The sequence below is a fragment of the Anolis carolinensis genome, chromosome 4 (genome assembly GCF_035594765.1).
Source record: "Anolis carolinensis isolate JA03-04 chromosome 4, rAnoCar3.1.pri, whole genome shotgun sequence".
NCBI lineage: Eukaryota > Metazoa > Chordata > Lepidosauria > Squamata > Dactyloidae > Anolis > Anolis carolinensis.
The window spans coordinates 432054-502517 of NC_085844.1; the positions used below are offsets into that span (position 1 = coordinate 432054).

Genomic DNA, 70464 nt, shown 5'->3' on the forward strand with positions numbered 1-70464 from the left:
CGCCTGCAGGTTCACTGGGGCATGCAAGCCTCCTCACCACAAGGTGACAATCCATCCTCAGCAACTGACCACAAAGGCTCTGGTCCAGCAGCCTGGCCAGAGAGAGACCCCAGACCCAGCGTGCCCATCCCACCCAGAAAGCAAAGCCAGGCCACCGGAAGGAGACCCCCAACTGCCTGCTCATAACCCACTGGGCATAAACGTGCTCTTGAGTGCAGATTTGTGGGTGAAATTTGGCCAAAACGGGTGTTGAAAACTAGGTGTGTGTCCCAAATGCGGCCACTCCACTCCAGGGCTGCCTGGCAAAGTGCGAGTTTCCTTATACAGAAACTGACACGTTCTGTCTGATCTGCACAGGACGGGGTGTAAGACAAAGGCTCAGGCCCAGACACGGTGCCGGTCAAGAGCAGTGTGCATTTGCATCTCAGTGAAAGGGCCAGTGTCCAGTGGTTCTCAACCTGTGGGTCCCCAGATGTTTTGGCCTTCAACTCCCAGAAATCCTAACAGCTGGGTTTTTTTTTCTTCGTGTCAGGAGCAACCTGAGTTGCTTCTGGAGTGAGAGAATTGGCCGTCTGCAAGGATATTGCCCAGGGGACATTGCCTGGATGTTTTGACCATCCTAGTGGGAGGGAGGCTTCTCTCACGTCCCCGCATGGAGCTGGAGCTGAGAGAGGGAGCTCATCCGCGCTCTCCCCGGGTGGGATTCGAACCTGGCAGCCTTCAGGTCAGCAACCCAACCTTGAAGTCACGAGGCTTTTATCCCCTAGGCCACCGGAGGCTCCTTTTCTGGACAAATGCCGAGGTCTCTTCCAGCGGTTGGGACCCTGTTCCTCAGAGCCCCCCACCCCCAGCCCCAGCCGGCTCCTCTGGGATCCTCTGTGACACGGCGGGGAAGGATCGGGGCCGCCCAGGTGTGTGGCCTTGCCAGGAGCAGCGGGATCCTGGCCTCGGGAACAGGAAACCATTAGAAGGGTGGCGAACCCGCCCAAATTGCTCCTCCATCTGCCAAGAATGCAGTTATCCCTTGGGAAGGAGGCAATTGCCACCGACTGAGTCACGGCAACGAAATCAGCGGCAAACCAGTGGTTCAGAGGTGCTTGAGGTCCCAAGAGAGAGAAGGGGAGACCGGAGGAGTCGAAAGAGGGGAGCCCAGCACCCCAAAAGCCTGGCAGTGGAGGGGGGGGGGCTGCCTTGCACATGGATGGTGCCAGCGGATGGGAGGGGTCCCTCAGGGCTCACTGAAGGTCACTGACCCCTGCCCTTGGGGTCTCCTTCAGCCGCTCTTGGGGCACCAGGGGCCCTTCTGTATTATATTCCTCGACCTTTTATATGGAGCCCTCGATGGCATAGTGGACTAAAGCCTCGTGGCTTGAAGGTTGGGCTGCTGACCTGAAGGCTGCCAGGTTCGAATCCCACCCGGGGAGAGCACGGATGAGCTCCCTCTGTCAGCTCCAGCTCCATGCAGGGACATGAGAGAAGCCTCCCACAAGGATGGTAAAAAAAAAATCAAAACATCCGGGCAACGTCCCCTGGGCAACGTCCCCTGGGCAACGTCCTTGCAGACGGCCAATTCTCTCACTCCAGAAGCAACTCCGGTTGCTCCTGACACAAAAAAAAAACCTTTTATACTGGTCGCACTTCTCCTGGTTACTTGACATTGGCTCAGGGCTCCTCTCATCCCCGACTGACCTCAAACGAACTTGTTGCAGGATTCATCATCATCATCATCATTTAATTACTTATTAATCGCCCTCCATCCAAGATGCTCTAGGCGATTTACAAGCTAAATTGTAAAGGATAAAAATACATACATACAAATATCAGAGGTTGTGAGGCATGGATGAACCTCTGAGGATGCCTGCCATAGATGTGGGCGAAACGTCAGGAGAGAATGCTTCTGGAACATGGCCCTGATTCTTTCTCCCACCTGGATATCATTACACAGATATATAAACCCCACTTGCCTAGCTTCCAACAGACCTCACAACCTCTGAGGATGCCTGCCATAGATGTGGGCGAAACGTCAGGAGAGACTGCTTCTGGAACATGGCCACACAGCCCGAAAGACATACAACAACCCTGTGATCCCGGCCATGAAAGCCTTCGACAACACATTGAACTTGTAGCACTTTATCTATGTTTTGAATTCGCAACTTATAGTGTGCACTTTGCTGATCTACTATTACAGCCTCACTGTTTTTAATTCTATGTTTTTAATTTTCTGGTTAATGTGTAAATGCTACTCCTGGTGCATGTTATTGTTTGTTGATGTATAATACATTGTTATTGTTTTGTATCTGATATTTCTGTGAGCCGCCCCGAGTCCCCTTCAGGGGGGATAGAGGCAGGATACAAATAAACCTATTATTATTATTATTATTATTATTATTATTATTATTATTATTATTATTATATTCTACTATTTATCTGCTTCAGAATCAGAGTTGGAAGAGCCCGCCCAAAGGCCACCCAGTCTAACCCCCACCTGCCACAATCCAAGCCCTCCTCACAGATGACCATCCAAGCTCTCCTGCTGATCATCATCGAATCCTAGATTTCGTAGAGACCCCCTTCTGCCATAAGGTAAAGATAAAGGTGAAGGTAAAGGTAAAAGTTTTCTCCTTGATATTAAGTCGTATCATATCTGACTCTGGCGATTGGTGCTCATCTCCTTTTCTAAGCCAAAGAGCCGGCATTGTCCTTAGACACCTCCAAGGTCATGTGGCTGGGTTGGCTGCATACTTTCCACCAGAAGCGGTACCTATTGATCTACTCACATTTGCATGTGTTCAAACTCCTAGGTTTGCAGAAGCTGGGGCTAACAGTGGGAGCTCACTCCGCTCCCCGAACTTGAACCGCCAACCTTTCAGTCAGCAAGTTCAGCAGCTCAGCCATTTAACCCACTGCGCCACCAGGGGATCCTGTTTTAGAAGGTTTTTTTTTTTTTTTTTAAATACAAGTAGCCAGATTTGGTTCATTTTCATGGTTTCCTCCTTTCTGTGGAAATTGTCAGCTAATAACTCCCAACAAAGGATTCCCCCAGGTAGGAGGCAGTCAGGCTTTGAAGCTGCAAGGCCATTCAATGCTAATCAGGTTGGCCAACTGCAACATTCACACTTGCCTCAAGGAGACAAGAGTTCTTTCTTTCTCCCACCCTTTCCAACAGACCTCTGAGGATGCCTGCCATAGATGTGGGCAAAACATCAGGAGAGAATGCTTCTGGAACGTATTAGCCAGACAGCCCGGAAAGCTCACAGCAACCCAGTGATTCCGGACATGAAAGCCTTCCTTCGACAACAGAATAATACTTCTCTCCGCCTGGACACTCCTTTTGACTCTCCTTCAGTTGTTGTTGTTGTTGTTGTTGTTGTTGTTGTTGTTGTTGTTGTGTCATCGCAAGCCCAGGGCTGCTTCCCTGGAGCCCCGCCCGCCTTGTCTTCGGCTGCCCCCTGGTGGCTTTGAGTGCCATACACATCTAGAGCAGGCCTGGGCCAACCTGGGCCCTCCATCCCTCTCTCCAGGTGTTTGGGACTCCAACTCCCAGAATTCCTCGCAGCCTCAGGGCCCTTCCTTTTCCTTAAGCGGCTGAGGGGGAAAAGCAAAGGGCCTGTTAGGAACTGAAGTCCAAAGCAACTGGGCCTCAGAAGGGTCCCAGGATTTTCTGCAGAACCACCTGCAGACAACGCTATCCACATTCTTCAATACTAATTTGAAAGTGCGTTAAATGGCCAGTGTAGATGGGCCTGAATCTGAGCTTGGCTTGTTCCAAAGAGTGAAAACTCATGGATTCCTTTGGGTGAGCTGTGAGTCAGGTGTGAATGCAGTGGGTCTACTCAACTCTGAGAAACTAATCATAAGGCTCTAGCCAGCATATGCCCAGGGAATCTGCACTATTTCCTTTTTCTGTCCTCACTTTTCTTCAACAGGGGTTAAATGCAAGGCGCTCACCACACCTAGTAGGGAGGAAGCATGAGATGCCCAGCCATGGCTCTGTGAATTGGCCACTCTTCTTTTGGGCCAGCGCTCTCGTGCGGGTGTCCAGAAGCAGGAGAGTCCGGCCAGTGGCCACCCATTGGCCTGAGGCTCTGCAGCGCCACCTCCTGGTGAACCAGGGGAACCCAACGTGTGCTTCTGTCCAGTCCAAAGGCTCCTGCTTTGCCTGCCCTGGGCCTTGCAGGGCTGTTGTTGGAGGAAGGTCTAGAGCAGGGGTCACCAAACTAAGGCCTGTGGGCCAGATGTGGCCCTCAAGGTCATTTATTTCAAATATTTATTTCAATTATTTTTACCCCGCCCTTCTCACCCGAGGGGATTCATTGACCTGGCCCCTGTCCTCAACTTCAGACTTAGGGTTGACCTAAGTCTACCTGGTCTTTGGAGGTCTCTTAGCTTACTTATGGCCTTATGAGATCGTCTAGATGGTCTTTGAAGGTCTCTTTGCTTAGCAACAGCCTTATGAGACCATCTAGATGGCTTTTGGAGGTCCCATTCCTTACCTGTGGTCCTATGAGACCGTCTAGATGGCCTTTGAGGGTCCCTTTCCTTACCTATGGTTTTATGAGATTGTCTAGATGGCCTTTGGGGGTCTCTTTCATTACTTATGGTCTTATGAAACCATCGAAATGGTCTTTGAGGGTCCCTTTCCTTATCTATGGTCTTCTGGTGGCATGAGATCATTTAGATGGCCTTTGAGGGTCCCTTTCCTTACCTATGGATTTATGAGACCATCTAGATGGTCTTTGGAGGTCTCTTTTCTTACCTATGGTCTTATGAGATCGTCTAGATGGCCTTTGAGGGTCCCTTTCCTTACCTATGGTTTTATGAGATTGTCTAGATGGCCTTTGGGGGCCTCTTTCCTTACCTATGCTCTTCTGATGGCCTTATGAGATCATCTAGATGGCCTTTGAGGGTCCCTTTCCTTACCTATGGATTTATGAGATTGTCTAGATGGCCTTTGGGGGTCTCTTTCATTACTTATGGTCTTATGAAACCATCGAAATGGTCTTTGAGGGTCCCTTTCCTTATCTATGGTCTTCTGGTGGCATGAGATCATTTAGATGGCCTTTGAGGGTCCCTTTCCTTACCTATGGATTTATGAGACCATCTAGATGGTCTTTGGAGGTCTCTTTTCTTACCTATGGTCTTATGAGATCGTCTAGATGGCCTTTGAGGGTCCCTTTCCTTACCTATGGTTTTATGAGATTGTCTAGATGGCCTTTGGGGGCCTCTTTCCTTACCTATGCTCTTCTGGTGGCCTTATGAGATCATCTAGATGGCCTTTGAGGGTCCCTTTCCTTACCTATGGATTTATGAGATTGTCTAGATGGCCTTTGGGGGTCTCTTTCCTTATCTATGGTCTTCTGGTGGCCTTATGAGATCATCCAGATGGCCTTTGAGGGTCACTTTCCTTACCTATGGTCCTATGAGACCATCTAGATGATCTTTGAGGATCCCTTTCCTTATCTATGTTCTTATGAGACCATCTAGATGGTCTTTGGAGGTATCTTTGCTTACCTATGGTCTTATGAGATCGTCTAGATCAGGGGTCCCCAAACTAAGCCCCGCCCAAGGCCATTGACCTGGCCTCTGTCCTAAATTTTAGACTTAGGGTTGACCTAAATGATTTGAGAAACTGCAATTCACTTTGGGTGTGAGAGAATGGGCCATCTGCAAGGATGTTGCCCAAGGAAGGTTGCCGGGATGTTTTGATGTTTTTACCATCCTTGTGGGAGGCTTCCCTCATGTCACTGCATGCATGGGGAGCTGGAGCTGACAGAGGGAGCTCATCCGTGCTCTCCCTGGATTTGAACCGTTGACCTGTCGGTCAGCAGTCCTGCCAGCACAATGGTTTAACACAGGCATGGGCGAACGTCAGCCTTTCTCCAGGTGTTTTGGACTTTGACTCCCACCATTCCTGGCCTCAGGCCCTTTCCTTTCCCCCCTCAGCCACTTAAGCGGAAAGGAAGGGGCCTGAGGCCAGGAATGGTGGGAATCGAAGTCCAAAACACCTGGAAGGAGGGCTTATGAGGAGCAGCTATGTCTACTTTGTTGTTTACTTTGGAGAAGACTGAGGCTGGATCTACACTGCCCTATATCCCAGGATCTGATTCCAGATTATCTGCTTTGAACTGGATTATATGAGTCTACACTGCCAGATAATATGGGATAAGCAGATAATCTAGGAGTAGATCCTGGGACAGAGGGCAGTGTAGAAGTTGGGACAGAGCTTGTTCTCTGCTGCACAAGAAACTAGAACATGAACCTGGAGTTTCAGGAAAGGGAGGCTCTTCCTAAACCAGGCATGAGCAAACTTTGGCCCTCCAGGTGTTTTGGACTCCAACTCCCAAATTTCCCAACAGCCAAATCAGCAATTGAACGGCTCAGGCCCAGGCTATTTATCAAATCGCATCTCCCTGTATAGACCATTTCGGGCACTTCAGTAAGTGGAGGAAACCCTGCTCTCAGTCCGACCCCCGTTACAAGCTCCCTGCTCTAAGTCCCACCCCCCTCACAAGCACAGCTGGTGGGAATGAGAGAGGGGGCCCTGCTCTCATTCCCACCTCGTCACAAGTGTGGCCGGATGGGAACGTGGAGGGGGCCCTGCTCACGGTCCCACCCCGTCACAAGCTCCCTCATCTCAGTCCCACCCCCCTCACAAGCGCGGCTGGTGGGAATGAGAGAAGGGGCCCTGCTCTCGCTCCCACCTCGTCACAAGTGTGGCTGGTGGGAAAGTGGAGGAGGCCCTGCTCTCAGTCCCACCCCGTCGCAAGCGCAGCTGGTGGTAATGAGTAAGAGGGCCCTGCTCTCGCTCCCACCTCATCACAAGTGTGGTTGGTGGGAACGTGGAGGGGGCCCTGCTCTCAGTCCCACCCACCCCCCACAATGGTGGGAATGAGAGAGGGGGCCCTGCTCTCACTCCCACCTCGTCACAAGTGTGGCTGGTGGGAATGTGGAGGGGGCCCTTCTCTCAGTCCCACCCCGTCACAAGCTCCCTGCTCTCAGTCCCACCCTCTCACAAGCACGGCTGGTGGGAATGAGAGAGAGGGCCCTGCTCTTGCTCCCACCTCATCACAAGTGTGGCTGGTGGGAAAGTGGAGGGGGGCCTGCTCTCAGTCCCACCCTGTCACAAGCTCCCAGCTCTCAGTCCCACCCCATCATAAGCGCAGCTGGTGGGAATGGGAGGGAGGGCTGCTCTCCCACCTCATCACAAATGTGGCTGGTGGGAACGTGGAGGGGGCCCTGCTCTCAGTCCCACCCCTCTCACAAGCACGGCTGGTGGGAATAAGAGAGAGGGCCCTGCTCTTGCTCCCACCTCATCACAAGTGTGGCTGGTGGGAAAGTGAAGTGGGGCCTGCTCTCAGTCCCATCCTGTCACAAGCTCCCAGCTCTCAGTCCCACCCCATCACAAGCGCAGCTGGTGGGAATAGGAGGGGGGCCTGCTCTCACTCCCACCTCATCACAAATGTGGCTGGTGGGAACGTGGAGGGGGCCCTGCTCTCAGTCCCACCCCGTCACAAGCTCCCTGCTCTCAGTCCCACCCCGTCACAAGCGAGGCTGGTGGGAACGAGAGAGGGGTCCTTCTCCTTGATCCTCTGCAATTTGGTCATTTAATTCTGTCCAGGTATACGCTTGCTCTGTGCAATAATGTTTTTACTGAGTGTCATGTTTAAATTTATTGTTTTTTCTAATTTGGAGTTTTTATTATAATGAGTATGTCGTTTTCATTTTATACTTTTGATATTAGTGAAGTAGTTGTGGAATTGAATGTTTGCCGTTTATATGTATGTTAACCACCCTGAGTCCCTCTGGGGAGAGAGGGCGGTCTAGAAATAAAGTTTTATATTATTATTATTATTATTATTATTATTATTATTATTATTATTATTATTATTATTATTACACCTGGAGGGCCAAAGTTAGCCCATGCCTGTCCTATACCTTAGGAAGCACTTTCTTACCCTAAGAGCAGTTTGACACCCTGGGAGTGGTGGGCTTCAGACAGGAGCTGAGTGGCCATCTTGCAGGAGCGCTTTAGCTTGATGGCAGAATTGGGTTGGACTAGATGCCCTTTGGGGTCCCTCCCATCTCTGTGATTCTTTGAGGTGACTTTCACGCCCGATCCCCTCCATCCCCTTCTACCTCCCTTGTGAAGCAACTGCTGCTGTTTTGAGTTGTGAAGTGTAATTTTGCTTTTGCACATATTTTAAGACTTGCTTTATTTTTCAAACCCTTTTATTTAAGCTCTCTTCAGAAGGGCTTAAGCCTAGAAGGAGCCCCAGAGGAACTCTGCCTCTCGAAGGCCGAGGGAGTGAGGACTCTGCTTTGGCTCGGGACAATCTTCAGTGCAACTTGGAAAAGGTGGAGAATGGTGGTCAGTTGACAGCCGAAGCGGTCGCGCTGCATTACTTCACCCCCAAGCCGGCTCTTCCAGGGCAGGGGGACAGTGGTCATTTCCAGACACCTGAGAAATTCGGGTGGGATTTGGGACCCCTGCCAGGTGAGTGACCCATTCTGGAGTGGAAGGTCCTGGTGCTGAGCAGGAGATGGGCCTCTCAGATGCCACCCACTGGTCCTGGGCACTGCTCGCTCCGTCCAGTCAGACAAAGGCGGTGTTGACCAGAAGGGATGGATGGGTGGACAGATGGATGGATGGGAGAAGGACTCTCAAGGCGTGGGGCTTCCTTCCTCTCCTTGCTTCTAGGTGGGACGCCCAGGTGGAATTTCCTAGGAAGCCACTGAGAAGTTTACCAATGAGTGTGTGAATTGGGGCTGAACCTCCTCCAGGCCTCTGGGCTGAGATACGGATGCCCGAAGCAAGTGGGCCGGAGCCCAGGGCCAATGGCACACCAGAACCCGGGAGAAAGCGAGGGCTTCATGAGAGGAGCACAGAGGGAAGCAGGTCTCCAGCAGAAGCAGCATCATGGCTTGTGTCCTGGGTTCACATTCACAAAGGGAGACAGGCAGCATCTCAGCCAGTATCACTGGGGCCCGGCCAACGGAAGGAAGCCCCACCGACAATGTCCAGAGGCTCACGGGTGGGTGCCGCGGTCCGTCCAGCAGAGCTTCCCTTTCATGCAGGACATCTTCCTCCTCCCGCCCCGCTTTCCCCGCTTGCTCTCGGCCTCTTCGATCATGGCGGTGAGCGTGGAGACCATCTCCTGCATGGGCAGCGTCCCCGCTCTGTACTCCTCCAGCAGCTCTTGTCGCTTGTCCTGAGGGACGTATTTGGAGAACAGGAGGTCCAGCACACACACCCTCTGGCCCTTGAACTCGCCCACCGACACGGGGACCAGGGTGGTCCGCAGGGACCTCTTCAGCTGCTGCTGCCGGGCCTTGAGGTCCTCCTGGGCCTCCGCTTCTCCTCTTTCCTCCACCGAACCACCCTCTGCAGCACCGCCAGGCTCCTCTGCCTTTGGCCTTTCGGTTTCTGTGATGATCTCGGTGAGGAGGGTGACCAGATCCGGAACATGGAGGTCTTCTTCTCTGAGTCTGCAGAGAAGTTCCTGCTTCTTGTCTTCTGAGATGTATTTGGAAGAGAGGACGTCCCAGCAAGATATCCTTTGCCCTTCAAACTCACCAATGGGCACCACGAAGCTCTCTGACCGCAGGACATCTTCCAAAGAGGAAGATTCAGGTGAGCAAATATTCTGAATAGTGTCCAATGATCTTGCCTCCTCTCTGGGGCTGTGAGAAGAAAGTGGTTTGCTGGAACTCTCCTCCTCTGTTCTGTTGACGATGGAGGTGACTACAGTTTCCATTTGGTCAGTGCTGAGGATGTCAGATTGGTAGAGTTTCAAGAGCTCCTTCCGCTTCTCCTCAGGGATGTATTTGGAGTGGAGAATCTCCCAGATGGAAACCTTCTGTCCGTGGAACTCCCCAGCTGCCACTTTAACCAGGCGGGATTTCAGGGCCTTCTCTTTCTCTCCCAGCTCCACAGGATCCTCCTCCTCCTCCTCAACCTCCTCTTTGCCAAGTGCATCATTGTCATTATCCACATCATCAGTGTCTCTGGTTGTGTCAGGTGTCTTGTGGTGCTTCTTCTCTCTGACTGTAGACTCTGCAAGGAGGCCACTGAGGATATTGGCGAGTTCCTCAGAATTCAGGTTGCCATTTCGGTGTTGCCTCAGAAGCTCTTCTCTCTTCTCCTCTGGGATGTACTGGGAGGAGAGGAGATCCCAGAGGGAGACCTCTTGGCCCTGGAATTCACCGACATTCAGGATAACTATGTGGTTCCTCAAAGCGTCTTCCCAATGACCCTCATGACTGTGGGTAGCACCTGACTCTTCTTTTCTCTTCTCCTCCTCTGTTCTGTTGACGATGGAGGTGACTATGGTTTCCATTTGGTCAGTGCTGAGGATGCCAGATTTGTAGAGTTTCAAGAGCTCCTTCAGCTTCTCCTCAGGGATGTATTTGGAGTGGAGAATCTCCCAGATGGAAACCTTCTTTCCATGGAACTCCCCAGCTGCTACTGAAACCAGACGGGACTTCAGAGCCTTCTCTTTCTCTCCCAGCTCCACAGGATCCTCCTCATCCTCTCCCTCTTCTTTGCCAAGTGCATCATCATCATCATCATCATCATCATCATCCCCTTCATCAGCATCCCTGGTTGTCTCTGGTGTTGTGTGGTGCTTCCCCTCTTCAGTGTTTGCCGCAGCAAGGAGACCTCTGACGATATTGGCGAGTTCCTCAGAATTCAGGTTGCCATTTCGGTGTTGCCTCAGAAGCTCTTCTCTCTTCTCCTCTGGGATGTACTGGGAGGAGAGGAGATCCCAGAGGGAGACCTCTTGACCCTGGAATTCACCGACATTCAGGATAACAATGTGGTTCCTCAAAGCGTCTTCCCAATGACCCTCATGACTGTGGGCAGCACCTGACTCTTCTTTTCTCTTCTCCTCCTCTGTTCTGTTGACGATGGAGGTGACTATCGTTTCCATTTGGTCAGTGCTGAGGATGCCAGATTTGTAGAGTTTCAAGAGATCCTTCAGCTTCTCCTCAGGGATGTATTTGGAGTGGAGAATCTCCCAGATGGAAACCTTCTTTCCATGGAACTCCCCAGCTGTTACCGAAACCAGGCGGGATTTCAGGGCCTTCTCTTTCTCTCCCAGCTCCACAGGATCCTCCTCATCCTCTCCCTCTTCTTTGCCAAGTGCATCATCATCATCATCATCATCCCCTTCATCAGCATCCCTGGTTGTCTCTGGTGTTGTGTGGTGCTTCCCCTCTTCAGTGTTTGCCGCAGCAAGGAGACCTCTGACGATATTGGCGAGTTCCTCAGAATTCAGGTTGCCATTTCGGTGTTGCCTCAGAAGCTCTTCTCTCTTCTCCTCTGGGATGTAGTGGGAGAAGAGGAGATCCCAGAGGGAGACCTCTTGGCCCTGGAATTCACCGACATTCAGGATAACAATGTGGTTCCTCAAAGCGTCTTCCCAATGACCCTCATGACTGTGGGTAGCACCTGACTCTTCTTTTCTCTTCTCCTCCTCTGTTCTGTTGACGATGGAGGTGACTATGGTTTCCATTTGGTCAGTGCTGAGGATGCCAGATTTGTAGAGTTTCAAGAGCTCCTTCAGCTTCTCCTCAGGGATGTACTTGGAGTGGAGAATCTCCCAGATGGAAACCTTGTGTCCATGGAACTCCCCAACTGCTACCGTAACCAGGCGGGACTTCAGGGCCTTCTCTTTCTCTCCCATCTCCACAGGATCCTCATCCTCATCCTCTCCCTCCTCTTTGTCAAGTGCATTATTGTCATCCTCCCCATCATCAGTATCCCTGGTTGTCTCTGGTGTTGTGTGGTGCTTCCCCTCTTCAGTGTTTGCCACAGCAAGGAGACCTCTGAGGATATTGGCAAGTTCCTCAGAATTCAGGTTGCCATTTTGGTGTTGTCTCAGAAGCTCTTCTCGCTTCTTCTCTGGGATGTAGTGGGAGAAGAGGAGATCCCAGAGAGTGACCTCTTGACCATGGAACTCACCAACATTCAGGATCACAGTGCGATTTTGCAGAACATCTTCCCATTGGCCCTCATGAATGTGGGCAGCACCTGACTCTTCTTTTCTCTTCTCCTCCTCTGTTCTGTTGACGATGGAGGTGACTATGGTTTCCATTTGGTCAGTGCTGAGGATGCCAGATTTGTAGAGTCTCAAGAGCTCCTTCCGCTTCTTCTCAGGGATGTACTTGGAGTGGAGAATCTCCCAGATGGAAACCTTCTGTCCATGGAACTCCCCAGCTGCTACCGTAACCAGGCGGGACTTCAGGGCCTTCTCTTTCTCTCCCAGCTCCACAGGATCCTCCTCCTCCTCCTCTCCCTCCTCTTTGCCAAGTGCATCATCATCATCATCATCCCCTTCATCAGTATCTCTGGTTGTCTCTGGTGTTGTGTGGTGCTTCCCCTCTTCAACGTTTGCCTCAGCAAGGAGGCCACAGAGGATATTGGCAAGTTTGTCAGGATTCAGGTTTCCATTTCGGTGTTGTCTCAGAAGCTCTTCCCGCTTGTCCTCTGGGATGTAGTGGGAGAAGAGGAGATTCCAGAGGGAGACCTCTTGACCCTGGAACTCACCAACATGCAGGACAACAGTGTGATTCCGCAAAGTGTCTTCCCAGTCGTTCTCATGTCCATGTCCAGCACCTGACTCTTCCTTTCTCTTCTCCTCTTCCGTTCGGTTCACTATGGCAGTGACTACGGTTTTCATTTGGTCAGTGCTGAGGATGCCAAATTTGTAGAGTTTCAAGAGCTCCTTCCGCTTCTCCTCAGGGATGTACTTGGAGTGGAGAACCTCCCAGATAGAAACCCTCCGTCCATGGAACTCCCCAGCTGCTACCGTAACGAGACGGGACTTCAGCGCCTTCTCTTTCTCTCCAAGAACCACAGCATCCTTGTTGTCCTCCTCTCCCTCCTCTTTGTCAGTGGCATCATCATCATCATCATTATCATCACCATCATCATCTGCAAGCCTGGACACTTCAGATGCTGGGGCGTGCTCCCTCTTTCCAGCTTTGGCCTCTGCCAGGAGGCTCCTGAGGATGTCGCTGAGCTCCTCCAAGGTCAGGCTGCCCCTTCGGAAGCGGTTCAGGAGCTCTTCCCGCTTCTCTTCAGGAATGTCCTGGGAGCAAAGGAGATCCCAGAGAGAGACTTCATGGTGCTGGCATCTACCAACATTCAGGACCACAGTGTGATTCTGCAAAGTATCTTTCCAGTGGTCCTCGTGTGCATGGGCTTCTTCTTCTGCCTCTTCCTCTTCTGTTCTGTTGACAAGGGCAGTGATCGCAGTTTCCATTTGGTCGATAGTGAGATCGCCTGACTTGTAGAGTCGCAAGAGCTTCTTTTTCTTCTCCTCTGGGATATGATCAGAATGGAGTCCATCCCACAATGAAATGCTTTCCTTGCCTAACCTATCTGTAGGCAGGCTGATCAGCCTAGATTTCAGGGCATGTTCTGTTCCATCTTCGTGTTCTGTCTCAAAAGCCGTGGCTGTTTGTGGTGACATTTGTTTTTCCATGACAGTAAACTCACTTCTTTCTGGGATGCTGGCTTGGTCTTCAGTGTCTGACAGAAGGGTTGTAATGATTTTAACACATTCCTTCACGCTCACTGTTGGTGATCCGTGTCGATGCAAAATTTCCTCCTTCTTGAAATTAGAGACACACCGTGAAAAGTAAGGATCCCAGAGCGAAGACCTCTCATCTTGGATTTCACGGATGGTCACATCGACATTTTCCTGTCTCAAAGTGTGATGTACAAAGTCATAGTATGAAGACTCTGGGATAGGATCTTCTTGTGGACTAGCTGAGTGATCTCTAGTGTGAGAACTGTGTTCCTTCTCTTCTTTTCTGTTCACAATGGCAGTTACTACAGTTTCCATTTGGTCAGTGCTGAGGATGCCAGATTTGTAGAGTTGCAAGAGCTCCTTCTGCTTCTCCTCCGGGATGGACTTGGAGTGGAGAACCTCCCAGATGGAGACCTTCTGTCCATGGAGTTCCCCAGTTGTGACTTCTACCATCCGAGACTTCAGTGCCTGCTCCTTTTCTCCAGATTCAGAACTGCTGCCATCCTCACTCTTTCCAGATGAAATGACACCAGGAGGCATTGAGCTTGGCGCTGAACCTTCTTTCCTTTCACCTGACACTTGAGTAATTAAAGCAGATAGGACTGCAGTGAGTTCCTCTGGAGTTAACTGGCAAGCTCTATATATGCCTAGAAGTTCCTCCCTTTTCCCATCAGAAATGTACTTGGAGAAGAGGAGATCCCGGAGGGAGACCTCCTGGCCCTGGAACTCTCCGACATGCAGGGCAACGGTGTGATTCCGCAAAGCGTCTTCCCAGTGGTCCTCATGATGGCGTCCAGCACCCGATTCTTCCTTTCTCTTCTCTTCCTCCGTTCGGTTAACAATGGCAGTGACTACGGTTTCCATTTGGTCAATGGTGAGGATGCCAGATTTGTAGAACCTCAAGAGCTCTTTCCGCTTCTCCTCAGGGATGTACTTGGAGTGGAGAATCTCCCAAACGGAAACCTTCCGTCCGTGGAACTCCCCAGCCGCTACTTCAACCAGCCGAGACTTCAGGGGCTTCTCTTTCTCTCCCAGCACCACACTCTCCTCATCGTCATCTTCTCCCTCCTCTTTGTCAAGGTCGTCGTCATCATCATCATCACTGTGACTTCTACCTGGACCCCTCACTTTTATATCAAATTTCCTTCTTGTGGCTTCTCCCTTCTCGATCAGGGCAATGAGGATGTTTGCCAGCTGGTCTACAGGTATCAACCCCCGTTGGTACAAATCCAGTAACTCTGTCCTCTTTTCTTCTGTTAGATAGTTGGAGAAGAGCATGTCCCACACAACGACCACCTGACCCTGGTTCTCTCCAGCTGGCATTTTGAAAGTAGTGGACTGCAAGGTCTTCTGCCAGTTCTCTGCAATCTGTGTTCCATCTTTTGGGGATGTTACGCCCAGAGTGCCTGGAGCTTGCTGCTGCCTGGCTAACTTGATGCGCTTCTCCTCCGTCTCAGTGATAGTGGTCGTGAGGATCTGGGTCAGGTCTGCCAAGGTTATGGCTCCTTGCTTGTACTGGCCCAGCAACTCCTGCCTCTTCTGGGGAAGAATGTATCTGGAGAAGAGGAGGTCCCACACAGAGACCTCCTGCCCCTGGAAAAGCTCCACATCCACTCTGGTCTTGGCGGTCTGCAAGGACCTCCTCGTTTTCTCTGTGAGAAGGAAGGAGAAGGAGCCCTTGTCCATCACGTGAAGCATCAGCAGGCCCGTCTCGGGATCGGGAAGGCAGCGCTGCAGGAGCTGCATGTACGTCAGGTTTTCCTGAGTGTTGGGGTCAAAGAAGCCCTTGGTGTCATCTGTAGGGTCCGAGAGGATTCGGTTCATGTCCTCGTCAAAGTAGCCCCGCTTGTAGGCCACCTCCACGGGGAGGCGGTGGCTTTGCACAGGGTCAATGATGCCCCCGGTGGCAATCTGGGCCTCCAGCAGGCGGATGCCGTGGTCTTTGACAATGAGGCCCTTCTTCATGGCCTGGAAAAGGGAGATCTTGTGGCCTGTGTAGGGGTCCTTGTAGCCGGTCACGGCCCTCTCTGCGGAGAGGAGCTTCTCCCGCAGCTCTGCGCCCACCAGCTCGGCAGAGACGGCTTCCTCGACCGAGAGTTTTCTGTTCTGTAGAGGGTCCGTGATGAACCCGGTGGCGGCCTGGGCCTCCAGCAGCACCAGGGCAGTGCCCGGCCTCAGAATGTTCTTCCACATGGCCTGGTAGATGGTCACCTTCTCCATCTTGGAGGGGTCAGACCTGGATGGGACGAGCACGCCAGCGATGCAGCTTCTGCCTTCCAGGTATCGCTTGACCGAATCCATGTTGGTGATGTCTTCCACGGTCTTGGTGCCCTGGGTGAGCTCAGACAGGGTATCCTGGCCAATGATCTGGGAGTCAAAGAGTTCTGAGGCCGTCACTTGCCTCCGCAGCCCACGGAATTTCATCTCCTTGCTCTTCTTCTCCATCTCCTCAATCAGGCTGGTGATGGTTCTCACAAGTTCTTCGGAGCTCATCAATCCTGCTCGGTATTTCTCCAGGAGCTCTTGCCGCTTCTCCTCGGTCACATATTTGGAGAAAAGGAGCTCCCACACGGAGCACCTGCTTCCTTGGAACTCGCCCACTGGCACGTCTATGCTCACCATGCACAAGGCGCTTTTGAGATCACCTCCATGGGGGGAACGTGGAGCTCTGCCTTCCTGAAGATAAGGTCTCCATCGGGATGGACTACTGCCGTCTTCTACTTCTTTAACATCAGCTGGTTCCTTCTGTGTGAGCAGCGGGGCCAGAATGACAATCATTTCTTCAATACTCAGGAGTCTGTAACGGAACTTCATTAAGAGCTCCTCCCTTTGGGGTTCTGGGACATACTGGGAAAACAAGAGATCCCGGAGGGAGACCTCCTGGCCCTGGAACTCTCCAACATGCAGGGCAACGGTGTGATTCCGCAAAGCGTCTTCCCAGTGGTCCTCATGATGGTGTCCAGCACCCGATTCTCCCTTTCTCTTCTCCTCCTCCGTTCGGTTAACAATGGCAGTGACTACGGTTTCCATTTGGTCAATGGTGAGGATGCCAGATTTGTAGAACCTCAAGAGCTCTTTCCGCTTCTCCTCAGGGATGTACTTGGAGTGGAGAATCTCCCAAACGGAAACCTTCCGTCCGTGGAACTCCCCAGCCGCTACTTCAACCAGCCGAGACTTCAGGGGCTTCTCTTTCTCTCCCAGCACCACACTCTCCTCATCGTCATCTTCTCCCTCCTCTTTGTCAAGGTCATCATCATCATCATCATCACCATCATCATCACCATGATCCACACTTCTACCTGGACCCCTCACTTTTATATCAAATTTCCTTCTTGTGGCTTCTCCCTTCTCGATCAGGGCAATGAGGATGTTTGCCAGCTGGTCTACAGGTATCAACCCCCTTTGGTACAAATCCAGTAACTCTGTCCTCTTTTCTTCTGTTAGGTAGTTGGAGAAGAGCATGTCCCACACAACGACCACCTGACCCTGGTTCTCTCCAGCTGGCATTTTGATAGTGGTGGACTTCAAGGTCTTCTGCCAGTTCTCTTCAATCTGTGTTCCATCTTTTAGGGATGTTACGCCCAGAGTGCCTTGAGCTTGCTGCTGCCTGGCTAACTTGGCTCGCTTCTCCTCCGTCTCAGAGATAATGGTCGTGAGGATCTGGGTCAGGTCTGCCAAGGTTATGGCTCCTTGCTTGTACTGGCCCAGCAACTCCTGCCTCTTCTGAGGAAGAATATATCTGGAGAAGAGGAGGTCCCACACAGAAACCTGCTGATCTTGATACTCTCCAAGATCAACCTGAATAAGCTGAGATCGCAAAGCATCTTCCCAATTTTGATCACAAGGGGAAGAAACACCAGAGGTTCTCTCAAGCAATACTGTCTCTTTGTCTGGACCCCTGACTTTTATATCAAATTTCCTTCTTGTGGCTTCTCCCTTCTCAATCAGGACAATGAGGATATTTGCCAGCTGGTCTACAGGTATCAACCCCCGTTGGTACAAATCCAATAACTCTGTCCTCTTTTCTTCTGTTAGGTAGTTGGAGAAGAGCATGTCCCACACAACGACCACCTGACCCTGGTTCTCTCCAGCTGGCATTTTGAAAGTAGTGGACTGCAAGGTCTTCTGCCAGTTCTCTTCAATCTGTGTTCCATCTTTTGGGGATGTTACGCCCAGAGTGCCTGGAGCTTGCTGCTGCCTGGCTAACTTGATGCGCTTCTCCTGCGTCTCAGTGATAATGGTCGTGAGGATCTGGGTCAGGTCTCCCAAGGTTATGGCTCCTTGCTTGTACTGGCCCAGCAACTCCTGCCTCTTCTGGGGAAGAATGTATCTGGAGAAGAGGAGGTCCCACACAGAGACCTCCTGCCCCTGGAAAAGCTCCACATCCACTCTGGTCTTGGCGGTCTGCAAGGACCTCCTCGTTTTCTCTGTGAGAAGGAAGGAGAAGGAGCCCTTGTCCATCACGTGAAGCATCAGCAGGCCCGTCTCGGGATCGGGAAGGCAGCGCTGCAGGAGCTGCATGTACGTCAGGTTTTCCTGAGTGTTGGGGTCAAAGAAGCCCTTGGTGTCATCTGTAGGGTCCGAGAGGATTCGGTTCATGTCCTCGTCAAAGTAGCCCCGCTTGTAGGCCACCTCCACGGGGAGGCGGTGGCTTTGCACAGGGTCAATGATGCCCCCGGTGGCAATCTGGGCCTCCAGCAGGCGGATGCCGTGGTCTTTGACAATGAGGCCCTTCTTCATGGCCTGGAAAAGGGAGATCTTGTGGCCTGTGTAGGGGTCCTTGTAGCCGGTCACGGCCCTCTCTGCGGAGAGGAGCTTCTCCCGCAGCTCTGCGCCCACCAGCTCGGCAGAGATGGCTTCCTCGACCGAGAGTTTTCTGTTCTGTAGAGGGTCCGTGATGAACCCGGTGGCGGCCTGGGCCTCCAGCAGCACCAGGGCAGTGCCCGGCCTCAGAATGTTCTTCCACATGGCCTGGTAGATGGTCACCTTCTCCATCTTGGAGGGGTCAGACCTGGATGGGACGAGCACGCCAGCGATGCAGCTTCTGCCTTCCAGGTATCGCTTGACCGAATCCATGTTGGTGATGTCTTCCACGGTCTTGGTGCCCTGGGTGAGCTCAGACAGGGTATCCTGGCCAATGATCTGGGAGTCAAAGAGTTCTGAGGCCGTCACTTGCCTCCGCAGCCCACGGAATTTCATCTCCTTGCTCTTCTTCTCCATCTCCTCAATCAGGCTGGTGATGGTTCTCACAAGTTCTTCGGAGCTCATCAATCCTGCTCGGTATTTCTCCAGGAGCTCTTGCCGCTTCTCCTCGGTCACATATTTGGAGAAAAGAAGTTCCCATACAGAGTGCCTATTCCCTTGGAACTCGCCCACTGGCACGTCTATGCTCACCATGCACAAGGCGCTTTTGAGATCACCTCCATGGGGGGAACGTGAAGCTCTGCCTTCCTGAGGATGAGGTCTCCGTCGGGATGGACTACTGCCGTCTTCTACTTCTTTAACTTCAGCTGGTTCCTTCTGTGTGAGCAGCGGGGCCAGAATGACAATCATCTCTTCAATACTCAGGAGTCTGTAACGGAACTTCATTAAGAGCTCCTCCCTTTGGGGTTCTGGGACATACTGGGAAAACAAGAGATCCCAGAGGGAGACCTCCTGGCCCTGGAACTCTCCAACATGCAGGACGACGGTGTGATTCCGCAAAGCGTCTTCCCAGTGACCCTCATGATGGTGTCTAGCACCCGATTCTCCCTTTCTCTTCTCCTCCTCCGTTCGGTTAACAATGGCAGTGACTACGGTTTCCATTTGGTCAATGGTGAGGATGCCAGATTTGTAGAACCTCAAGAGCTCTTTCCGCTTCTTTTCAGGGATGTACTTGGAGTGGAGAATCTCCCAAACGGAAACCTTCCGTCCGTGGAACTCCCCAGCCGCTACTTCAACCAGCCGAGACTTCAGGATCTTCTCTTTCTCTCCCAGCACCACACTCTCCTCATCGTCATCTTCTCTTTCCTCTTCGTCAAGGTCGTTATCGTCATCATCATCACCATCATCAACACCACCTCTGAATGCTTCAGATGCTGTGTGGTGCTCCCTCTTTCCAGCCTGGGCCTCAGTCAGGAGTCCATCAAGGACATTGGTGAGCTCCACCAGCGTCAGTGTGCCATTTCGGAACTGGTTCAGAAGCTCTTCCCGTCTGAACTCTGAGATGTCCCCAGAAAAGAGTACCTCCCACATAGTTGGCTGTTGTCTTCCAGTACTTTCTACGTTTCTAGCTATTTTTGTAGTTTTCAGTAAGTTTTCCTTATTTTCTTTCTCTTTGATGGTGGATTTGAGGATAGTTATAATTTCGTGAATCGTGAGTTTTCCAGCTCTGAACTCTGTTAGTATTTCTTCCCTTTTCCTGTCGGTGAAATATCCAGAGAAGAGGAGGTCCCAAACAGATGTCTCCTGTCCTTGGAAACAGCCCTCACTAACCCTCGTGGTTGTTGACTTTAAGGTCTTCTTCACATGTTCATCCAAATAGAAGGCACTGGAACCATCGGGTTGTACTTGAAGCATCCTCAGCCCAGTGTCTGGGTCAAGAATACATCTTTTGAGCAGCTGCATGTATGTCAGGTTCTCATGTGTATTGGGATCAAAGAAGCCCTTGGTGTCCTCTGTGGAGTCGGAGAGGCTCTGATTCATTTCCTCATCGAAGTAGCCCCGTTTGTAGGCCACCTCAACCGGGACACGATGGCTGTTGACTGGATCAATTATGCCTCCGGTAGCAATCTGGGCCTCCAGTAAGCGGACGCCATGCTCTTTGAGGATGAGCTCTTTCTTCAAGGCCTGAAAGAGGGAGATCTTTTTCCCAGTGTTTGGATCTGTGTAGCCTGTGACGGCTTTCTCTGCAGCAAGGAGCTTGTGGAGGATCTCTGGCCCCACCAGCCCTGCGGCATCAGCTTCCTCGACAGAGAGCTTCCTGTTCTTCAGCGGGTCGGTGATGAATCCCGTGGCGGCCTGTGCCTCCAGCAGCACCAGCGCCGTGCCCGGCCTCAGAAGGCCCTTCCACATGGCCTGGTAGATGGCCATCTTCTCCATCTTGGAGGGGTCAGCCTTGGATGGGACCAGCACCCCGGCAATGCAGCCTGTGCCTTCCAAGTATTGCTTCACTGAATCTATCTCGGCCACATCCTGCGCCGACTGCTTCCCCTCTTCTAGGTTCTTCATGGTGTCTACCCCAATGATGTCCGCCTTTAACAGTTCTGAAGCTGTGACTTGTTTCCGTAGCCCTTGGAACCATATGTCTCTTCTGTTGACTTCTTTTTCTTTTATGATGTTCATGATTTCGTTCACAATGTGTTGCAGAATAGCTGAGGACTCTGCCTTGTACTTTTTGATCAGCTCTTTCCTCTTCTCTTCATCAACGTAGTCTGAGGAAAGAAGCTCCCACAGAGAGACGCTCTGCCCTTTGTATTTCCCGAGAGTGACATTGACTTTGGTGGACGAGAGAATGTTTCTCGTGAGCTCGTCTACATAGAAGTATTCCTTCTTGTCCATCAGCTGGAGGAGGTACATGCCTGTCTCTGGGTCTCTGACACACCTGGGAAGCAGTTGTGTGTAGGTGATCCTCTCCTGGGTGTTGGGGTCCACAAAGCCCTTGGCGGCATACTCTGCGTCGGAAAGCAGGAGGAAAGTGTCGTCATCCAAATGGCCCCTCTTAAAAGCCACCTCCACGGGGATGCGGTGGCTGTGCAAGGGATCGACGATGCCACCCGTGGCAAGCTGGGCCTCCAGGAGCCTGAGGGCAAGGCCTCTGTCTACCATGTTCTTCTTCATGGCCTGGTAAAGAGACGCCTTCTCCCCCGTGGAAGGGTCAGTGTAACCAGTTACCGCCCTCTCTGCAAAGAGAAGTGGCTGGTGAAGCTCTTCGCCCACAAGCCCAGCAGAGATGGCCTGCTCCACCGATAAAGATTTCTTCTTCACGGGGTCCACAATGAATCCGGTGGCTGCCTGTGCTTCCAGGAGCATCAGAGCATGTTCTGGCGAGACCAGCCCTCTCTTCATGGCTTCGTAGATGCCCATCTTCTGCCTGCCGGCTCCCACCACAACGCCAGCGATGCAGCCTGTTCCCTCCAGGAAGCGTTTCACAGAGTCCTTCTGGGCGAGTTGCGGAAGGCTGCTCCGATTCAGACCGTCCAGAGTTTTCTTGTCAATTATCTCGGCATTGAACAGCTCTGCAGCCGACACCTCCTCCCTCAGTCCTTTCAGGCGAAATGCGTGTGCTTTTCTCTCTGTTTCCTCAACAACCGCAGTAATCGTTTTCCCAAGCTCTTCTAGCGTCAGTCTCTTGTCCTTGTACTGACTCACCAACTCTTTCCTTTTCTCCTCCTGGATATACGGAGAGCATAGAAGGTCCCACACGGAGACAGCCTGGCCTTTGTACCTGCCGAGGTGCATCTCCATAGGCTGTGCTTTCAGAAACTGTTTGGTGGCCTCGTCGATGTAGAAGTACCTTCCGCCTCTTCGGACGATTTGCAGCATGTACAGCCCTGTCTCTGGGTCTTTGACGCATCGCTCGAGCAGCTGCAGGTAAGTGAGGTTCTCATGTGTGTTGGGATCAAAAAAGCCCTTTGTGTCGTCTGTGGGGTCCAAGAGGATCTGGTTGAGCTCTTCATCAAAGTATCCTCTCTTGTAGGCAACTTCCACAGGGATGCGGTGGCTGTGGACGGGGTCGATGATGCCCCCGGTTGCGACCTGGGCCTCGAGCAGGCGGATGCCGTGGCTCCTCACAATGAGCTCCTCGTTCATGGCCTCGAAGAGGGAGATCCTTTCCTTGGTGTAGGGGTGTGTGTACCCCGTCACTGCCTTCTCTGCACTCAGAAGCTTTTCGTAAACCTCTCTTCCAATCAGCCCCGAAGACAGGGCCTCGTCCACCGACAGCTTCTTGTTTTTCACGGGGTCAAGGAGGAACCCGGTGGCAGCCTGGGCCTCCAGCAGCACCAGCGCGGCTCCTGGCCGGAGAAGCCCCTGCCTCATGGCCCGACAGATGCTCATCCTCTCCTGACTGGGCTGAAGGAGGACGCCGGCAATGAAGTTCCCTCCCTCGAGGTACCGCCGGACAGACTCCATCTCGGTGACCTCCTGGACCGTCTTCTTTCCCTGGCTCAGGTCGTCCAGGGTCTCCTTGTCTATGAGCTGGGACTGGAAGAGGTCGCTGGCCGACACCTGCTTGCGCAGACCCTTGAAGGCGAACCGCCTGCCCTGATGCTCCGTCTCCGCAATGATCTTGGTGACGGCCGTTGCTATTTCTTGAAGGGCCTCGTCATTCTCCTCTTTGTAGGTCAGCACCAGCTCTCTCCGCTTGCAATCGTCGATGTACTCGGAGTTGAGCAAGTCCCAGAGAGAAACCTCTTGGCCTTTGTATCGCCCGATGTTGACGCCGACCCTGACCGATTTCAGCACCTCCATGGTATGCCTGTCCCCATAGAAAGCCGCCTCGTCCGAGAGGGGGAGAAGCAAGAGCCCCGTCTCCGCATCCCGGGCGCACCTGTCCTTCAGCTGCTGGTAGGTCAGGCTCTCCTGCGTATTCGGGTCAAAGAAGACACACGTGTCGTCGCCGTGCTGGGAAAGGACCTTGTGCATGTCTTCGTCGTAGAAGCCATGTTTGTAGGCCGCAGGGAGGGGAAGGTGATGGCAGTGGACGGGATCAATCACTCCTCCTGCCGCCAGCTGAGCCTCAAGCAAGGGGATGCCGGCGGTGGCAGGAATCAGCTCCTTTCTGATGGCTTGGCACACGGAGAGCGGCTTCCCTGAGTAGGGGTCGGGGTAGCCCACCAGCGCTCTCTCAGCCTGCAGCAGCCGCTCCATCAGTTCTTTACCCACAAGGCCAGCCCGGATGGCCTCCATGACACCCAGCCTCCGGCGGTCCGCGGGGTCTGTGATGGAGCCGGTGGCTGCCTGTGCCTCCAGCAGCCTCGCCCCGGTGCCTGGCAGGAGGAGGCTCTTCTGCATCGCCTGGTAGATGTCCATCTTCTCTCCCGAGGACTGGAGAAGGACCCCAGCAATGGCCCCCGTCCCTTGCAGGTACTTCTTGACGCTCTCCATCTCCGAGACCTCTCTGGCTGTGGTCCTCCCTTGAGCCAGCTCGGCAAAGGTCTTCTCCGAAATGATGCCAGTGTCAAGCAGCCAGACAGCAGGCACCGCGCCCTTCAGGCCTTGGAAAGTGACCTGGGTCCGAGCCTTCATTTCTATTTCCTGAATGTGTTCCCGGACGAGAGAGACGAGCTGCTGGAGAGAAACGGCCTCAGATGTGTACTTCTCAAATAATTCTCTCCTCTGCTCCTCGGTGAAGTAGCCGGAGTGAAGGACCTCCCAGAGGGAGAGGCCCCTGTCTTCCATGAGGGTTGCCCTGAAGAGCCGCTCCATCTGCTCCTCTGTGTAGACGGGAGAAGCCTCCTGTGACAGAGGCAGCAGGCGAATGCCCGAGACATCGTCCTTCTGGCACTGGTCAATCAGCTGGCCATAGGAAACACTCTCTTTCTTGTCAAGAGAGCTGAACAGCTTGGTGTCACTGTTGGGGTCAGAGAGTGCTTTGCAGAGGCCCTCGTCCAAGTAACCTTTCTTCTGGGCAAACTCTATTGGGACATAGTGGCCACTGTGGGGGTCAATGACCCCACCGGTAGACATCTGGGCGTCCATCAGTTGTATCGCCTGCTTGTCGGCCACAAGGCCCTTCTGCATGGCTTGGAAGAGGGAAATCTTTTTGCCGGTGAAAGGGTCCTTGTAGCCCGTGACGGCTTCTTCCGCACGCTGCAGCTTCTCATAAAGCTCAGGGCCAACGAGGCCTTCCTTCACGGCGTCGTCCAGACTGAGCTTCTGATTGCTCACCGGGTCAATGATGAAGCCCGTGGCCGCCTGTGCCTCCAGCAAGGGCAGCGCCACCCCCGGCAAGACAATGTTCCTCTGTATGGCTTCGTAGAGGCTCACTCTTTCGTTAGACGGCTGCAGCACGATGCCCCCGATGCTGCCGGTGCCGTAGAGGTACTTCCTGACGGACTCCATGCGCAGCACCTCTTCGGGGCTCACGGCCCCATCCAGAAGGCGTTCAAAGAGGGCCCGGTCGAGGATGCCCGTCTCCACCAGATGATAGGCAGTGACCTGGCCCCTTACGGCTGGGAATTGGATGCGGGCCCATTTCTTCATCTCCTCCTCAAGGAGCCGGTGGATTTGCTCCAGACTGAGCTTCTGCAAGCGGTAGTGGTTGAATATCTCCCTCCTCTTTCCCTCAGTGAAGTACTCTGAGTTCAGCAGATCCCACAGGGAGACCCTTTGTCCCTGGAAACGGCCGTACTTCACAAGGAGCCAGGAGGTCCTGAACCCTTGTTTGGTGGCGTCATCGATGAACTGGCGCCTCTTGCTGTTCAATGGCAGGAGGCAGAGGCCCGTAGTGGGTTCGGTAATGCACTTCTCCTTCAGCTGCAAGTAGGTCAGGTTCTCATGAGTGTTTGGGTCAAAGAAGCCCTTTGTGTCGTCACTGGGGTCAGAGAGGATCAGGTTCATCTTCTTGTCAAAGTACCCCCGCTTGTAGGCCGCCTCCACAGGCAGGCGGTGGCTGTTGACGGGGTCGATGATGCCTCCGGTGGCGACCTGGGCCTCCAGAAGGCGGATGGCGTGCTCCTTGACGATCAGGTCCTTCCTCATGGCTTGGAAGAGGGAGATCTTAGACCCAGTGTAAGGGTCCCGGTAGCCAGTGACGGCTTTCTCCGCTGCCAGGAGCTTGTCGTAAACGTCTGGTCCAATTACGTTGGCCTGCAGAGCCTCATTCACGGAGTACTTCTTGTTGGCGGCCGGGTCAATGATGTGTCCCGTGGCAGCCTGGGCCTCCAGCAGGACGAGGGACGTTCCTGGACGCAGGAGGCCTTTCCTCTTTGCCTGGTAGATGCCAATCCGCTCCTGGGAGTCCGGCAGGAGCAACCCGCTGATGCTTCCCGTCCCTTCCAAGTACTTCTTCACTGTGCTCATGCTCACAACATCTTTGGCCAACGTCTCCCCTTGGGTCAATTTCTCAAACAAGTCCTTGTTGATGATTTCAGAGCTCAGGAGCTGAGCGGGGGTCACCTTGCTCCTCAGGCCTTCAAAGGTAATCCTGGGGTTGGCCGAAACCTCTTGAACCGTGTTGCAGACCATGTCAGCAAACCTGCGAATGGAGAGCCCGCCGGAGTGGAACTGTTGGAGGAGATCTCTCCTCTGCTCCTTTGAGAAATAGTCTGAGAACAGGAGCTTCCAGAGAGAAGTAGACTGCCCTCTGAACTTGCCAGAGGCCACGGGCACTAGAGTGTTCCTCAGCAGACGTTGTGTCCTGGGCTCGATGAAGGGATGCTCCCTCCTGGGATCGCCATAAAGGGGGAGGAGGCAGAGCCCTGTGTCCGGATCAGTGACGCATCTCGAGAGCAGTTCTGCGTAGGACAAGTTCCTCTTCGAGTTGGGGTCAAAGAAGCCACGGAGGTCGTCTTTGGGCTGGGAGAGGTGGCTGTGGGTGTCTGTGTCTAAGTGACCTCTCTGGCAGGCCACCTCCACAGGGAGACGGTGATGCGTGTGTGGGTCAACGATGCCGCCCGTGGCAAGCTGGGCCTCCAGCAGGAACAGCCCGGGGTCCCTGGGCACCAGGCCCTTCCGCAGGGCTTGAAACAGCGAGAGCGTCTCCCCCGTGTAGGGGTCTCTGTGCCCAGTAATGGCTCTCTCGGCTGAAGACAGCTTCTCGTAGAGTTCTGGCCCCACCACCCCCGATCGGACAGCTTCATCGAGGGCGAGCCTCTTGTTCCTCACCGGGTCAATCAATCCTCCTGTCGCGGCCTGAGCCTGAAGGAGGATCTCGGCCGTCCCCGGCATGAGGAGGTGCTCTGACAACGCCTGGGACAGGCTCTTGCACTCGCCGGTTTGCAGGTTGGCAACGCCAGCAATGCTGTGTGTCCCTGACAGGTATTGCTGCACCGTGTCCATCTCTGCCACGTCCTGGGCGGTGAGCTCCCCGTTATGGAGGGCCCTGAATGTGGCCGAGTCAATGACCCCAGAGTCCAGAAGCTCATGGCTGCAGACGGCCCCGCGCAGTCCGGGGAAGGAGACTTTCAGGGGCAGCAGGAGCAGACCGGTGCCTGGATCCGCCACGCACCTCCGCATCAGCTCTGAGTAGGTGACCTTCTGGTGAGAGTTGGGGTCCAGGTAGGCCTTGGCCTCCTCGTTCCCCGGATCAGAGAGGAAGGCGTGCAGATCCTCCTCGAGGTGGCCGTGCGCATAGGCCTCCTGAGGAGAGAGGCGCTGGCGCGTGGCGGGGTCGATGATGCCGCCCGTAGCCATCTGGGCTTCCAGGAGGCGGAGGCCCTGCTCCCTCCCCAGCAGCTCTTTCTGGACGGCTTGGTAGAGCGGGATCTTCTCCTCCGTGTAGGGGTCTGGGAAGCCTGTCACGGCACGCTCTGCGCACAGCAGCTTCTCCTTCTGCTCCAGCCCCACCAGTCCCCGCGCCACGGCCTCCGCCACGGGAAGCAGCTCCTTCCTGGCGAGGTCAACGATCCCACCGGTGGCTGCTTGGGCCTCCAGGAGGGTCAGCGCAAGGTCGGGCTGAAGCAGATGCTCCCGGACGGCATCCGAGAGGCTCACTGCCCTGCCCGAGACCTCCAGGAAAGCCCCCGCGATGCTCCCGGAGCGCATTCCTGCCCCTGTGGCTCCTGTGGCGCTGCTGGGAGGGGAGCGGCTCCCTGGCACGGCTGCCAGCCCCACGTGCCCCTTAGGCAGCACCTGCCTTGACGTCATCCTGGGGTGCAGGCGCTTCCTTCTTCCACGAGGAGGTGGCCTTTTGTTCGGGGACTGCAAAGAGAGGAAAGAAGAGGCCGTGTCAGCACATACATGGCTATTCGAATGCAATGCTTGGGGAACATTTGTGGGAAACATCAAGGGCAGGGGTCCCCAACTTAGGCAAGGGGGCCAGATGCGGCCTTTACAAAACCTGTCCCGCTGGTTTGCTTTTAATTACTCTGATTTTATCTGCTTGGATTTTAATGTATTGTCCATTAATTTTTTTTGTGTATTGTTGAAATATTTTAAGTTTTGTCAAATATGTGGTGTTGTTGTTTCGGGCTTGTCCCTGTTGTGAGCCGCCCCGAGGCCCTTCGGGGAGATGGGGTGGGACATAAAAATAAGGATTATTATTATTATTATTATTATTATTATTATTATTATTATTATTATCGAAGCCATTTATCTGGCCCCCACGGCACAAGGGCAGAAGGGGGTTGGGCTAAATGACCCAATGGGTCTCATCTTCTCTTACAACCATTATTAATAATAATAATAATAATAATAATAATTATTATTATTATTATATAATAATATATTATTATAATATGTAATAATATATTATTATAATATAATATATTATTATTATTATTAATAATAATAATAATCATCATCATCATCATCATATTGAGGCTGGGTGGCCATCTGTCAGGGATGCTTTGCTTGTGCTTTTGGTGCACAGAGGCAGAAGGGGATTGCACTCAGTGGCCCAAGGGGTTTCTTCCAACTCTCTTTTTTATTATTATTATTGTTGTTGTTGTTGACATTGAGGCTGGGTGGCCATCTGTCAGGGGTGCTTTGCTTGTGTTTTCAATCCACAAAGGCAGAAGGGGATTGGACTCAATGGCCCAAGGGGTCTCTTCCAACCCTCTTTTTTTATTATTATTATTATTATTATTATTATTATTATTATTATTATCGAAGCCATTTATCCGGCCCCCACGGCACAAGGGCAGAAGGGGGTTGGGCTAAATGACCCAATGGGTCTCATCTTCTCTTACAACCATTATTATTATTTATTATTATTATTATTATTATTATTATTATTATTATTATTATTATATAATATATTATTATAATATGTAATAATATATTATTATAATATAATATATTATTATTATTATTAATAATAATAATCATATTGAGGCTGGGTGGCCATCTGTCAGGGATGCTTTGCTTGTGCTTTTGGTGCACAGAGGCAGAAGGGGATTGCACTCAGTGGCCCAAGGGGTTTCTTCCAACCCTCTTTTTTATTATTATTGTTGTTGTTGTTGTTGTTGTTGTTAACATTGAGGCTGGGTGGCCATCTGTCAGGGGTGGTTTGCTTGTGTTTTCAATGCACAAAGGCAGAAGGGGATTGGACTCAATGGCCCAAGGGGTCTCTTCCAACCTTCTTCTTTATTATTATTATTATTATTATTATTATTATTATTATTAACATTGAGGTTGGGTGGCCATCTGTCAGGGGTGCTTTGCTTGTGCTTTCAGTGCACAAAGGCAGAAGGTGATTGGACTCAATGGCCCAAGGGGTCTCTTCCAACCCTCATTATTATTATTATTATTATTATTATTATTATTATTATTATTATTAGCATTGAGGCTGGGTGGCCATCTGTCAGGGGTGCTTTGCTTGTGCTTTCAGTGCACAAAGGCAGAAGGGGATTGGACTCAATGACCCAAAGGGTCTCTTCCAACCCTCTTTTTTATTATTATTATTGTTGTTATTATTAATACTATTATTGATTATTGCTCGGTGGCCAACTATAGTCCGGCCCTCCAATGGTCCGAAGGATCGTGAACTGGCCCCCTGTTTTAAAAGTTTGGGGACCCCTGGTCAAGGGAAACTCGGGTGAGGATGCCGTGGAGGACACACCCCAAACACGGTCCCCGGAGTCCCAGGCTGACCTTTGTTTCCATGCTAATGAGCCGGGCGACGGGGGCAGAAGGCCCCGGAGAACTATAAATGCTGTTGGGTAAACCGTAAGAGCGTCTGGGGCAGGGAAGGCGTTTCCTTCTGCTGTGTGTCCTGGCAGACGGGAGACGGCGTTTGGAGTCCTTGCACCAGAAGAAGAAGAAAAGGTGTTTGGAAACGTCTAGATCCAGGGAAGTCCTGCTCCCCCTTATTCTATTCTGCCTTGGTCAGACCACACCTGGAGTCACACTGTGTCCAATTTTGGGCACCGCAGTTGAAGGGAGATGTTGACAAGCTGGAAAGCGTCCAGAGGAGGGCGACTAAAATGATTAAGGGTCTGGAGAACAAGCCCTATGAGGAGAGGCTTAAAGAGCTGGGCATGTTTAGCCTGCAGAAGAGAAGGCTGAGAGGAGACATGATAGCCAGGTACAAATACGTGAAGGGAAGTCCTAGGGAGGAGGGAGCGAGCTTGTTTTCTGCTGCCCTGGAGACTAGGACGCAAGGGAACAACGGCTTCAAACTACAGGAAAGGAGATTCCACCTGAACATCAGGAGGAACTTCCTCACTGTGAGAAGGGCTGTTCAGCAGTGGAACTCTCTGCCCCGGACTGTGGTGGAGGCTCCTTCTTTGGAGGCTTTTAAGCAGAGGCTGGATGGCCATCTGTCGGGGGTGCTTTGGATGCGATTTCCTGCTTCTTGGCAGAAAGGGGTTGGACTGGATGGCCCATGAGGTCTCTTCCAACTCTACGATTCTATGATTCTATGACACAGCCAAGATACACACAGAGTGTTTTCCTCCTGGGCATTTGCTTAAGCTGAGGAGCAACAAAGGGCCCGAGACAAGCCCAGGCATCCCTGCCTTGCCTGCCTTGCCTGCCTGGCTGCCCCCCTGGGCCTCTGTGCCCGCCACCCGGCCCTCCCCCTCCCTGCCCCTCCCTGCCCCACCCGGTTCCCCTTGGTGACAGGTAATCCTCATCAAGACCTTTCACTGCACCTGGAATGCAGGAGGGGCCCAGAAAGAGAAAGAGCGAGGGAGGGGGCCGCAAAGACACACTTCCTGGCCCACAGGCACCAACAGGAGTGGGGCTGCCCCAGACTGGGCCCGTTCGCCCACCCACGGAGCCCAGCGTCCTGGTCTTTGAATGCACCCTGACCCCCTGACCTTGGCCTGGGTCCCTGTCAACGCCTTTCTGTGCACACGTGTGGACACACCCAAAAGGAAAGCGAAGGGAAAGAAAGGCTGTTTGAAGAGAGACTGGATTCCTATGAATTTCCCGGGCTGCCTGGCCATGTTCCAGAAGCGTTCTCTCCTGACGTTTCACCCACATCTATGGCAGGCATCCTCAGAGGTCGTGAGATCTGCTGGAAACTAGGCAAGAGGGGTTTATATATCTGTGGAATGATGATGTCCAGGGTGAGAGAAAGAACCCTTGTCTGCTTGAGGCAAGTGTTAATGTTGACCTTGATTAGCATTGAATGGTCTTGCAGCTTCAAAGCCTGGCTACTTCCTGCTTGGGGGAAATCCTTTGTTGGGAGTTTGTTGTTAACTGGTCCTGATTGTTTCCTGTCTTTCGGGTGTTGTTCTTTATTTACTGCGTTGATTTTAGGGGATTTTTTTTAAAAAAAATACTGGTAATGGGATATAAACCCCATGGAGTTGGAGTCCAAAACACCTGGAGGAGGGACAAAGTTGGCCCATGCCACACAAGCAGTAAACTCTCAATTCACCGGAACTCAAGAAACCAGAACTCTAAAGCAACTGGCGCTGTGCAGTTACGAAGCTGTTTAACATGAAGTTTGTCTTTATTGGCCTTGATTTGCTCTTAATTGCTGCCTATCAATATTCATATCACTTTAATTGGCTTAGTGGATGTCACCAGCCAGATCGAGTCAATACAGTGTTGGTGGTGAGGTGTTCGCGAGGCCTGTTTCTAATCCTCGCTCTCAAGCAACCCATGAGTGCTGGTTAACTGAGAGTCTAAACAGCCGCCCTCCCTGAAGACCCCCCACCATGGCCCCCAAAAGGGAGAGAGGGAGGCTGTTGCAGACCATTGCATTTGCCAAATATCTATCTTGCCACTCATCATTTCTCACTGGTCCAATCTCCAGCAGTTGGGCAAATCCATTGAGAAAATGGCAAAGAACATGCTGCTGGAACATAGCCATACAGCCCAAAAAACTCACAGCAACCCAGTGACTCTGGCCATGAAAGCCTTCAACAATACAATGGCAAAGGAGCCAGCCTATCTGGTCAAAACACTATGAGGTTTTATTTGGTCACTCTCAAGCACAGACTTTGGGGACAACAACAGAATGGAATGGAATACATCCCGAGTAGACTACTACGAAGCACACTACGTGGGGTTGCCCTTGAAGACGGTTGGGACTGAAAACACTATGAGGTTTTATTTGGTCACTCTCAAGCACAGACTTTGGGGACAACAACGTAATGGAATGGAATACATCCCGAGTAGACTACTGCAACACACTCTACGTGGGGTTGCCCTTGAAGACGGTTTGGACTGAAAACACTATGAGGTTTTATTTGGTCACTCTCAAGCATGGACTTTGTGGACAACAACAGAATGGAATGGAATACATCCCAAATAGACTACTGCAAAATGCTCTACATGGGTTTGCCCTTGAAGACTGTTTGGACTGAAAACTATGAGGTTGTATTTGGTCACTCTCAAGCATGGACTTTGTGGACAACAACAGAACGGAATGGAATACATCCCAAATAGACTACTGCGAAGCACTCTACGTGGGTTGCCCTTGAAGACTGTTTGGAAGCTTCAAGTGGTCCAAGGGGTGGCAGCCAGGTTGCTCACTGGAGAGGCATACAGGGAGCATACAACCCCCTTGCTACCTCAGCTCCACTGACTGCCAGTCTGCTCCCGAGCACAATTCAAAGTCCTGGCTTTGGTCTATAAAGCTCTTACTGGTTCTGGCCCTGCTTACCAGTGCAAATGCATCTCTGTCTATGAACCACCTCAGAGATTAAGATCTTCTGGGGAGGCCCTGCTCTCAATTCCTCCTCTTTCGCAGGTGCGACTGGTGCGGACAAGAGACAGGGCCTCCTCAGTGGTGGCCCCCCAGCAGTGGGACTCCCTCCCCAGGGATATCAGATCAGCCCCCCCTCTCCTGACCTATAGGAAAAAACTTACGACATGGCTTTGGGATGAAGCCTTTGACCAGTAATGGAAGCAGTGCAATAAGCGACCACGACTTAACGGGATTGACAAATGGAACGGCCCTGGGTTATGATTTGGATTGCATGATTTTAATTGAAGTTTTAATAATTGATGTTTTAACTAAGGTAAAAAGGTAAAGGTTTCCCCCTGACGTTAAGTCCAGTCATGTCCAACTCTGGGGGTTGGTGCTCATCTCCATTTCTAAGCCGAAGAGCCGGCGTTGTCCGTAGACACCTCCAAGGTCATGTGGCCACTGGCATGACTGCATGGAGCACCGTTACCTTCCCGCCGGAGCAGTACCTATTGATCTACTCATACTTTGGGGGTTGGGGCTCATCTCCATTTCTAAGCCAAAGAGCCGGCGTTGTCCGTAGACACCTCCAAGGTCATGTGGCCACTGGCATGACTGCATGGAGCACCGTTACCTTCCCGCCGGAGCGGTACCTATTGATCTACTCATACTTTGGGGGTTGGGGCTCATCTCCATTTCTAAGCCAAAGAGCTGGCGTTGTCCTTACACACCTCCAAGGTCATGTGGCCACTGGCATGACTGCATGGAGCGCTGTTACCTTCCCGCCTATTGATCTACTCACATTGGCATGTTTTCGAAATGCTAGGTTGGCAGGAACTGGGGCTCACAGCGGACACTCCCGGGATTTGTTTATGTTATGGGTGTATATGTCTATGGCAATGAATGCTGCCTGTTGTAAGGCCACCCTGATTCCCCTTCCGGGTGAGAAGGATGGTAAATAAATTAACCAGAGTACATTCTGGCCCATCTTACCTGTCCGAACGTATCTCCCCCTATGAGCCTTCTAGAACTCTTAGATCATCGGGGGAGGCCCTGCTCTCGGTCCCACCAGCCTCACAGGTAAGGCTGGTGGGAACGAGGGACAGGGCCTTCTTGGTGGTGGCTCCTCGGCTGTGGAACACCCTCCCCAGCAACATACGGCAGATACCAACTCTCCTAGGCTTCAGGAAAGCCTTAAAGACATGGTTGTGCACGCAAGCTTTTAATGAATGAGAACATGGACTTTACATGACCTGTACGAAGACTTATTGAGGATTCTGGATGAATGGATTCTAATCTTGGACATACTTAAAATTTTATATAATGTGATTTTATTTTGCAATGGTATCTGTTTTATATGAATTGTTGTCTTGTAGATTTTTATATGAATTGTTGTTTTTACATTGTTTTTAGGCATTGAATTTTTGCCTGTTTACTGTAAGCCGCTTTGAGTCTCCTAGGAGAGAGAGGCGGGGTAAAAGTAATGTAAATAAATAAATAAACTCAAAATAGCATAACATTTCATGTAGATGTATGACAAGACGACTGGAAGGTGTTGTCTTGTCATACAAAGGCCAGAGGTTCCATTTACATTCCAAAGCTAGATCTTTCCTGTGGAAATTCAAAGATGACTGGATGGTGGCCAATAAGGAATTAAAATAATAATTTATAAATAATAAATAAATAAATTACGTCTACAAATATAATAATAATAATAATAATAATAATAATAATAATAATAATACTTTATTTTTCTTCCTCACCAGCATTTCCCCAAAGGGCCAAGCCCAAAACAAACCCAAAAAATAACATCCTGAGGCTTTTAGGAATGGTGGGAGTTGAAGTCCAAAACACCTGGAGGGCCAGAGCTGGCCCGTGCCTGAGCTAAGCCCTCCCGACAGATGGCCATTGGGCCTGTTTTATGCCAAGCACGGACCAACTTCGGCCCTCCGGGTGTTCTGGGCCCCTGTAGGGAAGGGACGGGGCTGGCCCTGCTTCTCTTCTTCTCCTCCCTCCCTTCCTTGGCGGAGGCGTCGGGGAGTTCCACAGGTGCGTCGCGGCTTGAAGCGGAATCCTTTAATCCCCGCCTTGGAAGGCACCCAAAGGACAGACAGGCAGACACCCAGCCAGCCGCGCCGCCTTCCTTCTCGCCTCTTTTCTGCCGGGAAGGGGGCCCAGCACAAACCCTCCCGGCAGAGGTCCAGCCAGCCTCTGCTTGACAACCTCCGGCCCCTTCCTCGCTGCTTTATATCCCAGTTTATCTCTTTATCCCAGATGATCCGGCAGTGAAGACTCATCTCATCCACCTGAGAGCAGATAATCTGGGATCAGAGCCTGGGTGGGATACAAGGGAGCGTGGAAGGAGCTCCACAGAAGGAAGAACGGGCTGTGGCGCAGCTGGCTAGTAACCAGCTGCAATAAATCACTACTGACCGAGAGGTCATGAGTTCAAAGCACGGGTTGGGTTAAGCCCCCGACCATTAAATAGCCCGGCTTGCCGTTGACCTATGCAGCCCCGAAAGACAGTTGCATCTGTCAAGTAGGGAAATTTAGGTACGCTTTATGCGGGGAGGCTAATTTAACTAATTTACAACACCATAAACCTGCCAGCAAAACACGAGGAAAGGAATGAGGAAGTACAGCCACTAGTGGACGGTGAAGCAACAGCTCCCCCTGTGGCTGGAATCGTGAAGCTGGAAAAATGTTAAATGCCTCTGTGTCTGTCTATACTGTATGTTGTTTGTCTGTTGGCACTGAATGTTTGCCATATATGTGTTCATTGTAATCCACCCTGAGTCCGAAGGGCGGAATATAAATACTTTAAATAAATAAATAAATAAGGACCCCAAAGTGGTGGTGGTGGGTGGGTGGGGAAAGAGACAGGACCTTCACCAGAAAAAAAAATCAGGGAAGGGGAGATGAAACTTTTTTTTTCTTTGCGAATCATGTAGAGAAGTTTATTTATTTATTTACAACATTTCTACCCCGCCCTTCTCACCCAAGGGGACTCAGGGCGGCTTACAACAACCGGCAAAATTCAATGCCAAACAGATCAATAAAAACAGCAACACATCTAAAATCATTAACAATAATCCATAAAATACAATAGTCAAGCCTAAAACATATAGTTACTTAATACAGTGAGGAGCCTCTGGTGGCCTAGGGGATAAAAGCCTCGTGACTTGAAGGTTGGGCTGCTGACCTGAAGGCTGCCAGGTTCGAATCCCACCCGGGAAAAGCACGGATGAGCTCCCCCTCTCAGCTCCAGCTCCATGCGGGGACATGAGAGAAGCCTCCCTCCCACAAGGATTGTAAAACATCAAAACATCCGGGCAATGTCTCCTGGGCAACGTCCTTGCAGACGGCCAATTCTCTCACTCCTGACACGAAAAAAAAAACAAAACCCAAGGGGACTCAGGGCGGCTTACAACAACTGGCAAAATTCAATGCCAAACAAATCAATAAAAACAGCAACACATCTAAAATCATTAACAATAATCCATAAAATACAATAGTTAAGCTTAAAACATATAGTTTTAATGATGAATTTTTTTTATATTGTGGAATGATATTTTAAATTGTAAGTCACTCGAAGCACTCTGGTGGAGAGCGACTAATTAGGAAATAAAGTGAAGTGAAGTGATAGTTACTTAATACAATAGAGTCTCACTTATCCAAGACTCGCTTATCCAACGTTCTGGATTATCCAACGCATTTTTGTAGTCAATGTTTTCAATATATCGTGATATTTTGGTGCTAAATTCATAAATTACTACATAGCATTACTGCGTATTGAACTACTTTTTCTGTCAAATTTGTTGTATAACATGACATTTTGGCGTTTAATTTGTAAAATCATAACCTAATTTGATGTTTAACAGGCTTCTCCTTAATCTCTCCTTGTTATCCAACGTATATTGGAGCCTCCGGTGGCCTAGGGGATAAAAGCCTTGTGACTTGAAGGTTGGGCTGCTGACCTGAAGGCTGCCAGGTTCAAATCCCACCCGGGGAGAGCGCGGATGAGCTCCCTCTTTCAGCTCCAGCTCCATGCGGGGACATGAGAGAAGCCTCCCTCCCACAAGGATGGTAAAAACATCAAAAACATCCGGGCAATGTCCCCTGGGCAACATCCTTGCAGACGGCCAATTCTCTCACTCCAGAAGCGACTTGCAGTTCCCCAAGTCACTCCTCACACGAAAAAAAAAAATCCAACGTATTCGCTTATCCAATGTTCTGCCGGCCCGTTTATGTTGGATAAGTGAGTCTCTACTGTACCATTCTTCCAAGGAACCATTGCCCATAAACCTAAGTTCAGACCATGTCAATATAGTCCTTATTCATTAAATGCTTGCGCTCAAAGCCATTTCTTAACTTTCTTCCTGAAGTCCAGAAGAGTTGGGTCCTGCCGGGTGCTACTGGGGAGGTTCCATAACGCAAAATAACTTCGAAATCAGGCTTCATTGGTAAACCTCAGTGGACACTCAGCGGGATTTGGTTAACCAGTTAACATTCATGAGTAAACCAGTTTTTTTAAAACCTGAAAAATTTCGGGGGGGGGGGTTAAATTCCCCCAACCCCCCCCCCCCCCCCCCTTGGCTACAGCCCTGGTTTTTTTGTTTTGTGTGTGTGTGTGTCAGGAGCGACTTGAGAAACTGCAAGTCGCTTCTGGAGTGAGAGAATTGGCGGTCTGCAAGGACGTTGCCCAGGGGACGCTGCCCAGATGTTTTGATGTTTTTACCATCCTAGTGGGAGGGAGGCTTCTCTCATGTCCCCGCATGGAGCTGGAGCTGACAGAGGGAGCTCATCCACGCTCTCCCCAGGTGGGATTCGAACCTGGCAGCTTGCAGATCAGCAGCCCAACCTTCAAGTCACGAGGCTTTAATCCCCTAGGCCACCGGAGGCTCCCGTCCCCATGGGTGAGAAGGGCGGGGTAGAAATGTTGTAAATGTGTTTTATAATGACTGTGATCTTAATGCCTTTTAAATTTATTTGTGTGTTTTTGTATTTGATATTATTGTATGTTGGTTTTATATCTGTAAGCCGCCCCGAGTCCCTCTGGGGAGATGGTGGCGGGGTACAAAAATAAAATTATTATTATTATTATTATTATTATTATTAAATAAATAAACTTCTGTTCATGGTTTGCGGGGGAAAAAGTTTCATCTCCCCCTCCCCGATTTTTTTTTCTGGCGATGGTCCTGTCTCTCTCTCTCTCTCTCTCCCCCCCCCCCCCCACCACTTTGGGGTCCTTCCTTCCTTCCTTCTGCGGAGCTCCTTCCACGCTCCCTTGTATCCCCCCCCCCAGGCTCTGATCCCAGATTATCTGCTCTGCTCTCAAGTGGATGAGATGAGTCTCCACTGCCAGATCATCTGGGATATAAAGCAGCGCGGAAGGGGCCGGGGGTTCTCAAGCAGAGGCTGGCTGGACCTCTGCCGGGAGGGTTTGTGGTGGGCCCAACCTTCAAGTCACGGGGCTTTAACCCACTACGCCACCGGGGGCTCCACAGCCCTGGCTGGAGGTCCGACTTGAGTGGGAAGGGAGCCCCCAAGGCCATCCAGCCGCACCCGCTTCGTCCTGCCAAGAAAGATTCCACGCACGCGCCAAACCCCCCCCCCCCTCTCTCTCTCTCGGGACTTTGAGGGGGGGGGAGAAAGGAAGGAAGGAAAGAAGGAGAGAGGGAGGGAGCGAAGGAAGGAAGCCCCCTCCTCCCCGCCCGCCCGCCCCCCTCCCTCCCGGCGCCTCCTGCTGCCTCGGCGTCCTACCTGTCCGGGCCGGTGTTCTCGGCCGGGCTCCTTGCCTGCCTGCCTGCCTGCCTGCCTGCCTGCCTGGCTGCCTCCTTCCTGGGGCGCTGGAGGCGCGAATGCGGGCGGGAGGCAGGGCAGGGCGCCTTTCAAGAGTCAAGGAGGAGGAGGAGGAGGAGGAGGGAAGGCTGGCCCGGTCCCGCCCCACAGCTGAACCCCCCCCCCATGTTCCCATAGGAAGGGGCGGGGGGAGGGCAGCATCACTGGGCAAACAGGGGAGCCCCCCCCTCCCCCCACGCGCCCTCCTCGCCCTCGGGGTCTCAGGGTGCCTGACTTCAGGGCCTCACCTATGTGTTTGGCCTTAATTCTCTTTTACTTTCACCTGCTTATTGGTTATGCCTTACCCAGTTTACTTTTACAACCTCTCCGTTTTAATCCATGTTTTTATTTATTAGTTTTTGTCATTTGTTTTTATTGGCTAATGTTTAAATTTTTATAATTGTGCATGTTTTTTGTCTATTGTTGTGTTTTATATTGCTACTAGCTGTGCCCGGCCACGCGTTGCTGTGGCAAAGTGGTGGTGGTATTGGTTAAAAATTGTTGTGTAATTTTTATTTGACGTTATTTGTATTTTTAATTAATTTTATTGTAAGTTATCTATTTATGATTATATTTTATTATTTTCTTGCATTATTTTTAGTTATTTTCTGTTATTATAGTATTTTATTGTATTAATCTTTTAGAGTTTTTTATTATTTTTTAGTGTTTTTTATTATTTTTTATTGGGTTGCTAGGAGACCAAGTTGGAGGAGCTTAGCCTTAACTGGCAGCAATTGGATAAAAGCAATTATTCCTCTCTCTCTAATTAGGACTTTATTTTTCTTTTCTTTTTGTTGTATCAACCTAGAGGCGTGGATGATGGGTTGTGTTGTCAAATTTCGAGGTTTGGGGGGCCTGTAGTTTTGTTGTTTTGTCGGTCGCCGTGATGCCATCACTCTTTTATATATATATATAGATAGATTGTTTTTATTCGGGCTTGGCCCCATGTAAGCCACCCTGAGTCCCCTTTGGGGAGATAGAGGTGGGATATAAAAATAAAGTTATTATTATTATTATTTTATTATGACACAGCAAACAAGATAGATATGCTGGATTTCATATCACAAAATCACAAGTCGAACACTTCCCAAGTGTCTAGGACTGCGTGATGTATTATTATAATAATAATAATAATAATAATTATTATTATTTTATTATGACACAGCAAACAAGATAGATATGCTGGATTTCATATCACAAAATCCCAAGTCGAACACTTCCCAAGTGTCTAGGACTGTGTGATGTACTATTATTATTATTATTATTATTATTTTATTATGACACAGCAAACAAGATAGATATGCTGGATTTCATATCACAGAATCACAAGTCGAACTCTTCCCAAGTGTCTAGGACTGTGTGATGTATTTTCGGATGAGGCGTGCAGATCCCAGTCGGGTGGCCTTTTGCAGTTGGCAGATCGTGATTTTGTCATTATTATAGAACGGTAGAGTTGGGGAAGGTGGCAGAGTGAGCCCAGCCCGCTTCTCCAAGGTGCTGCTCCAAGTTTGCAGGTGAAGGGCCAGGCAGGACCATCTCAGGAGGCTGCTGACAGGCAGGGCGTAGCCAGAAAAAAAATTCGGGAGGGGTTTTGAAAATTTCGGGGGAGGGGGGGTTGAACCCCTGACCCACCCACCCTCCCACCCCCGGGTTCAGACCTGTCAATATCTGCTTGAGGTAGTGCCTGGAGGGACTCTTAATGTTTTGCATCTCATAGACGTGAGGCCTGCGTCCTTCTGGCTGGGACCTGCCCTCCGGTAGAGCTCACCTGCAGAAGGAGCCGCTCGCTGCGAGGGCTCAGGCCTGGCCAAGCCTTTCTTTCCTCTTCCTTCCTTCCTTCCTTCCTTCCTTCTTCCTCCTCTTCCTCTTCTGTCTCTCCTTGTGAGTCATCTCTTCTGGTGAAGGAGCCCACCTGCACTTCAAAGGGCCACTCCTCTCCCCCCCCCTTCCCTCCTGCTCACCTTTCACAGCCTTGGTGCTCGGCATGAACGGTCATGACTATGGCATTTGGGGACATGCGGTCCAGGCCTTCAGCTGTTAACCAGCGGGCGCTGCCTCATAGAATCATAGAATCATAGAATAGTAGAGTTGGAAGAGACCTCCAACCCCTCCAATCCAGTCCAAGGTCTTGATGAGGATTACCTGTCACCAAGGGGAACCGGGTGGGGCAGGGAGGGGAGGGGAGGGGGAGGGCCGGGTGGCGGGCACAGAGGCCCAGGGGGGCAGCCAGGCAGGCAAGGCAGGGATGCCTGGGCTTGTCTCGGGCCCTTTGTTGCTCCTCAGCTTAAGCAAATGCCCAGGAGGAAAACACACTGTGTATATCTTGGCTGTGTCATAGAATCATAGAATCGTAGAGTTGGAAGAGACCTCATGGGCCATCCAGTCCAACCCCATTCTGCCAAGAAGCAGGAAATCGCATCCAAAGCACCCCCGACAGATGGCCATCCAGCCTCTGCTTCAAAGCCTCCAAGGAAGGAAGGAGCCTCCACCACAGTCCGGGGCAGAGAGTTCCACTGGTGAACAGCCCTTCTCACAGTGAGGAAGTTCTTCCTGAGGTTCAGGTGGAATCTCCTTTCCTGTAGTTTGAAGCCATTGTTCCATTGCGTCCTAGTCTGCAGGGCAGCAGAAAACAAGCCCCCTCCCTCCTCCCTAGGACTTCTCCTCACGTATTTGTACATGGCTATCATGTCTCCTCTCAGCCTTCTCTTCTGCAGGCTAAACATGCCCAGCTCTTTAAGCCGCTCCTCATAGGGCTTGTTCTCCAGACCCTTAATCATTTTAGTCGCCCTCCTCTGGACGCTTTCCAGCTTGTCAACATCTTGCCTCGTCCTAGGAAGGGATTGCTGCCCCTCCTGGGTGAGAGAGTCTGGGGTCCTTCCATTGGCTGGCAGACCCTCTCTTAGACCCTTAAGACCAGGGGTCCCCAAACTAAGGCCCGGGGGCCAGATGCGGCCCTCCAAGGCCATTGACCTGGCCCCCGCCCTCAGTTTTAGACTTAGGCTCGCTCAAAGTCTGAAATGACTTGAAGGCACAACAACAACCATCCTACTTGATGATCTCATTGGCCAGAAGCAGGCCCACACTTCCCACTGAAATCCTGATAAGTTTACAGTATGTTGGTTAAAATTATTTTTATTTTTAAATATTGTATTGTTCTTTCATTTACCAATATTGTAAATGAAATATTGTAAATGAATGATATGGTAATAATATAATATATTGTGTATACATATAATATTGATAATATGATAATGTAATACAATAAAATATTTATTTATTTATTACAGTATTTCTACCCCGCCCTTCTCACCCAATAGGGGACTCAGGGCGGTTAATAATAATAATACAATATAATAATATTGTATAATATAATATTAATTATATATTATATATTAAATGTAATATTACTAATAATATTACGGTATAATGGTATAGTACAATATAGTGATTTATAATGCTAATATTGTGCTATGCTAATAATATAATATATTGTATATACATACAACTTGTAAGCTGCTCCGAGTCCCCTTCGGGATGAGAGAGGGTGGGGTATCAATGTAGTAAATAAATAAATAAGTAATTGTTGCGGGGGAGGGGGTTGCACTACAAATAAGACATGTGCAGTGAGGATAGGAATTTGTTCGGGTTTTTTTCCAAATGATAATTTGGCCCCTCAACAATCTGAGGTACCATGAATCGGCCCTCCACTTAAAAAGTTTGAGGACCCCTGCTTAAGACCATTTGCTGGCAGACCCCAACGACTCTGAACAAAGGATGCCCCCAGGCAGGAAGAAGCCAGGAGATGAAGCTATTCAATGCTAATCAAGGTGATTAACTGCAACATTCACACTGGCCTCCAACTGACAAAGATTTTTCCCTCACCCTGGATTTTCCACAGATCTATATATTATCAACCTTCCTTGCTTAGCTTCTCCATACCTCACAACCTCTGAGGATGCGTGCCATAGATGTGGGCGAAACGTCAGGAGAGAATACTTCTAGAACATGGCCAGACGGCCCGGAAAACATACAACAACCTTGTGATCCTGGCCATGAAAGCCTTCGACAACACATAGACCCTCTCTTCCTTCAGAATCCTCCTTCCACGCTCTCTCTCTCTCTCTCTCTCTCTCTCTCAATCTTCCTCCTCTTTGTTGCCTTGTCCTTTTCATCCCATGATGGGCTGCAAGTGTGCTAGGACGCTTGGAGCACAGCTGATCAATGGAGTCCCACACTGTCCATCACGCGACGCAGGTTGATATCCGGTGAGTCTCCAGCTGTGAACTGGGGCACAAGCATCCTAGGTCAATCCAGGGCACCTCATGAACGTGCTGAGGTCCTTGGATCCCAGGTTAAGTCCAAACTTGGGGCATTTCAGCCAAACTTTCACGTCTGGTAGAACATCACTGAGCCAAAGTTGCAGAATAATTTGGTGAATAAGCTTCTCCGTTTCATCACAGTGATTCATAATGATGATGGTGGGGAGGGAGCGACAGCTGGAGACCCTTGCTTTGGCCACAATGACGACCAAGCCTTTGTCTTGTCGAAGGCTTTCATGGCCGGGATCACAGGGTTGTTGTATGTCGTTCGGGCTGTGTGGCCATGTTCCAGAAGTATTCTCTCCTGACGTTTCGCCCACATCTATGGCAGGCATCCTCAGAGGTTGCCTAACCCTAACCCTAACCCATACCTCACAACCTCTGAGGATGCCTGCCATAGATGTGGGCGAAACGTCAGGAGATAATACTTCTGGAACATGGCCACACAGCCCGAACGACATACAACAACCAACCATGCCTTTTTTTATCATTTCAGAAGGAACTTGAGAACATCCTGCAAGTGGCTTCTGGTGTGAGAGAATTGACTGTCGACACCTGGATGTGTTACCATCCTGCTGGGAGGCTTCTCTCATGGCCCCGCAAGCTAGAGCTGACAGACCAGAGCTCACTCTGACTCGTGGATTCGAACTGGCAACCATCAGGTCAGCAGTCCTGCCGGCACAAGGGTTTAACCCATTGCGCCACTGCGGCTCCGATGACCATGCCTTGCCAGTGCAGAAGAAGGCCCCTTGGCTTCTTATCCAATGGAGGCCTGGTCATGGTCCGGGGCCCAGGTGGGGCGCAGGTGACCCACCCGCTCAGTTCACTGCCCTCCTCCCGGATTCGGTGCGCCCTTTTTGCCCCTCCCTCGGAAGACACCTCATTGGAGGAGGAGCCCAGGTGGCTCTTTGGCCTTTGAGTCCTGAACTCCCCTTTGCGAGGAAACGGCAGGAGGAGAAAGAGGCCCATAAGAGAAGGGGCCTCGAAAGTGAAAGTGAAAGGGAGGGAGGGAGGGAGGCCAAAGGGCAGGCCGTGGGGCTCCGACGGCCAGGACAAGGCAGCACTCTCTGGGCATCCCAGCCAGGGAGTGGCCATGGCCTGAGGAGTAAACCCAATGGGGGAGAGGCTCGGCCTTTAGGGATAGGATGTGGCTATTTGGGTGGTGGGGCAAGTCCGGCAGCCCACCTCACCAGCAGTGACACTTCCTCATCACATGGCTTCCCCTGCACTGGTTCCATGATTCCTAATAATAATAATAATAATAATAATAATTAATAATAATAACCCTAAGGAGAAGACCTGGCTGTGGCTCACGAATGGGACCCTGAAGAAGGAGACAGAAGGCCTGATCCTTGCAGCCCAGGAGCAAGACATCAGGACAAAGGCAATTAATAATAATAATAATAATAATAATAATAATAGAAGACCTGGCTCTGGCTCACGAATGGGACCCTGAAGAAGGAGACAGAAGGCCTGATCCTTGCAGCCCAGGAGCAAGACATCAGGACAAAGGCAATTAATAATAATAATAATAATAATAATAATAATAATAATAATAATAGAAGACCTGGCTCTGGCTCACGAATGGGACCCTGAAGAAGGAGACAGAAGGCCTGATCCTTGCAGCCCAGGAGCAAGACATCAGAACAAAGGCAATTAATAATAATAATAATAATAATAATAATAGAAGACCTGGCTCTGGCTCACGAATGGGACCCTGAAGAAAGAGACAGAAGGCCTGATCCTTGCGGCCCAGGAGCAAGACATCAGGACAAAGGCAATTAATAATAATAATAATAATAATAATAATAATAATAATAGAAGACCTGGCTCTGGCTCACGAATGGGACCCTGAAGAAGGAGACAGAAGGCCTGATCCTTGCAGCCCAGGAGCAAGACATCAGAACAAAGGCAATTAATAATAATAATAATAATAATAATAATAATAATAATAATAATAATAGAAGACCTGGCTCTGGCTCACGAATGGGACCCTGAAGAAGGAGACAGAAGGCCTGATCCTTGCAGCCCAGGAGCAAGACATCAGAACAAAGGCAATTAATAATAATAATAATAATAATAATAATAATAGAAGACCTGGCTCTGGCTCACGAATGGGACCCTGAAGAAAGAGACAGAAGGCCTGATCCTTGCGGCCCAGGAGCAAGACATCAGGACAAAGGCAATTAATAATAATAATAATAATAATAATAATAATAATAATAATAATAATAGAAGACCTGGCTCTGGCTCACGAATGGGACCCTGAAGAAGGAGACAGAAGGCCTGATCCTTGCAGCCCAGGAGCAAGACATCAGAACAAAGGCAATTAATAATAATAATAATAATAATAATAATAATAGAAGACCTGGCTCTGGCTCACGAATGGGACCCTGAAGAAGGAGACAGAAGGCCTGATCCTTGCGGCCCAGGAGCAAGACATCAGAACAAAGGCAATTAATAATAATAATAATAATAATAATAATAATAATAATAATAATAATAGAAGACCTGGCTCTGGCTCACGAATGGGACCCTGAAGAAGGAGACAGAAGGCCTGATCCTTGCAGCCCAGGAGCAAGACATCAGAACAAAGGCCATTAATAATAATAATAATAATAATAATAATAATAGAAGACCTGGCTCTGGCTCACGAATGGGACCCTGAAGAAAGAGACAGAAGGCCTGATCCTTGCGGCCCAGGAGCAAGACATCAGGACAAAGGCAATTAATAATAATAATAATAATAATAATAATAATAATAATAATAATAATAGAAGACCTGGCTCTGGCTCACGAATGGGACCCTGAAGAAGGAGACAGAAGGCCTGATCCTTGCAGCCCAGGAGCAAGACATCAGAACAAAGGCAATTAATAATAATAATAATAATAATAATAATAATAGAAGACCTGGCTCTGGCTCACGAATGGGACCCTGAAGAAGGAGACAGAAGGCCTGATCCTTGCAGCCCAGGAGCAAGACATCAGGACAAAGGCAATTAATAATAATAATAATAATAATAATAATAATAATAATAATAATAATAGAAGACCTGGCTCTGGCTCACGAATGGGACCCTGAAGAAGGAAGGAGACAGAAGGCCTGATCCTTGCGGCCCAGGAGCAAGACATCAGGACAAAGGCAATTAATAATAATAATAATAATAATAATAATAATAGAAGACCTGGCTCTGGCTCACGAATGGGACCCTGAAGAAGGAGACAGAAGGCCTGATCCTTGCAGCCCAGAAGCAAGACATCAGGACAAAGGCAATTAATAATAATAATAATAATAATAATAATAATAATAATAATAATAATAGAAGACCTGGCTCTGGCTCACGAATGGGACCCTGAAGAAGGAGACAGAAGGCCTGATCCTTGCAGCCCAGGAGCAAGACATCAGGACAAAGGCAATTAATAATAATAATAATAATAATAATAATAATAATAATAGAAGACCTGGCTCTGGCTCACGAATGGGACCCTGAAGAAGGAGACAGAAGGCCTGATCCTTGCGGCCCAGGAGCAAGACATCAGGACAAATGCAATTAAGGCCAAGATCGAAAAATCAGCTGATGACCCAAAATGCAGACTGTGCAAGGAAACCGACGAAACCATTGATCATATCCTCAGCTGCTGTAAGAAAATCGCACAGACAGACTACAAACAGAGGCACAACTATGTGGCCCAAATGATTCATTGGAACTTATGCCTCAAATACCACCTCCCAGCAGCAAAGAACTGGTGGGATCACAAACCTGCAAAAGTCTTGGAAAAAGAGCACGCAAAGATACTGTGGGACTTCCGGATCCAGACTGACAAAGTTCTGGAACACAACACACCAGACATCACAGTTGTGGAAAAGAACAAGGTTTGGATCATTGATGTCGCCATCCCAGGTGACAGTCGCATTGACGAAAAACAACAGGAAAAACTCAGCCGCTATCAGGACCTCAAGATTGAACTTCAAAGACTCTGGCAGAAACCAGTGCAGGTGGTCCCGGTGGTGATGGGCACACTGGGTGCCGTGCCAAAAGATCTCAGCCGGCATTTGGAAACAATAGACATTGACAAAATCACGATCTGCCAACTGCAAAAGGCCACCCTACTGGGATCTGCAGCATCATCCGAAAATACATCACATAGTCCCAGACACTTGGGAAGTGACTTGTGATTTTGTGATATGAAATCCAGCATATCTATCTTGTTTGCTGTGTCATAATATAATAATAATAATAATAATAATAATAATAATAATAATAATAATAATATATATCACACAGTCCTAGACACTTGGGAAGTGTTCGACTTGTAATTTTGTGATACGAAATCCAGCATGTCTATCTTGTTTGCTGTGTCATACAATAAAATAATAATAATAATAATAATAATAATAATAATAATAATAATAATAAGTTTATTTATATCCCGCCTCCATCTCCCCCGAAGGGGACTCGGGGCGGCTCACAGCAAAATCAGATACAAAACAATGATAAAATGAAATATGAAACATCAAAAAACAATAATAAAAACCAATAATAATATATACACAGCAGCCGAAAAAACACAACGCGGTATAAAACATCGAATTAAAAACAATGAGGTTGCAATAGTGGATAAGCAAGGTGCACATTATGAGTTACAAATTTTAAATAGGTAAAGTGCAATAGATTCATGTAAGATCTAAATGGGTAGGGAGGAACCCTGAATTAATATCAAGTAATCAGGAAAAGAGCGACTAGTGCAAAAGGTCGAGGAATATAATTGTAATTATGATGGGGATGGGCGATCTTATGGAACATGGGAAAGCCTCCCGTGTTCTGGGCCAAGTGTAGGATGCTTGCGCCCCAGTTCAGCTGGATTCCGAAAAGGGAAGAGGAAAGGAAGAAGGACAGGGCATGGAGTGCATGGAGCGCATGGAGTGGGCAGGTGCCCTTCCTCCTATACAATCCTTTATTTAATAAATAATGAGGCTAACGAGCAATTTAGAGCCACATTGGATAGTGAGATCCAAGCTGTGGGTTAAGCCTGGTGAGAAAAGACGCCAATAATTTCCAGAATATAACTCACCAAGTTGAAGCAGAAGTCACCCAGGAATTTTACTTAATTTCAGCCGAAAGTGATGCCAGCCTGCGATAGTTCGCCAAAAATAGACTGAGATGGGAGTTGTTAATTCTCTAGCCCAGATGGAAAAATTCAAATAACTTTTGTGGCATGGTTTTCAGTAATAAATTTGTTACCTTCTGCTATAAATATATGAAATATAGGGCCTAAAGCCTTGATTAAATGTATTTATTTATTTATTTATTTATTTATTTATTTACAGCCTTTATATTCCGCCCTTTCTTCTCACCCCGAAGGGGACTCAGGGCGGATCACATGACACATACAGGCAAACATTCAATGCCTTTTAACATAGAACAAAGACAGACAAACATAGGCTCCGAGCGGGCCTCGAACTCATGACCTCCTGGTCAGAGTGATTCATTGCAGTGATTCATTGCAGCTGCTCTCCAGCCTGCGCCACAGCCCAAGCCCATGTACACACTATCTAACATGGGAAGGGTCCTTGTTGTTGTTGTTGCCTTTGCAAACTGACCAAAACTTAACCCTTATTATCCGGCCTGATGTCCTGTCCTTAGCAAAACTATAAGTTACTATTTTTTATTGGGGGGTTATGTTCGACTTCAATGATGATGATAATAATAATAATAATAATAATAATAATAATACCACCTTTTATTTGCTACCTGCCTCTCCTCCAGATTCGAGGCAGGGCACAACATGGTTGCAATACATAGATGAAACAAAGCCCTACTAAATGCATGTACTAAAAGAAACAACAACAATGAATACACCCCCACGTTGATCAAATGTCAAGTTAAAATTCATCGCTTCACGATGATTGCAGGGAGAGAGAGGCCTGTGTTTTAATCTCTGGCATCTCGTTTCGCTGTTGAATCTCTCCCGGCAGGTCATTCCAGTCTTCCTCATCTGCTCCAATGTTTCTCCCGTCAATGAAGCCAGGCCGACGCACCCAAAGCAGCAGCAGCAGCAGCAGGAGCATCAACCCACGGAAAGAGGTCTCTCCCATTTTACTTAATCTGTGAAATGCAGAGATACAGGATGGGAGACACTTGGCTTGAAAGCAGTCCTTGAGAAAGAGACGCGAAAGGCATGCAGCAGCTAAGGAAGGCCATGTGATTGTGGGATGGGTCAACATGAGGGTGTCCCTTCTGCTTTGGCCAGGCCTCTTCACCTGGAAGAACAATCCTGTGTCCCGTTCTGGGCAAGGCAATCCAAGGCGGAGACGGACAAGAGGGAAGGGGTCCAGAGGAAGGTCACCAGAGGGGCCAAAGGTCTAACTATGGGTCCTTCTGAGGAGCGGTTCAGGAAGCTGTGGATGTTTAGCTTGGAGGAGAGAAGGCCGAGAGCGAGGGAGATGGGAGCCGTGTTTCAATATTTGGAAGGGGGTCCCATTGAGGAGGGGGGTCCAGCTTGTTTTCTGCTGCCCTAGAGAATAATAATAATAATAATAATAATAATAATAATAATAATAATAATAATAATAATCAGCTGATGACCCAACATGCAGACTGTGCAAGGAAACCAACGAAACCATGGATCATATCCTCAGCTGCTGTAAGAAAATTGCACAGACAGACTACAAACAGAGGCACAACTGTGTGGCCCAAATGATCCATTGGAACTTGTGCCTCAAGTCCCACCTCCCAGCAGCAAAGAACTGGTGGGATCACAAACCAGCAAAGGTCGTGGAAAATGAACACGCAAAGATACTGTGGGACTTCCGAATCCAGACTGACAAAGTTCTGGAGCACAACACACCAGACATCACAGTTGTGGAAAAGAAAAAGGTTTGGATCATTGATGTCGCCATCCCAGGTGACAGTCGCATTGACGGAAAACAACAGGAAAAACTCAGCCGCTGTCAGGACCTCAAGATTGAACTTCAAAGACTCTGGCAGAAACCGGTGCAGGTGGTCCCGGTGGTGATGGGCACATTGGGTGCCGTGCCAAAAGATCTCAGCCGGCATTTGGAAACAATAGACATTGACAAAATCACGATCTGCCAACTGCAAAAGGCCACCCGACTGGGATCTGCACGCATCATCCGAAAATACATCACACAGTCCTAGACACTTGGGAAGTGTTCGACTTGTGATTTTGTGAAACGAAATCGAGCATGTCTATCTTGTTTGCTGTGTCATATAATAAAATAATAATAATAATAATAATAATAATAATAATAATAATAATAATAATTGGAAAATACATCACACAGTCCTAGACACTTGGGAAGTGTTCGACTTGTGATGTTGTGATACGAAATCCAGCATATCTATCTTGTTTGCTGTGTCATAATAAAATAATAATAATAATAATAATAATAATAATAATAATAATAATAATAATAATAATAATAAATCACACAGTGCTAGACACTTGGGAAATGTTCGACTTGTGATTTTGTGATAGGAAATCCAGCATATCTATCTTGTTTGCTGTGTCATAATAAAATAATAATAATAATAATAATAATAATAATAATAAATCACACAGTGCTAGACACTTGGGAAATGTTCGACTTGTGATTTTGTGATAGGAAATCCAGCATATCTATCTTGTTTGCTGTGTCATAATAAAATAATGATAATAATAATTTTATTCTTGTACCCCGCCTCTATCTCCCCGCAGGGACTCAGGGCGGCTTACAAATGCAAAAGAGTATACATACAAAAACATCAAATACCGAAAACGCACGAATGAAAAATTAAAACATATGATTACAATCAAACCATTAATAAGACAGTTAAAACTAGAGCATCGTGGATGGAGGGCGATTAATAAGTAATTAAATGATGATGATGATGATGATGATGAAAACACATCAATAAAAACATAAGGATGGGCTGATCAAAGTGCACTGAGACTTGTAATAGACTTGTGATAGAGAAATTAGAGCAGGGCACAAAGGAACAATGGATTCAAATGGCAGGAAAAGAAATGCCGCCTAGAGACTGGGAAGGCCCTCCTGACAGTTATATGAAGTCTGGCGGAGTGTCCTTTTGTGGAAGCTTTTGATCAGGGCCCGGGTGGCCCTTGGGAGTCCCTTCCAACTCTAGGCTTCTGAGATCCGTGGCTGTGTCTCCGAGGCAGAAGCCAGGCGTGGAACCCGACGCGGAGAGGCTCGTCTGGCAGGGCACGGCCTCCTCCTCCCTTTCCGGTTGCGCTGCAGCGGTTGTGCAAGGTGCGCTCCGGGGCTGGAGGGACAGGCGTGCCACGCACACCTCGCACAGACCCACCTGCCTGTCAACGCCTGGCCCACATACACACACACACACACACACACACCCGCATTCCCCACAGAAGGAGCTGGAAACTCCGCTCGGAGTGGAAGTGCTGCCTGTGGTTGGGTCCTGGGTGCGGAACAAGGAGGCAGGTGTGGTGCCATCGTGTGCGTTGTCGGGCTGTGCGCAAAAGGCCCGGTTGGGCAACACCAGGAAGGCAGGGCCCAGAGACCGGTGCTCTTCTCCCATGAAAGCGGCCGGCCAGAGAGGTCAAGGCCAGGGCTCTGTGGGCAGCTCATTTGCCCAGGTAACAGCCCCAGTTCCTCAAATGGGGTGAGCGGAAGGAAAGCCACACATTTCCCTATGCAAAGACTTGCAAAGGTATGCAAAGGGAGACGTGCTCCTCCGTACACTGATCTGTTCAGCAGTGGAACCTCCTGCTGCCTGGAAGTCCAATAGAGTCTCCTCTAGAGGTTTTGAAACAGAGACTGGATGGCCATCTGTTGGGAAGGATTGAATGGTGTGTTCCTGCCTGTCAGAAGTGGCCTGGACTGGGTGGCCTTTGGGGGTCCCTTATTTATTTATTATTATTTCTTTACAGTATTTATCACACATATTACAGCCATTGGATGACCAGCGTCATTATAATTCTATCCTGAATGTTATTAGGTTCCTTTCATTGGGATATTTTAATCTAATGATTTTATCTTATATTGCTGCTATAGTCCCCCCCACCTTTGAAGTTGACTGAATTGCATTGGTGGTTGTTTGATATTATTACTATTGATATTATTACTGTTGTATAAACCTTTGTTTTAACTTCTGTTTTATCATCTTCTTGTGTTTTAAACTGTGTGTATTGTTTATGTATTTGTGTTGTTACTTTTGTAACATTGTGAGCCGCCCTGAGTTTTTTTAAATAATAATAATAATAATAATAATAATAATAATAATAATAATTAAAATTATTATTATTATTATTATTATTATTATTATTATTATTATTATTATTATTATTATTATTATTATTTATATTCCGTCCTTCTCACCCTGAAGGGGACTCAGGGCGGATCACATTGCAAACATACAAGGCAAACATTCGATGCCATAACATAGAACAGAGACAGACGCAGGCACGGGCTGGCCTTGAACTCATGACCTCTTGGTCAGAGTGATTTGTTGCAGCTGGCTGCTAACCAGCCTGCGCCGCAGCCCAGCCTTACAACCCTAGCATTCTTACAACCCTAGCATTCTACGACTCCATCTGCTCATCCACCCCCTCCCCTTCTTGCATCCAAATTCAAGTGCCCTTCCCCCCCCCCCCCCCCCACCCTGTGGGGATTTTGTCATGGATCAGGTCCTTCCACCTTGTGCAAGGTTCAGAGACATGTTGAGGCGCCTCCTCCTCCTCCTGCTGACATTTCCTGTCAATCTGATTCCCACAGAAAGACATCCGCCTGCAGCGTTTTCCGATCCACGGCTTCCAAAGCTTCCATTCTGCAGCCCCAAAGTCTCCTTAGTTGGATGGCGGCAGAAGTGGGCCCAGAATATGACCCCAGCAGAATATGCTCGTCCCACCTCTCTGTGTTCATTGTGGGGGTGGGGGGGGCACACCAACCCCCCCTCCTCACCCCCCTCAGAGGCTTCCAAACAGGACCGGCAGGGCAGTGCCAGGATGGGCGGCACGAGGCGGAGTGGCTCTTCAGGTTTGGGGAGGGAAGCCAGCCAGAGCCTGTGCAGCCGGGCCAGGAAGCAGAGAACGGCTGCAGCTGAGTCCCTGCCCCACCTTCCCTCGGCCTCAGGTGCCCGGCAAGGAGGAAAAGGCCGACGGAGGCCGAGGAGAGGCTGCCCAGAGGAGGAGAAGCGGCAGAGCGGCCTTGGTTTTCGGAGGGGCAGCCAGTTAGGGAGACACTTTGGGCAAGGAGCACGCCTTCTGCCCCAACGGGCCAGTCACCTCTGCATGAACCCCAAGCACCGCAGCATGAAATGGATCCGAGCCCAGAAGGAGCGGCCCAAAGAGCAGAAAGGAGGGCGCTGGTCCGTGGGTCAGAGGCAGGAGGGGGCTCTCCTTCCCAGTCTGGGGTCCTCTCCCCTTCCACTGCCCAATATGTCATGGATAAGGAAGTCGATTAGCTCTGAAAGACCCAGGGCACAGCAGTCACTTCTTTCCAGGAGGTAGAAAGTAGGGGTGGGTGAAACAGCACAGAATCTGTGCTCCGTGGTTTAACAGCGGGTTAAACCACTCAGCTGCTTGCAGATTGAAAGGTCGGTGGTTCGAATCCGGGGAGCGGGGTGAGCTCTCACTGTCGGTTAGCCCCAGCTTCTGCCAACCTAGCAGTTCTAACACATGCAAATGTGAGTAGATCAATAGGTACTGCTCCGGCAGGAAGGTAACGGCGCTCCATGCAGTCATGCCAGTGGCCACATGACCTTGGAGGTGTCTACGGACAACGCCGGCTCTTCGGCTTAGAAATGGAGATGAGCCCCAACCCCCAGAGTGTGAGTAGATCAATAGGTACCGCTCAGGTGGGAAGGTAACGGCGCTCCATGCAGTCATGACAGTGGCCACATGACCTTGGAGGTGTCTACGGACAACGCCGGCTCTTCGGCTTAGAAATGGAGATGAGCCCCAACCCCCAGAGTGTGAGTAGATCAATAGGTACCGCTCAGGTGGGAAGGTAACGGCGCTCCATGCAGTCATGACAGTGGCCACATGACCTTGGAGGTGTCTACGGACAACGCCGGCTCTTCGGCTTAGAAATGGAGATGAGCCCCAACCCCCAGAGTGTGAGTAGATCAATAGGTACCGCTCAGGTGGGAAGGTAACGGCGCTCCATGCAGTCATGACAGTGGCCACATGACCTTGGAGGTGTCTACGGACAACGCCGGCTCTTTGGCTTAGAAATGGAGATGAGCACCAACCCCCAGAGTGTGAGTAGATCAATAGGTACCGCTCAGGTGGGAAGGTAACGGCGCTCCATGCAGTCATGACAGTGGCCACATGACCTTGGAGGTGTCTACGGACAACGCCGGCTCTTCGGCTTAGAAATGGAGATGAGCCCCAACCCCCAGAGTGTGAGTAGATCAATAGGTACCGCTCAGGTGGGAAGGTAACGGCGCTCCATGCAGTCATGCCAGTGGCCACATGACCTTGGAGGTGTCTATGGACAACGCCGGCTCTTCGGCTTAGAAATGGAGATGAGCACCAACCCCCAGAGTCGGTCACGACTGGACTTATCGTCAGGGGAAAACCTTTACCTTTAGAAGTCAGGAGGAACTGTATGCCTAGAGCAGGGGTTCCCAACCTTTTTTTGACCAGGGCCCACTTAACCAGGGGCCACTTTGACCAGAGACCGCTTTCCAACATGAGTACCAAAAGGGTTACAAATCTGTTTTTAGTCAACTTTAGATTTAGTTTGGTTATCTGGAGTGTTGAGTCAGAAAATTGCACTGGATAGACCACATCAGTTCTAGTTTCCGATACAGAACATATGCCATCCAGTAGTTGCTATCTGCTTGCGAAAAGGAAAACATATTTAATAAAGCCATTGGACTTTCAGTGTCGAAACAGAGACTGTATTATAATCTGAGACCAGAGAGATGCTTTGGACTTTGGACTGTTGAATGATGCCCTGTGTTACCCACACAGAGAAACTACTTCAAATCCTATTTGTACCTGGATCGACATGCAAACTACCTGTATGCTGAATATGTGACGTTTCTGAGTAAACCAACTATGTTACTTTTAAAGAAATCAACTTATTTTTTGTCTCTTGAAAGCATGATTTAAAGGCTAATATATTTTAAGGGACAGTCAATGTCTTTGTGAAACTAAACGAACACTTCTGAAACTGTGCTCACTCTCTCTCTCTATATATACCGTAAATACTCAAGTATAAGCCGACCCGAATATAAGCCGAGGCACCTAATTTTACCACAAAAAAACTGGGAAAACATATAAGCTGAGATACCAATAAAGTTACATTAATTGAGGCCTCAGTAGTTTGAATGTTTTTGAAGCTTTACATCAAACTGTAATTTAAGATATGACTGTTCAACTCTGATTAAATCATTACTTTCATCTTCTTCAATGTAAATGTGCTTATGTATCCTTTTAATAATAATAATAGTGAAATAATAAATGTACTACTAATAATAAATGCAGCAAAATAATAAATGTAATAATAAATAAAGTAAAATAATTAATGTAGTAATAATAATAAAAATAGTTAAATAAATGTAAAAGTAACAACAATAATAGAGTAAAATAATAAATGTAATCATAATTAGAGTAAAATAATAAATGTAACAATACCAATAATAATAGAGAAAAATAATAAATATACCATATATACTTGAGTATAAGCCAACCTGGATATAAGCCCACCACGACCCTCACCCGAGTATAAGCTGAGGAGGTTTTTGTTCAGTCCTAAAAAAGGGCTGAAAAACTAGGCTTATACTCAAGTATATACAGTATATGTGTGTGTGTGTATGTTTTGTGCATTAGTATATTTTTGTCCGTAACATTTCAAAGGCATAGTAAAGGTCAAAGTTTCCCCTGATGTTAAGTCCAGTCATGTCTGACTCTGTGGGTTGATGCTCATCTCCATTTCTAAGCCGAAGAGTCGGCATTGTCCGTAGACACCTCCAAGGTCATGTGGCCACTGGCATGACTTCATGGAGCGCCTTTACCTTCCCGCCAGAGCAGTACCTATTGATCTACTCACATTTGCATGTTTTCGAACTGCTAGGTTGGCAGGAGCTGGGGCTAACAGCAGGCAGTCATTCCGCTCCCGGGATTTGAACCTGGGACCTTTCGGTCTGCAAGTTCAGCAGCTCAGCACTTTAACACAGTGCACCACCGGGGCTCCCTTCAAAGGCATGCCTAGGTACATCTGTTCAACAGCTAAGAAACTTGATTGCCTTGCATGAATGTCATTTTCCCAAAAGGTTGTGACTGTTAACAAGGTCATGCCTTTGCAAAGATCATAAACTCTCCAAAAGTTTTTGGAAATTTCCATTTTCCAAAATGAAGCTATGAAGCTGAACATGGAGGTAACTCAGACCTGTAGCGAGGGGGGGGGGGGTTAGGGGTTCAAATCCCCCCCCCAAATTTTTTAGGTTAAAAAAAAAAACCTGGTTTACTCATGAATTTTAACTGGTTAACCAAATCCCCATGCCTAGTCTATGAGACGCAAAACATTAAGAATCCCTCCAGGGACTATCTCAAGCAGATATTGACAGGTCTGTAGTGGGGAGGCGGGGGAGGGGGTGCTAGGGGTTCAACCCCCCCCCACTCCCGAAATTTTCAAAACCTCTCCCGAATTTTTTTTCTGGCTACGGCCCTGAGGCAACTCCCTCCCTTCCCCCCCCCCCCGTGCCTCCCTCCCACCCTACATGCCCCCCCACTGAAACAGGCACCCCCCCCCCCCCCCGCAGAGAGAGAGGGAGAAAGGCAGGCAGGATACAGAAACCTCCAAGTCTTTATTATTCCTGGGGAGGCAGCACCGCCCCAACCAGAGAGATATCCCAGCCCTACTTGGCCCTTGGAGGGGGGGGGCGCAGAGGGGGCGAGGACCAGTGAGCGTGACCCTGACCCCCCCAGGCCCCCTCCTTCCTTCCTTCTCCATGGGCCCCCGCAGGGAGAAGCAGAGGCTGGAGAGTGCCAGTGGCCCCAAGCCCCCCCCCAGACCCCCCCCCCCGGCACAAAGGGTAGTGAAGGGCAAGGGTGGCCAAAGGCAAGTGTGTGCAAGGGACTGTGTGGAGCAGGCCCACCGGCACCCCCTCTGTGCTCTCTGAGAGGTGGTCCGGCTGCTCTCCCGCCCCCCCTCCTTCCAGGGGTCCCGCGGGAGGAAGGGCCGCCAGGCAGGGGCCCCACAGGCAGGCAGGCAGCGTTGCGGCCGGTTCTCAGGAGGGAGGGGCCCTCCCCTCCGGCTCAGAGGCACAGCTCTGTCGTCCGTCAGGGCGGGGGCTCTCCAGGCGGGTCTGGAAGGGAAGGAGACAACGGTTGGAACTGAAAGGCACCCTGTTGCGTTACATCCCTGAACGGCACACGTCTCTTGTGTCACCAAGTTTCCAGTCCTCAATGAGTAGCAAGGCTACAGACAGGGCCAAGCTGTGGTGCAGCTGGTTAGTGGCCAGCAGCAATAAATCACCACTGACCGAGAGGTTTTTTGTTCGAAGCCTGGGTCAGGGTTGAGCTTCCATCCAGAGCCGGCCCTAGGTAATTTTCAAGTGTAGGCGAACAGAATTTTGGCGCCCCCCCCCAAACCAATCACTGAAAAATAAAAGTGTTGGATAAGCGAAAATGTTGGATAATAAGAAGGGATTAAGGAAAAGCCTATTAAACATCAAATTACATTAAGATTTTACAAATAAAGCACCAAAACATCATGTTTTACAAGAAATCAACAGAAAAAGCAGTCTCGACTGCGCCCCCATATGTTTTGCGCCCGAAGCAACAGCTTAATTGGCCTCATTGTTGGACCGGCTCTGCTCCCAACCATTTAATGACCTAGCTTACTGCCCACCTAAGCAGCCCGAAAACATTTGCGTCTGTGAGTAGAAAATTCAGCTGAAGTTGGAGTCCAAAGTAACTGGAGGGGCCAAGTTTGCCCCTGCCTGCTCTATCCCCTCCTCCCATCTCAATGATGAGGCAGAGTCATCATTCTCTGGTTGCATACTCCTTGCTTTAATCCCAGCCAGCTCTCCCCCGGGGGCTCCTCACCTGGGGGTCCGGCCTCAGCCTGAGGGTCCTCTCCGTCCGGCGCCAGGCCGGTAAAGGCCGCCCCGGCCCCGTCTTCCTCCCGAGGAGCACAGGAGGAGCGGGGGCACCGGTCCCCGGAGCGCGTCCTGCGCAAAACCGTCTGAAAGCGAAGCACAGAGGGACTGGGTCGTGCTGTGGGGCTCATTGATACTGGACCCCCCCCCCCCTTGGCTGAGAGAACTCTTGGCTGACCTTCCTGCCGAGGGGGCTGCTGGGGGCGGAGGCGCTGCTGAAGAGGCTGAGGCTGGAGCTGCTGGGCGAGAGCGCCTTGGAGGCGGGGGCCGACTGGCTGCTGCCCCCTTTGCCCCCCGAAGGGTCTGCCGAGAGGTACTTCTCGTTGATCTTGACGTTCGTCCTCCCCTTCACTGTGGACACATTTGGGGGAGAAGAGACAAGGGCCAGGAAGGGTCGGCTTTAGCACCGCAGGTTAATCCCCAAGCTGCAATAAATCTTGCCAACCAGAAGGTTGAGAGATCAAGGCCCGGGTCAGGGTGAGCTCCTGACTGTTAGCCTAGCTTCTGCTTACCTAGCAGTTCGAAAACAAAGGTGAGTAGATAAATAGGAACTGCATTGAAGCAGAGAGGTATTGCTGTTCTTTTATATGCTGTTTATATTGTATTGTTTTGGGCATGGCCCCATGTAAGCCGCCCCGAGTCCCCGTTGGGGAGATGGTGGCGGGGTATAAATAAAGTTGTTTTATTATTATTATTATTATTATTATTATTATTATTTAGGCTGTGTGTTACAATCAGAAAAAGGAGGAAGTTTACAAACAAAGAAAGTTCTTCAGCAGGGAGATAGAGCAACAGCACCGCCCGGTGGCCGGAACCGAGCACAGCCTCCAAAGATGCCAAAGATGGGAAAAGTCAAATGTTGTTCTTTGTGCAAAAGTGTAAAAGTTGTGATAGACCCTCCCACACTGGAAATTGCAAAAAGAAGTACCTCTGTTTAAAAAGTATTCATGACAGCACCATCACCCCGGTCATGCTACTCACCTCTGCAGGGGTCGTTCTTCACGAGGAACTCGTCCAGCGCGATCCAGCCTCCTCCCACCCGCACCATCAGGGTGCTGCGCAGGATGCGGACCATGCGCAGCTGCTGGGACTCCCCAAACTAGAACGGGGGGCAGGAAGAAGGTAGTCAGTGGGGGTGGGGGCAGGGAGCGAGGGGCTGGGTGCCCGCAAAGCTCCAGGTGGCTCCCCAAAGAGAGGGAAGGGCTACGGACAGGGCACAGCTTGCCCTCTGGCATTGGAGGGCTCAGCCCAGGAAGAGCCGCCTCCGGCCCAGACCCCCCCCCCCCGGAAACAGCCATGGATGCCCCACAGAGAGGGCAGGCTCCTTCACTCTGGAGCAGGAAGAGGGGAGGGAGAGGAGGAAGGAATGCCGAAAGGGACTCACTCTGTACCGGTTGGCGCTGATCTGCTCCACCTGGAAGCGCTTGGCGCAGCTGCATTGGGCCACCTGCCGGTTCACCTGCAACACAGGAAAACAGGGGCGGGGGGGGGGGGTCACTCAGAGGGAGGCCAGCTCTGGCCCTGCACTTGGCGACACAGGAAGGGGAGGGCTACTTGATCCATAAGTCCTATTCTTCAGTGTCTTTCATTAGCCCATGTCTGTTTGCAATAGAATCCTTAATGCCCCTTCCTTTGCACGTGGCATTTCTCACTCTATTTACGTTAAAACATTTCCTGTAAAATCTAGCGCATTGCTTGCCTGAATGGGACGTCACTGCAGTGGTTGAATGGTTGCTGCATGAGGACTCCAGGCGGCTAACCGGAGCATTTGTCCTTCTGTTGGGGAGCCCCAATTCTGTGGGGAGGGCTGATTTCCAGAAACCAACTGACCCTCGGCCACCCTCTTCGGAACCGGTTACTCTGGATCTGAATGCACTTTGGTGGCTTTAGGAGTGAGGCTATGGCCTTGTCCCATGGAGAGGGAATTAGCTGCTGAGCTGCCATTTGCCCGGCCTCTCTGCCTGCTGCTCTTAAGGGACCCATATCGGGCCGTTCCTCTGCCTTTCCAAGGGGCCACAACCAGGATGGAGAGGACATTCCTTCCTGCTGCCTTGAGCCCTTCCCTCCCACTCAAGGTGCAAGAAGAATAAAGAATCATTGCGGTTGTACCTCGTCCTGGATCTGGTCCGCATCAGCTGCCTTGTGCATCGGGTCCCGGGTGGGGTGCAGCGTGCTGACGAATTCATAGTAGTCAATGAAACCGTCCCTGTTCATGTCGAAGATGTTGGCCACGGCGTTCATCTCTAGCGCGTTGGTGGGGAACTCTGGGGAGGGGGAGACGCATGGGTGGGTGAGTGGGTGGGGGAGCAGGTGTTCCACGCCTTCTTCCCGCAGCCATGAAGGCAAGGATGGACAATGGGGCAGGCTGTGAAGGAGCCAAGGATACACACCCACCCCCCATGACACACATGTCCCCATCCCTGTCCCTGCGCAGACTCACTGGAGGAAAGGACGCTCTGGATGAACTCCTGGAGGGAGACGCGCCCGTCCTGGTCCCGGTCGATGCCCCGGAAGACGTCCAGGACCCGCGACTTCAGGCGGCTGATCCACTGCAGGTAGCGCTTCCGCCAGACGGCGAAGTCAAAGCGGGAGAACGCCTCCAGCTGTGTGCGGGGGGGGGGAGAAGAGAGGGGAGAGGGCAACAGGGTGGACAGGGTGAGGAGGGGCTGACGTAAGGCTGGCCCTTTGGCCACTCTCCTCCTCAGCCCAGGATGCTGGGCACTCAGTCATGGGAGTGGAGCTACCATGTGCTGCCTTGCCTTAGCAGCCCCTCCTTTGCCCTCGCCCACTTTCAGGATAGTCCTTAGAAGAAGAAGGGGGCCCAGTCTAGACCTCTCTCTATTTCTCTGGAAGCCTGGCCAATGGGGTGCAGGAGGGGTTGTCAGTCTGGCCCCTGCCTGGCTCTAGGGTCATCTTCTGGTGGACAAAGGGGTTGATACAGTAGACCCTGCCCTGTCAGCAAGGATGACTGACCTGGGGGGGGGGGTCCTCTGACTGACCGGCTGGCAACCTCTGCCCCGGTGCTTTGTCCCAAGGTAAATGCAGTGCACACAGGGCCATCCCCCTGAATCCTGCCAAGATGGGGACCCTGCCTCCACCCCCTCCTCCCCCCCCCCGGTACCTCTCTCTGGCGCTGCTGGGCGTTCTGGAGCCGGTACTGTCGGTCGAGGGCCAGGAGCCAGAGCTGCTGCCAGCGGTGGGCCAGGAGGGCCAGGAGGGGCTTCTGGGGCCCCGGGCGCTCCTCCTCCTGGACCCGGGCAGCAGGGCCTCTGGGGCAGAGCCTGCCAGCACCACGGCGCCCTGAGAAAAGGCAGGCAGAGCTCAGCCTCAAAGACAGGAGGGATGGCCTTTGGGTGTCCTCTCCATCCTGCTTGTGGTCCCTTGGAAAGGCAGGGGAAGAACCCATATGGGTCCATTAAGAACTGCAACAGCCCCATAAGGCCCTCTGCTCCATCAAGGCACGATCTTGTATCTTAATCTTGATCAGGAATAGGATCAAGGCAAGGCGTGAGGCAGGATGTGGCAGTGAGGATCTCCTCTGCAGGAGATCCTGCAGCTGGCAATGGGCTTCCCACCCCAGCGAGACTGGTCTGTGAGAGGCCAGTCCAGGTGCTCCATCGGTGGCACCATTCCCACCTTGACCCGTCAAGGCAGAGGGGCAGAGCACTCACGGGAAGCCAGTCTGCGTGGGGCAGGCACCACCCCCAGTTCAGAAGATGCTGGGGGCTTGCAGCTCTTGGTGACCTTCTCCACCTCCGGCTGCTTGCGGTTCAGCTCCTCCATGAAGACCTAGAGGGAGAGGCAGCTCCGCGTAAGGCACATGGGTGGCCCTCTTCATCCGTCTCCACCTCCAGCCCAGCACAGCAAAGGGAGACACGGAAGGACCATCCTCTGGCCTTGGACCCTGCTGGCACCTGTGTAGATAGGGTTGGTGGGCAGAAGGCCTGGGCATGGGGAAGCCCCTTCCTCTTGGCACCCAAGGGTGTCCCTGCCGAGGCCACGGGGAACATGGTTGCCTTCTTGGCAGGGGGTGTTCTGTTCTGCCACGAGGACCACCCACCGTGTGCTGCCGGCTGAGCTCCTCCAGCTGGAGGACATCCTCTGGGAGGGGCTCCTCGTCCCTCAGGGCCAGGGCTTCCTCCGCGGCCCTGATCCAGTCTGTGAGGCGCGCCACCTCCTCCTGCTCTGCCGCCAGAGAGGACCCCTGGGCCTGGAGCCGCTCCTCCTGCTGCTGGGCCCAGCTGAGCACCTGTCAGGGAGGCAGGACACAAGGGTCAGTTGGGGTTTCTGCCCTGTGGTCAGCTGCTGCCTGGCATCCATCTCTCTCCCTCTAGACACAGGAAACATGGGCCCCAACGTCAGCACAGCCCTTCCTCCCTGTTGTTGGTGTTGGAAAAATGTCATCCTGCACTGCTTAAGTCTCTATGGTTAGATAGGAAGCCTAGAAAAAGAGTTAGGGACACCTTCCCCAGTTCCATGCATGCTTTGATTAGGCTTCACTATTGTTTCCTCACTCATGTCCTGTTTAGGTCAACTTTGATGCTTTAGAAATGTGATCTCTCCCAGGGCTTTGACGCAACTTCCCAATTTGGCCTTTGGAATGTTTATGGCCCTAGAGAAGAACAGACCCACGAGGCTTGGTCGCCATTCCTGCTTCCTGCTTTGTTCCAGAGGCACCTTTGTCCCTCTACTAGCCAAGATGTAGCTACCTAGAGCTTAGTTATTTTAATCCGTCTATATGTATTAGAACAGGATTAGATTAGATAGTTAGCTCCAAACCTTTTCTATCCATCAATTGATTTCTTTTTACCTCAATAAATGCTTTTAAACTTTAAAGCTAACTTTGCATCCCTTTGCCTTCCTGAAGACAAAGAGGCCTTCCAAGACTCACACTGCTGCATTCTACTCTGCTATTTTAATGGGAATTTACCTCATAAAGGGGGTGATTAGAGCTTAACGGCTCTTCAATTCCCAACAGTTGGAACCACTGTTGTAGTTCAGCCAGAGGCTGATAGTTTAACTAGTGATTTAGAGAGGATTGTGGGCTTTCCTGTGGCACAAAACAATGGGAATTCAAGTCTGGGAGATGATGTTTCTCTCTGTGAGAAAACTGGCTAGGAAAGCTTCAAGGCCAGTCTGAGGAGTTTGAAGTAGCAACAGCAGATAAGGACTCGAGTGAAGAGTTGAGCGATAAGGAAGATTTCCAGGAGAAACCACCTGTAGCTACGGAGATCAACAAATGTCTTTGTTTACAAATCAGAGCTGAAAATAGATTACGCTGATCTGAGAGATTACGTGGGAAGGTTGGGGAGAAGGGTGTCTATTAAACAGCAAGTTGTTTACTTTAAAGGTAGTTCAGGCAACGCTGTGTTAGAGTGAGAAGCTAAACCTGAGTTCTCTTGTTCGTGAAGCCTTGATTTTAGATTTAATATATCCTGGAAGTTTTCTGTGTTCCTGTTCATGTACTCCTCAAGTCTTACTAGTTACATCTTCCTGATTGTGGATTTATGCTGCATCTGTGATTCCTGGCTGTTCCTGGACTTTGTCATCTTTGGAAATTTATGAGACAGTTGGATTATTGTTTGGTTCTCACCTTTTGCTAAACCTTTTGGGATTATATCTCTTCCTTCCTTATTCCTGATTTTTATATGTTTTTTAATCTGTTTTTACAATAAACTGGTTGCTTATATTCCTGGACTCTTGTGTGGTGCAGTGGTCATACGTGTTTCCAGGCCTGGAGGGCAACAGCCATGTTTGCTGCCTCTTGGGGCTGGCAATGCCAAAACGGGTGGCCCCACCTCCTGGAAGCGGGTCTTGGTGACGGTGAGCCAGGACTTGATGGCGATGGCGGCGTCCGGGTGGCAAGCGCTCAGGATCTCCTCACCAAGGGAAGCGATGCACTCCAGCTCCAGCTGCTGGCACTGCAGCCCCTGGCGCAGCTCCTGCCAACACAGAGTGGGGGGGGAGGCCGGGTAGTGGACGGTCAGTCAGGCAGGGAAAGGCCAGGCTCAGACCAGCCGAAGGGAAAGAGGGAAAAAGGGAGGCAATGGGGCAGCCAGAGGCGGTCCAACAACGAGGCGAATTAGGCAGTCGCCTGTGGCGTAGACCATGCAGGGGCGCTGTCGAGGTGGCATTGGCGGGGGCATTGGCGGAGGCGGTGGAAGGCCCAGCCACCCATCCGCACAGCCGCCCTCCTGCTCTCCCTCGCTGTCCGAGGACTCCTTGCTGGCCGCCCGCCTGTCAACGGGCGGGCAACAGGCGAGGAGTCCTCGGACAGCGAGGGAGAGCAGGAGGGCGGCCGTGCGGATGGGTGGCTGGGCCTTCTGCCGCCACCGCTGCCGGTATTTATCAACAATTTGTTGGGGGGGGGGTGCCAAAATTTGGGAGGGGCGCCAAAATTCAGGTCGCCCACTCCCGAAAATTATCTCAGGACGGTTCTGGGGGCAGCCCTGGGGTGGGTGCCTCACCTTCATGTGCTCCTGACTCTGCTGGACGGCCGCCACGTCCTCTGGAAGGGCACCATACTTGATGGAGTTCTCCAGCTCTGAGAGGCGGCCCAGGAAGGAGTGCACCAGTCTGTGGAACTCCTCTGCCTGGAGCACAAGAGAGAGGACAAGAGTGGGCACCGGGAGCCCCGCCCCAGCTCGCGGCCCACCCCAGCCCCAGCCCCAGCCCCAGCCCCAGCCCCAGAGAAATGGCTCCTGCCCAGGTGCCTTTGCCAACAGCTGCAGATACGTCCCCTTCCAGAGTGTTGGATGTCATCCTGGACTGCAGAAGTCTCAACTACTTAGGTAGAGGATAGGATTAGACTGAGGGAACCCTCTCTGTATTCCCAAGCATGCCTAGATAGGCCTTTGCTGTTTTCCCTCTCTTGCTTTCCTGTTTGCATTCACTTCCTCACCTTGTTGTTGTAGTAATGTGACCCTTTAGGGATGAGGCAACTTCCTCTATCTATTGGAATGTTAATTGCCCCAAGGCTTAGACCATTTGGTCAGCCATTCTCTCTTCCTCCTTTGTCTTCAACCTGAGAAGGCCACATTTTGCCCTCTCTCCTGGCAAAATGTAGCTATTTAGATATTTTGTTATTTTTACCTTCTTACCTTCCTTAGAAGCTAGCCTAGTGAGCTAGTTAGCCCCAAGAACCTTTTCTATCTACAATGGATTTCTTTTTACCTCAATAAATGATTTTTTAACTTTCAAGGAGACTTTGCAATCCTTTGCCATCCTGAGGAACAAAGGCCTCTCCAAGCTCACCACACGCAAGTTTCTGCTGGTTATGAAACGTGGTTCTGCCATTCTGCTGTATTTTTTAAGAATCACCCCAAAAGAGGATTATTTTTGAGTCTAACCGCTCACTAGATTCCCAACACAGAGAAACAAGACCCCTGGCAGCAGTGGCTCCAGAGGACGGGCCTTTGGGAGGAGAGGTCGCACAGCCCTTTGCCGCTGCCCCACGGCTGCCCACTTGCCTGCCTGAGGGCAGCCTCCAGCCGGTCCTGCTTGGAGAGGGAGAGCCGGCAGATGAGCTCCCAGCGCTGGCCCAGTTCCTCCACCTGGCTGTGCAGCCACTGCGCGTCCCCCGAGGAGGCCCTGCCGCTCCCCCGGATCAGGTCCCGCATGCAGCGCTGCAGCGCCTTGATGCAGCTCGCCCGCTGGCCCAATTCCCGCTGGAACGCCTGCATGTGGTGGGCGGGAACAAAGGGTGGGAGGGGGCCAAGAACGCATTGAGTCGAACCCCTCACCGAGGAGGGAAGTGTGTGTCTATGAAACTTCCTTGGGATTCATAACATCTATGGGGTGGCTGGGAGGAACACATCCTCTGATTCTGCTGTGGGTCAGTTTATGGGGTTAACAGTGGCCCCTTGGTCCTAACATAGGTTAATTCAACTCCCCACCTCTCTCCTGGTAGAGGACCCCCACCTGACCCTCCTCTGCTCACCCTACCCCACCCCCAGCAGTCCAAAGGAAAGGGACCCTGCGGACCTTGTGCTTGTCCATGAGGGCGAGGACCAGGTCCCTGTCTCCAGCCACGGGGCTCTCCTCGGCCAGCTGTGGCTCCACCTGGTACAGCCAGTCCATCAGGGTCTGCAAGGCATCCGTGAAGCGGCCGGAGAAGAGCAGACTCTCTTCCAGCTTGCGTTGCCTGCCGAAGAAAGAGTTGGTCAGTGGCCTCAAGCCCCTCCTCTGCACCGGACCACCGACATCTGCCAGCTCCAGAGAGCCCTTCTCTGGCCCAGAAGAGGCCCAGCCACAGCCAGAGCCAGAGGGAGAGGTGAGAGAGTTATTGGCCGCTCTGGCCTGTCTCCAGGTACAAAACGTGGGCAACGGGGTGGGGAGGAAGGAGGACCATAAAACCATGGGTAGGCCGCAGGGTCACTGTAAGGGGGTCCCATGAGCCAGGCTACAGGGGAGCCCTAGGAAAAAAGCTTAGACTCACCCCGGTCCCCTTCTCCACTCTTGGGCCCTACCTCTCGGCCGCCCAGCTGCTGACCGCTCCCCAGCGCTCCTTCAGCTCCTGCAGCATCTCCTCCAGCGGCTGGGCATCCTCTGGCAGCAAGGCCTTCTCGCGGAGGAGGCGCCCGCTCCGCAAAGTGGCCTCGTACACTGGACGCTTGCTGCGCAGACCCTTCTGGAACTCCTGTGTGGCCCAAGGCAGGACATGAAAAGAGAGAGAGAGAGGAGAGGGTATGGGTGTATGCACATGTATGCACGCACACCCACATACATGCACACAGGGCACCCTCTGCTACGGACACCCCCCCCCCCCCCCCATTCCTGGAATCCTTGATGGGAAAGAAGCCAGGGCGATGATTCGGAGGGAGAAGTGGGCCAGGCTTTAGCACAGCAAGTTAAACCACCAGCTGCAAAATTTCATGTCAGTTGAGAGGTTGACAGTTCGAAGCCCAGGTCAAGGATGAGCTCCTGACCTTTAGCCCAGCTTCTGCCTACCTAGCGGTTCGAAAACAAAATGTGAGTAGACATAGGGACCGATTAAAAGCAGGGAGGTATTAAGGCACCCATAAGGAAATGCTGGCGATTCGTTCCAAAAAAGGAGGAAGTTACAAACAAAGCTCTTCGGTAGGGAGATGAAGCAATAGCACCCCACCATGGCCGGAACTGAGCACAAGCCTCCAAGTTGCCAAAGATGGGAAAAACCCATATATATACCTCCAAATATGTACAATTATCAGTCTTGTTCTGTGTACAACAGCACTGAATGTTTGCCATATATGCATGTTCTGTGATCCGCCCTGAGTCCCTTTCAGGGTCAGAAGGGAGGGATATAAATAAATAAATAAATAAATAAATAAATAAGAGGTGCCCCCAAGGCTCCCCCTGTGACTTCACAGGACTACCAAGAATCTGGAGGGTGGGGTCAGTTGGCATTTGCCAGAAAGAAGGTTGCCCTTGGGCCAAAGGTCTGCCCACCTGCTTGTGTCACTCACCTTGTGCTCCCCGAGAAGGGCCCGGATGGCCTCTTGTCCTGCGGCTGCGTCACTGGGCAGCGCCTGGGCCAGGTCCACCTCTTCCAGCCAGTCCAGGAGGAGCTGCCAGGACTCACTGAACTGCAAGACCGAGGGGGGGGGGCTGAGGTCAGTTCTCCCCCTCCCCAAGACAGCCCCCCCCCCCAAATTCCAGGCGGGGCTCCAGGGAGTGTCCTCTGTGCCCGCTGCCTGGCCTTAATGCAAGGTAGGTACCTGCCTGGCGCGTTGTCGGGCCTCCTCCAGCAGCGCTCCCCTCTCGGCCACTTGCTGGGCCACCCTGGCTAGGTGCTCCCTGGCGCTCAGCACCAGGCTCTGGACAGTGCTGCGGTCCTGCATGCGAGCAGCCAGCGCCTCCAGGCCGGCCAGCTTCTCGCTCTGGGCGTGGGCCTCCTTGGCCAGGGCCTAGAACCAGAGGATCATGGAGGTGGGAGAGATGCCGAGGGCCATCCAGGACCACCCCTGTGTGCCCAGGACTCCGCTGTCACTCTTCTTCTGCCTGGGGCAAGGGCAGCCAAGCCCAGCAGCCACGGCAGAGTACCCAGCAGGAGGCCAAAGCCACGGGAAGCGCTCCTTGGAAAGGGTGGGTGTGTGGCCTGGGGGCACCATGGACTCCTGGCTCAAACTGACCTTCTGCTCCTGGATCTGGTCAGCAAGGGTCTCCAAGACACAGCTGGGGGCGGGAAGGGCCCCCAGGGCCTCCTCCATCCGTTCCACCCAGGACAGCAGCTGCTGCACGGAGGAGTGGAACTCGGTGGTGACCGCCAGGCCTTCGTTGAGCTGCTCCTGGAATAGAGAGAGGCAGGCAGGGAGGGAGGGGGGTCTGCTGTATCTCTCTCCATGGCAGGCACGGTCAACTTTGGCCCTCTGGGTGTTTTGGACTTCAACTCCCACAATTCCTAACAGCCAAAACACCTGGAGGGCTGAAGTTGGCCCACGCCTGTCCCTGGTGAACTCAGCCCCAGCCCCAGAGGCCTCTCCGCACCTTCCTCTCCTGCAGCTGCCCGGCCACGCTGTCCCACTTTTGCTCCAGGAGGCTCAGGCTGTGCTCCGTGCTGCTACTGCTTGAAGGCCGGGGACAGGGCCCTGCGGACAGCAGTCGCTGCGCTGCTTCCCGGAGGCTGTGGAACGCCGGCTGCTTGGCCTCCATCTCCTTGCAGAGCTCCTGTCACAAGGCAAGATCCAGGTGGTTTGGCAGCCCACTCTGGCATGACTCTGAGCAGGAGAAGGGAAGGGACGGGAAAGAAAGGCCCCACGAGGGTCCAAGGACTGGTGGGTGCATCTCCCAAGGGACCCTGGAGGGTCTGGAACTGGATCCCAAAGAAGTGAGGTGGGATCTGGACCCGGGAATTGACCACAAGGACTCAAAGGAAGACTGCCGCAGCTGAGAGAGATCTGGCTTGGCCTCATCTGATTCAACTGCCTTGGGATCACAGAATCATAGAATAATAGAGTTGGAAGACACCACATAGGCCATCGAATGGGAGCAATTTCTACACCCTTCAGGGCTGTAGCTTCCCTAAAGGAGGAACGTGTGTCCTGTTGCACAAAAGGGACAGATTGGCAAAATACAGGCAAATGAGAGAGGTAGTGAAAGGGCCCAAGGTGCATGCATACAGAACCGTCCCGAGGTAAGACGACCGGAATTTTGGCACCCCTCCTGAATTTTGCTGCCCCCCCAAAAAAAAATTGTTGATAAATACCAGCGCCAGCGGCGGCAGCAGCGGCAGCATCGCAGAGGCCTACCCTACAAGCAGGCCTTCCTTAGCACCGCCGCCACCACCACTGCCGGAAACCAGCCTGCTGCTCTTCCGCTTTACGACACTTTACGACAGATCTTGTCGTGGGTGTCTACTATAGACCTCCGAGTCAGGATGAAGGACTTGATGAAGCCTTCTGTCAACAGCTGACCAAACAGGCACAAAGAAGAGATATAGTAGTCATGGGCGATTTCAATTATCCCGATATCTGCTGGAAAACAAACTCAGCCAAGAGTACAAAGTCCAACAAATTCCTCACTTGCCTTGCAGATAATTTTATGGTCCAGAAGGTAGAAGAGGCAACAAGGGGATCAGCAACTCTTGATCTAATCTTAACAAATGGGGAAGACCTGATCAATACAGTTGAAGTGGTTGGATCCTTAGGGGCAAGTGACCATGTGCTCCTGCAGTTTGCAATACAAAGGAATGCTGAAACTAAGACAAGTCAAACACGCATTCTGGACTTTAAGAGAGCTGACTTCCAAAAAATGAAGGAATTACTGAGCGGCATTCCATGGACGCCGATATTAAAAAACAAGGGAGTTAAGGATGGATGGGAGTTTTTCAAAAGTGAAATACTCAAGGCGCAAATGCAAACAGTGCCAACAAAGAAGAAAAATAAGACAAATGCAAAGAAGCCAGAATGGATGTCCAAAGAACTTCTAACTGAGCTAAAGCTCAAAAGTGACATGCACAAGAAGTGGAAAAGGGGAGAAATCACCAAAGAAGAATTCAAACGTATAGCCAACACCTGTAGGGAAAAGGTTTGCAAGGCTAAAGCGCAAAATGAGCTCAGGCTTGCCAGGGACATAAAAAACAACAAAAAAGGTTTTTTTGCTTACGTTGGTAGAAAAAGGAGGAAAAAGGAGGTGATAGGGCCACTGCAAGGATAAGATGGGGTGATGGTGACAGGGGATAGGGAAAAGGCAGAACTGCTCAATGCCTTCTTTGCCTCGGTCTTCTCACAAAAAGAAAGCCATCTTCAACCTCAGCAACACGGAATGGACGAAGGATTGGGGGAAATCCAACCCCAAATAGGGAAACAAGTTGTCCAGGAACACTTGGCCTCTTTAAACGAATTCAAGTCCCCAGGGCCAGATCAGCTACACCCAAGAGTACTGAAGGAACTAGCGGAAGTTATTTCAGAACCACTGGCAATTATCTTCAAGAGTTCTTGGAGAACGGGAGAAGTCCCAGCAGATTGGAGGAGGGCGAATGTGGTCCCTATCTTCAAGAAGGGAAAAAAGAACGACCCAAACAATTACCGTCCGGTCAGCCTCACATCGATACCAGGCAAAATTCTGGAAAAGATCATTAAGGAAGTGGTCTGCAAACACTTAGAAACAAATGAGGTCATTGCTAATAGTCAACACAGATTTACCAAAAACAAGTCATGCCAGACTAATCTGATCTCTTTCTTCGATAGAGTTACGAGTTGGGTCGATACAGGGAATGCCGTGGATGTAGCCTACCTGGATTTCAGGAAGGCCTTCGACAAAGTCCCCCACGACCTTCTGGCAAGGAAACTAGTCAAATGTGGGCTAGACAAAACTACGGTTAGGTGGATCTGTAATTGGCTAAGCGAACGAACCCAAAGGGTGCTCACCAATGCGTCGTCTTCATCATGGAAAGACGTGACAAGTGGAGTGCCGCAGGGCTCCGTCCTGGGCCCGGTTCTGTTCAACATCTTTATTAACGACTT

The 70464-nt window shown here is 50.8% G+C and overlaps 2 protein-coding genes across 2 annotated transcripts in view; both read right to left on the reverse strand.

The window, feature by feature from the left end:
* Positions 1 to 8211: 8211 nt before the first annotated feature.
* Positions 8212 to 27356, reverse strand: eppk1 (epiplakin 1). The gene has a single exon (XM_016998987.2). It carries the CDS (start codon positions 27324 to 27326, stop codon positions 9027 to 9029), a length of 18300 nt encoding a protein of 6099 aa, XP_016854476.2. The 5' UTR covers positions 27327 to 27356; the 3' UTR covers positions 8212 to 9026.
* A 28849-nt stretch (positions 27357 to 56205) lies between these two features.
* The window catches only part of plec (plectin), a 309701-nt gene continuing 295442 nt past the window's right edge, over positions 56206 to 70464 (reverse strand). Inside the window, exons 56-74 of the mRNA XM_062979321.1 lie at positions 67988 to 68167; positions 67633 to 67788; positions 67219 to 67407; positions 66967 to 67086; positions 65989 to 66158; positions 65504 to 65663; positions 64986 to 65196; positions 63988 to 64109; positions 63319 to 63462; positions 61581 to 61769; positions 61192 to 61309; positions 60642 to 60820; positions 59961 to 60123; positions 59630 to 59784; positions 58905 to 58979; positions 58502 to 58619; positions 57699 to 57871; positions 57468 to 57606; positions 56206 to 56725 (exon numbers count right to left, since the gene is read on the reverse strand). Of these exons, the coding sequence (XP_062835391.1) occupies positions 56700 to 56725; positions 57468 to 57606; positions 57699 to 57871; positions 58502 to 58619; positions 58905 to 58979; positions 59630 to 59784; positions 59961 to 60123; positions 60642 to 60820; positions 61192 to 61309; positions 61581 to 61769; positions 63319 to 63462; positions 63988 to 64109; positions 64986 to 65196; positions 65504 to 65663; positions 65989 to 66158; positions 66967 to 67086; positions 67219 to 67407; positions 67633 to 67788; positions 67988 to 68167 (2787 nt within the window). The 3' untranslated portion in view covers positions 56206 to 56699. The remainder of the gene's footprint in view (positions 56726 to 57467; positions 57607 to 57698; positions 57872 to 58501; positions 58620 to 58904; positions 58980 to 59629; positions 59785 to 59960; positions 60124 to 60641; positions 60821 to 61191; positions 61310 to 61580; positions 61770 to 63318; positions 63463 to 63987; positions 64110 to 64985; positions 65197 to 65503; positions 65664 to 65988; positions 66159 to 66966; positions 67087 to 67218; positions 67408 to 67632; positions 67789 to 67987; positions 68168 to 70464) is intronic.

Bases quoted from the DNA above. Each gene is read 5' to 3' on its own strand.
- eppk1 (XM_016998987.2), bottom strand. From the start codon at position 27,326: ATGACGTCAAGGCAGGTGCTGCCTAAGGGGCACGTGGGGCTGGCAGCC.